The sequence below is a fragment of the Cyprinus carpio genome, chromosome B7, assembly GCF_018340385.1.
Source record: "Cyprinus carpio isolate SPL01 chromosome B7, ASM1834038v1, whole genome shotgun sequence".
Lineage (NCBI taxonomy): Eukaryota > Metazoa > Chordata > Actinopteri > Cypriniformes > Cyprinidae > Cyprinus > Cyprinus carpio.
The window spans coordinates 4,355,402-4,427,490 of NC_056603.1; the positions used below are offsets into that span (position 1 = coordinate 4,355,402).

Genomic DNA, 72,089 nt, shown 5'->3' on the forward strand with positions numbered 1-72,089 from the left:
AAATGAATCACTGCTATGCAGACTCTGGCTCCAAATGATGCAATTTTCACAAGATTACAGCAGCCATACTGAGATGTTTTGGCTTCAGTTTTCTATAGTAGAAGGAAGTGGAGACTTCGTCCATCTTTTTTTAGTCTATGATCTGAACACCTCTGATTGGCCATTGCATTCATATGCTCAATAAAATCGTGTGTGATTGGTTATAAACACTGTAAAAAAAAATGCTTAAACAAGAAATAAGATCCAGCAAAAGCTGATCTACATTTAATGCCATAATCAACACTTTTCTTTCATTGTCATGTTCAGTTATTTGTGACAGTCATAATAGATCAATAATAGTTATAATTATTAATTAATTATTAATATTATTGTAATAATAATAGATTGTAATAGTTCAACTGTCCCAGGGCATTTTTGTCCAGTTTGGTGTCATTTTTGGACTATTTAGGTCCATGCACACTGAGTCTGAAATTCTTGTTTGAGATTTTTGCATATTAAAAAATTAATACGACCTCGTTTTGTGTCAATCACGTTTATTCACTGCCTCTGAAACTTTCATGTGTCATAAAAAAAAAAATCGGATTAAATTTTCTGCATTTTTTGCATCTGTAGCATGCATTTTGAGAAGTGTATTGACAATGGAGAGCCACTGTACAAGCGATTAATTTCGTCTCACAGCACAAAGCACTGTATGACAAACAAAATGTGAAATCAACTGGATCACAAAAATTGGTGGTCTTTTTTTTAATATGTAGCACCATTATCACTAAGAAAGCATCAAAATAATATTTTTAATAAGAGAGAGGACAGTAAAATCATCGACACTGCTTGAAGACTCCATTTTGTATTGTTTTTGTGAATTTTTGTGTTTGTGGGGGTGGGGGGGGGGGGGGGGGGGGGGGTGGATGGTACTCTCTTTCTGGGATTGCAAACATATTGTCAGTGAATGCAAATTTTATCAGGGAAATTAACACAAAACCTTTCCCATCACCATGTTCTTTAGGGACTAACCTGAAGAAAAAATATCATTTGGCTAGAGATCATATACTGTAGATCTAATTGTTACAGAGCTTAATTTTAAACAAATACTAAATACAGGAATGTAAATTAACTTGTTACCCATGTTTAAATCAACTTTCTTATTATTCTATTATTTTCAGATCTAGAGAGTCACCTTCGTTGATTTCTTTTAGTAAGCAGTTGTCTTCATTTTCATTGATTCATCTTGTCTTCTCTACATTTGTTCATTGTGCATTAAGGAAGAGTTTTCCCAAACCAGCTTTAAGATAACTCAGAGCATCTTTATTCACTTCTTCAGTTTCAGCATTTCTCCTCATTTCCTCAAGCTCTCGGACCACAGCTTATTTTCCCAGCCTCCCTCACTCTGGGGATGAAGAAATCGAGATGCTGAAGAGTGAAGGCAGAGTCTGGTTTTAATGCGATCTGAGACAGATGCTTGATGTTATTGTAAGCATCAGACAGAAGAATGGACTTTTGGTCATCAAGCACCTGCAGGTCCATGTCAAGATGATCCATTATAACTGAAAACCTCTTGTACTGTTCTTGAGCTTTTTCATACTGCTTTTTTAAAATTGTCAAAATCAAGAATCATACTCATGTTTTTGGATGACATATTTCTTGTTTTCTTTGACGTGTTTGCTGTGGTGACACTTCCCTGTGCATACGGTGCAGAAGCCATCTTTCATGACTTCACATTTGCTGGGATTTGAAGTCCACCAGCAGTCAAACTCATGACAGTTTTCCTCACAGACAGTGCAAGTCGTCGCCTTCCTGTGCTTCCATGACTTGCTTTCAATGGGAACCTTAATTTTAACTGGCTTTTTGATTTTAATACTAAAGTTTTTATGCCCGTCAATATTTTCCCTGTTTACTCTCATTGCCTCTTGAATCTGACATTTTTCAGCTTTTTTCAGCTCTTTTTCTTGAACTCGCAACTGTAAGTTGCTGATGTATGCTTCAAATCGAAATGCGCTCGACCAGGACATCTGAAGTCAACTCTAAACTTCTGTCTGTTCTTTTCATCCAGAGACCGAAGGAAATGCTTCATGCCATCTATGCTGTCTTCCCAGGCGTCTCTTTGAGCCCGAATCTGACGTTCTTTAGTCTGACGGGCATCAGCCTGCCGATTGTTGAATAAGAAATAAACAGGTTGGCCTCTTTTGTCTCGTCTGCAGGGGATTTTAGCTTTATTAATGGCGCTGATGACATTTTTGGGTGCCATACCATCGGAGTGTGTGATTAAAAACACAATGTTGTCCACAATGTCTTTTCCAAACAAAGACAGAACTGAACTGATAATGTAATGCTGTCTGTCTGAGAGACGATTCTTAGACGCTTGAGTCACAAAACACACCGCGTCAACTTCGCAAATTCCATCATTGCTCTGAAACAGAGTGGCTAAATTCTCAGCAACTTCCAGATCTTTGTCCAGTCCTCTAGTGTCTCCGTAACCTGGAGTATCAATGATGGTAAGAGACATGGGACTCATTACAGGAAAGACCTCATACACTGTGATTTCAGAGGTTTGGGATTCTGATTGATCTCCTTCTTCTTCTTCTGTGATTTCATACCATTCTTCATCCTCAAACTTTACATTCAGTAAGTAGTTGACCATAGTGTTTATGAGAGTCGTCTTACCAGCGCCGGTCTCTCCCACCAGCAGAACAATTTTATTTGGTTTACTAGTGTCTTTTATCCCATAAGTCCATTTTCTGACTTTCTCATTTTCATCAAGCACTTTTCTCACTGTGTCTAGACGAAATCGTTTTGGAGGCCCTCGATCAGTTAGAGTTGATCTGCTTAGTGAAAGGCCTTGCTGTCTAAAATATGAAGGGAAATATTTGTCAGAATATTTGTGTTGCAAGAATCTACTACTTCTACTAAAGTCACTGAAGCCATCTAAATGCAGTTTACATTTAAAAAACTGTCTTATGGTCAGATGTTTTATATAATTTAAAGTCCAAAGTATACTTTGGTTGTGATGCAAACACTTGATACAGCACACATTAGCATATTTTTTTTATTAAACCACATAACTACTTTTTATGCTCAGCTCGCACATGCATCTTGATGGTTTTGTACGGTGGCCGAGAGCTCAACGCGCTGCAACTTAAGAAAACACATGCAAATTTAAAAAACACCAGCAAATGAAGAAAACATCTTCATCAGTTTGACAACACAAGTGTTGCAAATCCTCACAACACATGCAAATTAAGAAACGCGCTGCAAATCCTCACAACACATGCAAATTAAGAAACGCGCTGCAAATCCTCACAACACATGCAAATTAAGAAACGCGCTGCAAATCCTCACAACACATGCACATTAAGAAACACGCTGCAAATCCTCACAATACATGCAAATTAAGAAACCATTAATGAAGCACTGCAAAAAAAAATTCAATAACCTTGGAATTATATTTAGTTGAGGATATTAAAGTTAGCCATCTTATACAGTAACGTTTCACAGTTAATCGTGCAATTATTCAGCTTATTTAGGCTAATAATATCCAAAAGACAAAGAAATCATGCAATCAGGGTGTTTAAAAAAAAAACAAAAAAACTCACCTTTCAGTTCACCAACAGCTCCACTGACCAGTAGCCACTGCACAATAAGCAAATCCCAGCCGGGTCCAACACTTTTTTGGGTCCCCTTGAAACATTTCCATTGTGGTCAGTGCTATTTGCAGCGCGTTTCTTAATTTGCATGTGTTGTGAGGATTTGCAGTGCATTTCATAATGTGCATGTGTTGTGAGGATTTGCATCGCGTTTCTTAATGTGCATGTGTTGTGAGGATTTGCAGCGCGTTTCTTAATGTGCATGTGTTGTGAGGATTTGCAGCGCGTTTCTTGTTTTGCATGTGTTGTGAGGATTTGCAGCGCATTTCTTAATTTGCATGTGTTGTGAGGATTTGCAGCGCATTTCTTAATTTGCATGTGTTGTGAGGATTTGCAGCGCATTTCTTAATTTGCATGTGTTGTGAGGATTTGCAACACTTGTGTTGTCAAACTGATGAAGATGTTTTCTTCATTTGCTGGTGTTTTTTTTCAATTTGCATGTGTTTTCTTAAGTTGCAGCGTGTTGAGCTTTCTCGGCCACCGTAGTTTTGCCCTAATTAGCTATTCCACAAGCTGGCGTCACAAAACCAGGCAGTTAAAAACACAACAACATAAACAAAAAAGATGCAGCGCAGTTGAATGGAAAAATGGAAAAGAGCACAGCATCTGAAAACTTGAACTTTAAGCCAGTTTGGAACTTGAACACATCTTTCACGTGTGAGTCGTGGTGAGTCTAGAGTCTACCATTGTTTTGTTTTTTTGTTTTTTTTTTGTAAATTGAAATTTTTGTAAATTGAAATGAAGTGAATCTTCAAAATGCCCAGAGTTGACCTTAAGTATAGTAATTTACCTTCCTGTTAAAAAAAGCACATGAATTTCAAAACTCACCTGAAACTCATGGTGTTCGCTGGAATGAATGTGTCCACCTTACATCAGACCTTCAGCATCACTCTCTAGTCTGCCTACAACAAAACAATTTATTGATTTGTGTAAAACACTGATGTGTGTGTGTGTGTGTGTGTGTGTGTGTATCAGAAAATTGCACTTCAACATCTTTTCACTATCCTAGTGACAAGCTAAAGCTACACTTTTTTTTCTTAAAGTAAAGGAATGAAGGAACTCTACTTTGAGGAAGTAGGAGTTAGGCATAGTTAAAGTTAGATCTAGTGTTGCTTAAATAACTTTGTTACTCACAAAAAATGATATGTGGCATAGCGGTATAAATTATAGACCTTATTATTTTTATATTGTATTTTTATATTATTTTTAGATGTATCTTGTCCTTTGTAAAGTTCTGCAGACACAATAACGTCTTAGTTATGTGCATAACCCTCGTTTCCTGATGGAGAGAATGGAGACGTTATGTCGTGACAACATTATGGGGATTCACATACCTGAGCCACTCCCCGTGCATATGGGTATATAAATAGGTGACAGGTGCATCCACTCTTCAGGTTTTATGCTGAGGAGCCAAACTTGTCCTTGGCCGCCAGCGATGGTTCGAGGTTGTGGCAAGGGGACATAACATCAGGAAACAAGGGTTATGTACGTAACCAAGATGTTCCCTATCTGTCGGTCACTACGAATTATGTCTTGACGACATTATGGGGCCTTGGAAAGTGCCACAACCTGAACCCCCGTCTCAACCCTATGGCGTAGCAAATGTTGGCAAGCGACCACATTTCAGACAAATGCTACACAAAGTTGTAGCCTTCCCACCACCCCATCGCAAATTTGCTGATGTTGATACCCATGGGGACCACAAGAGAGTACTTCCCTGCTGGAGATAGCCAAGCCGCTGTTCCTTTCCCCACATAAATTTCTTAACAGAAGGGAAAGATTTGCTTCAAGATTTGCTTTTCGAAAGATTTGCTTCAAGTCTTTCCTATTTATTGTTTACAACTTAGGCAAAAACGATGGGGTAGTGAGCCTTCTGGAGAGGGGCGCTACGAAGGCCACACCCTACCCGTAGGGAGGTAACATTTGGAAATTCTCATATGGACTGACCCAGGCCTGGGACAGTTCTACATATGGAATGGGTATCAGGGGCAGGTCCTACCTGGGAGTAGGGATGGAAGCACTGCCAATTGAGAGAACACTCTGTCAAAGGGAAGACACAGGTTTACCAAGAGGGAAATGTCTGCCAGAGAGGCACCGTGTGCCAGCGCAGAGGAGGAGGCAACACTCCGTGTGGAGTGAGCCCTCATCCCCAGGTGGTACCGCACACCTTGGGATTGGTATGCCAGTCCACTATCCAGTGGGCCAACCTCTGCTTGGAGACAGCCTTCCCTTTCTGCTGACGTCCGTAGCAGACAAAGAGCTGCTCAGAGCTTCTAAAGCTCTGGGTGCGGTCCAAGTATATGCTCTGACGAGACACAGCAACACAAGGGCTGGATCTGCCTCTTAGAGAGCAGTGCTTGCAGGTTCACGATGCGATGGCAGCCACATACACTTTCAAGGTGGAGGGTGAGAGCCTACACTCCAACATTTCTCATGGTTCAAATCATACTTATATGACCACCATCAATTTGTAGCAGTGAATGAAGAGGTGTAACATCGAGGCTGAGGCGGCATTAGAATCCATCCGCAGAAGTTTATGAGGAGAAGATATCAATGACAGAATCGTTAAACCAGAGAGTCAGTACTGTGAAAGCAGTCCAATCTTTCAACATACACAAGGGGAATCCACAATGCAGAGATGAGTAGGCAGGCAAAAGGTCCAAACACAATCATCAGTCCAAATCAGGCTAACAGTCCAAATGGGCAATCCAATAAACGTAAAACAGGAAATCAGGCAGAATCATACACAGAACAGGCAGGCAGAATAACAATGGAAATGCTCGGTAAGGCAGGTAAACTGTCAATACTTCGCAATAAGCAAACACACAGACTCTTGTTAAATACTGTTCAAACAGGAAATGAATGTAGAAGCAGAGGGAGCGGTACACAGTCAGTACTCAGGCAAGGGCTCCCACTGCTGGTGAGGCGTTACAGAACCCCCTCCTCTAGGAGTGCCTACTGGCACTCGACGCGGACGTCCCCGTGGTCGTGGCGCTGGTCGATCGGGTCTGGCTCGATGAAAGTCCTCCATGAGAGAGGGATCCAGGATGTCACAGGCAGCTACCCACGATCTCTCCTCAGGTCTATAGCCCTCCCAGTCCACCATATATTGGAGCTGACCCCCTCTCCGTCTTGAGTCCAGTAAATCATTCACCTTGTAAGCTGGAGATCCATCAACATCCAGTGGCAGTGGTGGTTCTCAAGTCTTATTGTCGGGGTCAGCATCCGGGTGGACCGGTTTGAGTAGCAAAACATGAAAGGATGAAGAGATATGATAATTAGCAGGAATCTCTAATTGGTATGTGACTTCATTTATTCTTCTTAGAATCTTGAAAGGACCAACATACCTGGGGCTGAGCTTCCTGCTTGGTAGCTGCAATTTGTGGTCCCTCGTAGAGAGCCAGACCAGCTGTCCTGGTTGGTAGGGAGGATGTGGACGACGTCGCTTTTTGGCCTGGAGTTTCTGCCCTCTCACAGCTCGCTGAAGACGTATGTGTGCACTGTACCACACCCTCTCACTACGCCAGCTCCAATCATCCACAGCAGGGACCGATGAGGGTTTGCCAGACCATGGAAACAAAGGGGGTTGATACCCAAGGACGGACTGGAAGGGAGTCAGACCTGTGGATGTGTGAGTCAATGAATTTTGTGCGTATTTAGCCCATGGAAGGAATTCAGACCATCTGTGTTGTTCTCGGTTGCAGTATGAAAGAGATATCTGCCTAGCTCTTGGTTTAATTGTTCGACTTGTCCATTTGCCTTGGGGTGGTATCCTGATGTGAGGCTGACATTGATGTCAAGATGCTTGCAGAAAGCTTTCCAAACTTGGGATGTAAACTGGGTTCCTCTGTTGCTGACAATATCATCTGGTATTCCATAAATTCAAAAGACTTGATGAAACAGTGCTTGTGCAGTCTCAATGGCTGTGGAAAGTCCTTTTAAGGGGACCAAACAACAGGATTTTGAGAAACGGTCAATGATAACCAGAACAGCAGTGAAGCCGTTGGACAAAGGCAGTTCTGTGACAAAGTCAATAGAGAGATGGGACCAGGGACGTTGTGGGATGGGCAGTGGTTGGAGGAGCCCTGAAGGTAACTCCTTAGGGGTGTTAGATTGGGCACAGACTTGACAGGCTTTGACATAGGTCATGACATCCTTAAGCAATGAGGACCACAAGAATTAATTTTGCAGTAAGCAAAGTGTGCAGGGTATTCCTGGATGGCCAGAGCTAACAGAAGCGAGGACCCATTGCATTATTCTGTGTCGTAAATGTTTGTGGAAAATATTGTTTATCTGGTGGGCAATTGACAGGTGCTGGTTCTTGGAGTTTTTCCCTTTGTATTTCCTCCATTATGTCCTAGGTGATGGGGCGATGACAACAGACAAGGGGAGTATGCATTCTGGTGTGAGGTTTTCTATGGGAAGATCATACTGCCTGGAGAGAGCATCTGCCTTATTATTCTTACTGCCAGGGCGATATGTCACCGTAAACTCGAATCGGGTGAAGAAAAGGGACCAGCGAACTTGGCGTGGGTTTAGTTGTTTAGCACTTTTGATATATTCTAGATTTTTGTGGTCGGTGATTACCTGAAAAGGGTGGACTGCCCCCTCTAGCCAGTGTCTCCATTGCTCAATGGCTGCTTTCATGGACAAAAGTTCTTTATTCCCAACATCATTGTTTCTTTCAGCTGCAGTTAACTTTCTTGAGAAGAATGCACAGGGATACAGTTTACCAGGTTGGCCATGGCGTTGGGAGAGCACGGCCCCGATTCAGCAGTCTGAAGCATCCACCTCCACCACAAATGGAAGATTGGGGTCAGAATGTTAAGGGATGGGGGCTGTGGTAAACCTGACCTTCAGGGTATTGTATGCTTGGCTGGCCTCCTCGGTCCACTTCAGTTTCGAAGACTTTCCTTTCAAGAGAGATGTCGATCATAGAAGCGATCATACTGTAATTCCTGATAAAGCGTCTATAAAAATTTGCAAACCCCAGAAACCTTTGAAGCTCCTTTATGGTGGATGGTTGTGGCCATTCTGTGACTGCCTTGACCTTGAATTCATCCATTTTTACTCCTTGGTGATTGATATGGTAACCCAGGAATGAAGTCTGTCTGATATGAAACTCACATTTTTCTGCCTTGACGTACAGTTGGTTTGCTAGTAGTCGAGTGAGGACGGTCCTGACATGATTGATATGTTCATCTTCAGAATTTGAGTAAATCAAGATATTGTCAATGTAGGCTATTACGTACTGGTTCAGAAGGTCTTGGAAAATCTCTTTGCTGAAAGACTGGAAAACAGCTGGAGCATTGGCAAGCACATATGGCATAACCTGATATTCATAGTGCCCCGTAGTGGTGAGAAAGAGAGTTTTTCCATTCATCGCCCTTGTTGATTCTGATCAGGTTATATGCACTCCGAGATCGAGTTTGGTGTAAATAGTTGCCTCACAGAGTGGCTCTGGGGCTGAAGGAACCAGTGGGAGGGGGTATCTGAACTTCACAGTGACATTGTTAAGTCCTTGATAATCAATACAAGGCCTTAATCCTCCATTTTTCTATTCAACGAAGAAAAAACCTGCTGCAGCTGGAGACGTGGAGGTTCCAGATGAATCCTGATCTTAAAGCCTCTTCAGTATATTCTTCCATGGCTTGGGTTTCTTTTCTGGACAGATTGTAAATCCTACTCTTGGAGGCATTGCATTGGGGAGTAGATCAATGGTACAGTCCCCAAGAACGATGAGGGTGGTAATTGTGTGGCCTTGGTTTTACTAAAGACTTCTGCCAGATCGTCATTATGATGTTAACTGCCTTGTTAATTTCGGAGCTTTCTATGCTAGTAGTGTAACATGGCTGGGGAACTAGGGAAAAGCAATGACTCTCACAGAAAGTGGACCACTTAATCAACTCACCCTGATGCCAGGAAATGATGGGGTCATGAATGGATAGCCATGGGAATCCAAGGATCACTTCATGTTTGGGTGAGTCAATGAAATACAGTGAGATTAATACTTGGTGAAATAAACCAACTTGGATTGTTACTGGCTTGGTCTGATGACATATCCCCTTTCCAACTGAGGTTTCGTTGACAGCTTTGATCTTGATGGGCGGATTGCATGGTTGGGTAGGAATATTATATTTTTTGATGAGATCTTTGTGAATGAGGTTCAGTGCAGCTAGAGTTCTTACTAGAACCAGGAAGTATGACCATATTAGCCCGGTTCTGTAAACACTGCATTGGCTACTTATTAAACATTGTATAGTTTTTAAAATCTTGCTTATTACTTATAAAGCCCTGAATGGTTTAGCACCAATATTCAGATCTGTTAAAGGATTTTTAGACTGCATTAATTAGGTCAACCGGGAACCAGGAACACTTCCCATAACACCCAATATACTTGCTACATCGTTAGCAGAATGACATCTATGCTAATATTAGTCTGTTTCTCTCTTATTCTTCTGAGGTCACTGTAGCCACCAGATCCAGTCTGTATCCAGATCAGATGGTCACTGCAGTCACCCGGATCCAGTACGTATACAGACCAGATGGTGGATCAGCACCTAGAAAGGACCTCTACAGCCCTGAAAGACAGCAGAGACCAGGACAACTAGATGAGCCCCAGATACAGATCCCCTGTAAAGATCTTGTCTCAGATGACCCCCGGGACAAGACCACAGTTACCAGTTGAGTCCTCTGCACAATGTGACTTTGCGCAGCCTGGAACTAAACTGCTGGTTTTGTCTGGCCAGAGGAGAACTGGCCCCCTGCCTGAGCCTGGTTTCTCCCAGTTTTTTTTTTCTTCATTCTGTCACCAATGGAGTTTTGGTTCCTTGCCACTGTCACCTCTGGCTTTTATAGTTGGGGACACTTCATTTCCAGCAATATCATTGACTTGAAGGCAAATGATTGCAAATATACTATTTAAACTGAACTGAGCTGGATGATGGCATCACTGAATTAAATGATGAACTGCCTTTAACTGAAAAATTAGTGTTTACTATTGTCATTTTGCATTATTAACACATTACTTTCCTAATTAATGTTGTTCAGTTGCTTTGACACAATCTGTACTGGAAATAAAGCACTACTCTAATTGTGCATCTTCGGGGGTTTTCTCGGCGAGAAGAACACTAGTTTGCGAACAGACTCCATTTCAGAGCATAGGCTTGCCTGGTTGAGGGAGCTCTAGCCTCAGTGATCGTGTTAACCACCGCAGGTGACAGATCAGCTAAGTCTGCCACGTCCCATCCAGTAGCCACACGTGGAGGTTCCAAAGGTCTGGACGCGTGTGCCAAATGGTGTTGTGCCCCTAAAAGAGGAGGTCTTGTCTCAGGGGGATGCGCCTGGGAGGGGCTGTTGCACGGAGCATGAGTTCCGGAAACCAGGTCCTGGAGATCCAGAAAAGCACAGCTAGTAAGACCTGCTCCTCGTCCCCCCTGACCTTGCACAGTGTGTGTGCGAGAAGGCTCATTGGAGGAAACGCATACTTGTGAGAGCCCGAGGCCAGCTGTGTGCCAGTGCATCCGTGCAGAGGGGGGCCTCGGTCAGGGAGTAATACAGCTGGCAGTGGGAGGACTCACAGGAACCAAACAGGTCCACCTGGGCTTCCCCAAATCGACTCCAGATCAGCTGGTTTGTCTCGGGACGGAGTTGCCATTCTCCGTGGAACGTGAGCTGTTGTGAGAGTGCACTGCTGCACAATTGAGCTCCCCTGGAATGTGGATGGTGCGCAGTGACTTGAGCCACGTCTGACTCCAGAGGAGGAGATGGCGGGCGAGCTGTGACATGCAACGTGATCGTAAACCTCGTCGCATGTAACATGCGATGTACAAATCCTCCCTACCGATGTACAAAGCCGCCGCAGTGTTGTCCATGTGGACCAACACGTGCTTGTCTTGCAGCAGTGGCCAGAACTGCCACAGGGCCAGATGCACTGCCAACAGCTCTAGGCAATTGATGTGCCAAAGCAGTCGGGGCCCTGTCCAGAGCCTCGAAGCTGCCTGCCCATTACATGTAGTGCCCCAGCCCATACGAGAGGCATCCGTCGTGACAACGACATGCCGGGACACTTGTCCTAAGGGCACCCTGGCCCATAGAAAAGCAAGGTCCACAAAAAAAAAAAAAAAAAAAAAAAAAAAACAGAGAAGCAAGGTCTGACCAGGGGCTGAATAGGTGGAGACACGTCAGCGTGATGGTCACTTGATGTGTACCTCGGGACTCAGGAGTGTAGCCAGTGCTGAAGTGGTCTCATATGAAGCAATCCGAGTGGCACGATTGAAACTGTGGATTCCATATGCCCCAGGAGCCTCTGAAAGTGTTTCAGTGGTACAACCGTCCTGCCTCTGAAGGAACCCAGGCAGTCCAGCAATGACTGGGCATGGTAGTTGCTGAGTCGTACTGTCATACTCTCCGAGTCTAACTCCACACTGAGAAAAGAGATTCTCTGCACCGAGGAGAGCTTGCTCTTTTCCCACTTGACCCGAAAACCCCAACTGGCTAAGGTGCGAAAGCAGCAGGTCCCTGTGATCGCACAACTGTTCTTGAGTCCACTTCCTATAACGGGGCAAGGGCACCCTCCACAACCTTCGTAAAGACGTGGGGGACAGGGACAGGGGGGCCCTGTACTGCCATGCCTGACCCTCAAACGCAAACCGTAAAGACGGCCTATGTCCAGGGAGAATCGAGACATGAAAGTAAGAATCCTTCAGTTTGATGGCTGCAAACCAATCCTGGGGCTGAAATGTATCTGATGATGCGCTTCTGCATCAACATCTTGAATGGAAGCTTGTGAAGGGCCTGATTCAAAACTCGCAGATCCAGGATTGGCCGGAGGCCACCAACTTTCTTGGGTACGATGAAGTAAAGGCTGTAAAACCCCTGCTTCATCTCGGCTGGAGGGACCGGCATGACTGAATCCTTTATCAGGAGAATAGCAATCTCCTCGCATAAGACAGGTGCGTCTCAGACTGCCACCGAAGTCTCGAGAACGCAGCTGAACCTGGGAGGTCACCTGGCAAACTAAATCGCATAGCCGAGTCAGATTGTGCGAATGAGCCAATGGGATGGGTTGGGCATTGCAAACCACGCCCCCAAACTCCATACAAGTGGCACCAAAGGGACAATCGACACATCCACAGTGGTGCAGTGGAGGGGAATCAAGCTGGATATGCCCGAAGGCATCGTGTTCTGGTGAACAGAACTCCCCGAGTCCCCAGAGGGACTGGTCAGAGCTGCGTGGACAGGCAATGCGTCTCCTAACCGCAACTTCTTGGCCGCTGGCAAAGGGGGGCATTATGGGCGAGAGTGAGGAAGTGGCGTGTCACTCACTGTCAGCCCACGGGCCTTAAAACCTGAAGGAAAAGGAAATTTCTCTTTCTCTGAGAAAATGGGTACCGCTGGCCCATGAGCCAGTGGCAGAACAGAAACAAACAAAACTGAAGATTCTACACCCGGCCCTCCTCCACGGTTAAGGAGCGGCGCTGTCTTCTTAGAAAGAGCAGCTTCCCACATCTCCGGGTTGCCCATGTCAGGGCCGCTTCATCGACTTCTTCAATGATTTAGTGGCCGGCTGGCACACAGGGGGTGCCGCACTCCTGTGAGAGGCTTGACGCGTTGGCGCTGATGTTGTTTCAGCACGGGGCAGAGCGGCTCTGGAGGATGTAGGAGGGCACCCACGGCGACGAGCAGGCTGAGGCTTGACCCACCGTGGAGCGGTGGCTGGTGCCTCATGCCGGGGCAGGATGTGCTGGATGGCCTTGGTGCGCTTCTCTACTGCCGAGAACAAGAATAAAAGGTCCGTGGGGGCGTGCCCGACAGAGAAGCTCTTATGGTAACCCTTAGATCTCCCAGAGCGCCAGCCGGCAGTCCTCTGCTTGAGCCAGAGAGACCGGGACAGGTGGCGGCAGAGGGTGCCGCTCTTTTTACAAAAAAGAGGCGAGATCACAGTGAGGCCATGTTCATATGCTTGCAATGAATGCATGAGTCATCCACGAACGCAGCCTCAGCGTGTTGGATGCCCAGACACTGAAGACAACAATCGTGTCCGTCCTCAGAAGACAGGTAAGGACTGCAACCAAGAGGACACAGATGGTACGGCATCTTTAAAAAGACGCAAACCATCCATGTTTAGGAAATATGCTCTTTTAGATTGAAGTGCCCAGGGGAATCGCTGACAGCAGGGACACCGCTGTTCACACCGTACCGCCAACCAAGAACATCTATCCGTTGTCAGTAAAAGAACGGCTTTTTGGATAAACAATGGGAACCATGGTCTCCCAGGCCAATTTGGTGCCACTCGAAGCACCTTGTAGTGTCCTCTCCATATTGTGTGGAGATTTGGCAGAATTAGGGGAGTTGGAGAAAAGGCATAAAGTAGTAGATCTGGCCAAGTGTGTGCTAGTGCATCCTGAACTAATGGGCTGGACTTTTTTGTCCATGATAACCACAGAGGACAGTGTATTGACTCCTCTGAGGCAAAGAGATCCACATTTGCTCTGCCAAATCGATGCCAAATCATCTGAACTACATCCGGATTGAGTTTCCACTCTCCCGGTAAAGGTCTTTGATGGGACAAGAAATCTTCAACCACATTCGAAACTCCCGGTACATACATCGCTCTGATGCTTGCCAATCGAGGGAAAGCCCATATCAGAAGGTCCCATGTCAACTTCAGCAAGCGTCTGGACCTGGTGCTGCCCTGATGATTGATATGATATACCACTGAAGTATTTTCTGTCCTTATGAGAACATGATGATTCAGTAATGCCGGTCCAAAGTGGTCCAGAGCTAGCTGCACCACTTTCAAATCCAAAACATTTATGTTTCTCGATGTTTGATCAGAATTCCAGTTTCCCCTGATTGCTATGTGTTGCCACACTGCCCCCCACCCAGTCAGTGGGTGCACCAGGATGTTGTCCACTTTCTGAGGTGATGGTGAGGCTTTCATCAACTTTGAGTCCAGTACTATACCTATGAACTTCACCAACTAACATGGAACTAACTGGCTCTTGTTGAAGTTCACTTTGAGGCTCAGTTGTGTCACATGAGATATCAGAAGACTGGTCTGTTCTATTGCTTGCTCCCAAGATGGTGCACACAGGAGCCAATTGTCCAGATAGGGGAGCAACTGTACCACCTGAGCTTGAATTGGAGATAACGCTGGTGATATACACCTCGTGAACACTTGTGGGGACAGAGCCAGGCCAAATGGCTAAACACGGAACTGTTAGACCTGACCCTGAAATGCAAAGTGGAGACATTGTCTGTGTTGTGGTGTGATTAGCACGTGAAAGTAGGCATCCTTCAGATCTATCGTAGTGAACCATTGCTGTGGGTTGATTGCTTGAAAGACATCCAATGTGCATAGCATGTGAAATAGCAAAACCTTCAGGAACTGATTCAGTTATTGAAGGTTGATAATAGGTTGAACACCACTATCTTTTTTTGGAATTATATAGTAGATTGAATAAAATCCACTTAGCCGTGCTGACCATTCTACTGGCTCTATAGCTTCCTTTCCTAGGAGCTCTATTATTTGTTGTGCCAATATCATTGCATCGTTGGGGTCTCTGACAGTGGTCATCTTGACCCCATTGAAAGAAGGAGCCCACCGTCAGAATTGCAGCTTTTACCCATGAGATAACTTTGCTATGACCCATGGGTCTAGGGTGTTTTTTTTTTTCCAAAAATTGAGCTGCTGGTGTGAAAAACGTCGGACGGCTGGGTCGGATATTTCATGCCTGGTGCTCCCCCCCTAGACATCTGATTAAACTGTTGACCTGCAGCTGTATTTTATGCCTGGATGAGAAGTGCATCTGTGATTCTGCACTGAGGCAGTGGACAGCGAGCATTAGGTCTCAATGCTTCCTCAGGCAAAAGTATAAAATTGGCAATAAATGGATCCACTTCAGGCATCTGCCCCAGGCCATAAGATTCTGCCTCCTGCATTGCTGCCAAAGCCCTGCTTGCACTGGTATGATGAGTAAATGTCTTCTCAATGTAATCTTTGAAAGGAGGAATACTAAGAACAGAAGGTCTTGCTGCACCTCTGAAAAAAGCACTTGAAGGAGCTGCTACTGTCGGGGCAGTGTCCAGGTCTAAACGTGTCAGCGCCACCTGCAGTACTTGTCTAACAACATCCTGATCAATTTCTACTCCTTCCCCTGATCCATGTGCTGTAATGTGAGATTCATCTCGAGAGGTCTGAGAGTGGATTTCAGATAAAAAATCATCTTTCCCTTCACAGAACTGACTTTGAGATGCTGCCATAGACATAGCATCTTCCTCAAAAAAAGGGCAACTCCATACTAGAATTTTCCGTTTCCGGCGGTGGTGCTTCATGTAGTGATGTCTCACGTGGTTGCAGATTAATTAATAAAGACTTAATCTGGGCTAATTCTGATGTCAAGGCATCTACTCTTTTGACTAAGACATTCTCTTTACATATATTACTAGCAGAAGCACTCACTGTTTCTACCCTTTTACACTTTGACGACCCTTTACACTGCTTTAGTAGTGTTTCTGAAGTCAAGAGTCCCTCTACTACAGGTAGCCTGGAAGTCCTTTGATCCCACGACATGGTGCGATAAGTCATACAGGCATCCTGAATGAGGCCCTGCTTCAAATGTTCTATGCCCAAGCAAGATGGGCAGCAGTCATGTCTATCATAGTCTTGTTGAAGAGCCCTACACACAGTGCATGTCAGGCTAAGTCGTTCCATGCTGCCACAACAGTATTACTAATGCCCGAGCGAAAGCACTCTGGGTGCTACATATACTAATGAAACAATAGTGGTGTTTGTTTATTTATTTTTTTTAACAGGACCTAATGCTGATATTACCTGGTGTAATAGAAATATCAGATGTGATACAAAAACTATACAGAGCGAAAACACTCGTAATAGTATAACTCCACTAGACAGAGGTTATTGTCAGAGCAGCCCATCATATGGGGCACAACATCTTCATAAACACAATGCAATGAATGATGTCAGTGAATCACCCGGTCTGTAATAAAGATAATGTTCATTGTAAAAGAGCAAAAGCACTCACCAACCTGCTATATCAACATAGTTAATCCTAACTAGACTTTACACTGAGCAAAAAACACTCTCAATCATACGTCCACAAACTTACCTTCCGCGTCTGAATAAACAGACAAATATCGTACTTCCGATGATAAACTTGATCCGCCGCAACCCCTGGAGGACGCTTTTTGCGCAGCTCCAATAAAATATTTGTTACGAGGTTGTTAAAGACAGAATCGATGGTATTTGATTTAAAGTTTCTCCAGTTTTGCACGTATGCGATAAGATTATAGAGACAGTTTGCCGGATGTCACGGGATTAAATAGGGGAGATCTCCATGACATTCTGGGTCACGTGATGACTTTGTTGTTATTAGACTCGACCTGTGCATGAGCAAGAGAGATAATATTCATTGTGAAGCACTGCCTCTGGCGGTCAGTAAGAACGAAATAGAACAGCACTCTTCATCCACTCTAAAATCAATTCAAATTCCACCAACAAGTGTTTGTATTTATCTTCCATTACTGGGCACCTCTGATTTGCATGCTCTTTTTCTTGTAGTTCACAGAAAGCAGCTCACTCCTTATCAAAATTTAATGGTCATTTCATTTTACAGGCTGACTGACTATCAATTGCTTATCGTTGTTCTTTTTTTATTTTTAATTACTTGCAATTAATACAAGTATAAGAATAAAAAATATATGTGATTCCAGATAGATTGAATTGAATTGAATTGAAATTTATTTGACAAATTTATAAAACTGTACGAAATATAAGTATTCCATACACTTTAGAAAAACTGTCGAGGATAAAAACACAATAAAGCCCTTGGCTTATTTCCATTGCAGCCCTCAATGTTAACATAAAGGTTATGTATACGTGCAGAACAGACAAAGCAACAGTTTCTCCTAATCATATTATAAAATCAAATTAATATCAACATAGTAGAGATAATTCACCAATTAAACAAATACAAATCACAACTGACAATAAAAACACCACTGATTGACACAATTGACAATAAAATCGCCACAAAAACACACTAACTACCCTCACCAAACAGCCATCTTTTTACCAATCTTTTAAAACTCAAAAAATCTTTTACTCCCTTTACTGAAACTGGTAATTTATTCCATGCTATAGCACTAGTATATAAAAATGTATTTTTCCCCACCAAACTCTTAAATTTACGTGGACAAATATTAAAATCTCTACGCCTAGTTCCTCTTCAGGAACTCGAGCTGCGTCGAGCGCTTTGGGGAACGCGTCTAGCGTGAGCGACTCTGAATATCGTGTGAAATCAGTCCAATGGAAGAGCGTGACGTCACGGGCGGGGTGACGTAAGCGACCAGGAAGCTATATAAAAGCACATGCCGCGCAGCTGGCATCAGCTTCGCGTCTTCAGCAAGCGCTCTGTGTGTGCATGTCATTTTGTCTTGTGAGTCTTATTTACTGTTGTCTGTCCAGTAGAGCTCCAAGCAATGTCCAAGTGCAAGGCGAAATCCAAAACATTCTAAAGGCGAATCCGGATCGCGTTTCAGACTGTGTGTCCCTCCCTGGCCCGCGCTACATAACGAGCGGGGATACACACAGTCTGTGCGTGGTCTGCCTGGGTTCGAAGCACGCCGAGTCGGCTCTCGAGGGGGCCGACTGTCCGCATTGTGAGAGGATGTCGGTGCGGCTGCTTCGTTCCCGGAGGGCTCTCTTTGAGGAGGGAGCCTTCGCCAGCGTTCCCCGCGGTGCTGGCCCCGCTTCTGCCGAGGCAGAACGGCAGCTGCACTCGTGGGGTTCGCAAGTGGATCTGACAGAGGGAATGGAGACGGGCGAGTCCCTATCTCCTTCCACTTCTGCCAGATCCGGCGCCCAATCTCTTGAGTCGGAAGCACGCTCTGCGGTTCCTTCCACCCAGGGAGAGGGATCGACACTCCGCCTCTCTTCCTCCGAGGAGGTCGATGTGGAGTCTGTCGACAGGGATTCGCCACCCCATTCGCCTAGGTATGAGGAGCTCTTGGAGGTGTGGTGACTCGTGCGGTGGCCAAGTTTGAGTCTTGACGGGCCCGCCGAGAAAACAACCGAACCGCAGTAAAGCAAGCTCGACGAACGCTTTCTGCGGGCGAGTCAGCCACCTCCTTGCCGGGGACTTCCTTTTTTTTTCCCGATCTACATGAAGAGATCGCTAGATCGTGGAAGAGGCCATTCTCAGCCCGCCTGTATATCCCCTCTTCAGATTACTACGGCAATGTAGTGGGGATTACAGAGCGCGGCTACAGAGCGATGCCCCGGGTGGAACAGACGCTCGCGAGCTATCTGTCCCCCGGTACGGCATCGTCTCTGAAGGCCCCGGCATTGCCCTCCAAGCCGCTCAGAACAACATCGGCTTTGGTGGGCAAAGGGTATGCGGCAGCAGGTCAGGCTGGTGCCGTGTCTGCACACCATGGCGGTGTTACAGGCGTACCAGGCTGAACTGCTGAAGGAGCTTGATGAGGGAGAGGAGATCAAGTCCGATGACATCACTGAGCTCAGAAGGACCGCTGATCTCTCCCTCCGCGCCACCAAGGAGACCGCCCGAGCGATTGGGCGGTCCATGGCAGCTATGGTGGCTGCGGAGAGGCATTTGTGGCTGACCCTGTCTGAAATGAAAGAGCGGGACAGGGTCTGCCTTATGGACGCCCCGATCCAGCCTTCTGGCCTGTTTGGCGACGCAGTCAACACTGTCGTCGACAGGTTTCAGGAGGCTCGCAAACAGGCGGCGGCGTTCCATAAATTCCTCCCTCGTCGCTCCCCTCGGCTCCATCTGGGCGGGAGATGCCCCAGCCGCACCCTAGCTCCTCATACCAAGAGGCTCAAAAGCAGAGCGTCGTCTCTCGTGCTCCCCCGCAAAGGGAACGGGAGCCTCAGCGAGGCTCTCGGCCGAGGTCTTCGAGGCCCAAACAAGATCTGAGGGCAGTCATTGATGCTAAGAAGGCCTCGGCCAAGAAGCCCTGACGCCAGAGAGCCAGGGCGTCAGAGGGCAGCCTCTGCTGGGGTAGAGCGGTGCACACCGCATTAAACGGTGCCCGTCTCGCCTCAGCGCCCTCTGGGGGGCCGGTCTGCCAACCCTGCCAGTGTTCCAGGGCGCAGCGGTCCCCAGCGAGCTTCATTCTCAGTATCTTCCGCCCGTGCGCGTAGCGGGGCTGAGACGCTCGCCACCCCTGCGGGGGCCTCTTACACCAGAGGTCAGTCTCGAGAGACTGATTCCCTTAGTAGATTATTTGCCAGCGTGGAAACTACTGCCAAATGTATCTCAATGGGTCCTGCACACGGTAGAGAAAGGTTACCGTATTCAGTTCGGCTCTGCACCACCGATGTTCAACGGGGTTACTCCGACGATAGTCGGCCCCGAGCAGGGGTCTGGTTATGGAACAAGAAGTGAAAGCCCTATTAGAGAAGGAGGCCATCGAGGTGGTCCCTCCTCAAGACAGGGAATCCGGATTTTACAGCCGGTATTTTCATAGTTCCAAAGAAGGATGGGGGATTGCGTCCAAACATAGACCTGCGGGTCTTAAATCGATCAGTTATGAGACTGAAGTTCAAGATGCTCACGATCAAGCATGTTGTAGCGCAGATCAGGTCCGAGGACTGGTTTGTCACAATAGATCTCAAAGATGCATACTTCCACATATTCATCCTTCCACAACACAGGAAGTTTCTGAGGTTTGCTTTCGGGGGCGAAGCTTACCAATATCGAGTACTTCCCTTTGGCCTCGCACTCTCACCCCGCACGTTCACGAAATGTGTAGATGCGGCTCTGGTCCCCCTGCGCATGCAGGGCATCCGCATTCTCAACTACATCGACGATTGGTTGATTTTAGCTCAGTCAGAGCAGGCTGCGGCTCGGCATCGAGATGTCGTTCTCGCCCACATGGGGGAGCTGGGTTTGAGACTGAATGTCAAGAAGAGTGTACATTCTCCAGTTCAGAGAACCACCTATCTAGGCGTAGTATGGGATTCGACCACGATGCAGGCACGATTGTCCCCTGCTCGTATCGAGTCGATCCTCATCTCAGTCGAGAGAGTCAAAGAAGGCCAGTCACTCACTGTCAAACAATTTCAGAGATTGTTGGGTCTAATGGCAGCTGCGTCCAACGTGATACCTTTTGGCCTGCTGTACATGAGACCCCTACAGTGGTGGCTCAAGACCAAGGGATTTTCCCCGAGGGGCAATCCACTTCGAACTATCAAGGTCACGCGGCGCTGCCTCCGTGCCTTAGACATGTGGAAGAAACCTTGGTTCTTGAATCAGGGCCCAGTGCTGGGAGCTCCTGGTCGCCGTGCAACACTAGCGACGGATGCTTCCCTCACTGGTTGGGGTGCGGTCATGAGTGGCCCACCCTGCCCGCGGTCTGTGGAGCGGTCGCCATCTGACATGGCATATCAATTGTCTAGAAATGCTAGCAGTTTATCGTGCACTGAAGCACTTCCTCCCAGACCTAAGGGATCACCATGTGTTGGTGCGCACCGACAACACATCGGTGGTCTCTTACATCAACCACCAGGGAGGTCTGCGTTCGCGCCCCTTGTACAAGCTGGCGCACCAGATCCTTGTGTGGTCCCAGGGCAAACTCCTCTCACTCAGAGCAGTATATATTCCTGGGAAACTGAATGTGGGAGCAGACATACTGTCGAGGCAGGGGCCGAGGCCCGGGGAATGGAAGCTTCACCCCGAGGTGGTGGAGCAGATATGGAGAATTTTTGGCAGAGCTCAAGTAGACCTCTTTGCAACTCAGGAGACAGCACAATGTCCCCTTTGGTTCTCTCTAGTTCATCCAGCTCCCCTGGGACTGGACGCTATGGTACAGACCTGGCCGAGGCTTCGTCTGTACGCATTTCCCCTATTGCTCTGCTCCCGGGAGTTCTGGCGAGAGTACGCCGGGACGGGCTCCGTCTATTGTTAGTAGCCCCGTTCTGGCCGGGCCGAGTATGGTTCGCAGATCTGGTCTCGCTCCTCGACGGCTCTCCTTGGGAGATACCGATCAGGACAGACCTACTCTCACAGGCGCAGGGCACGATAATTCACCCTCGCCCGGAGCTGTGGAAGCTGTGGGTGTGGCCCCTGAGGGGGCGCAGTTGATAGCATCTGGTCTCTCAACCGAGGTTGTTGAGACCCTCCTCCAATCCAGAGCTCCCTCAACGAGGAAACTGTACGCCCTGAGGTGGAAACTCTTCACCTCATGGTGCAGAAACCGCCAGCTAGACCCAGTAAACTGCCCAGTCGGTACAGTTCTGGAGTTCCTACAGGCCAGGTTCTCTGCAGGGTTGACCCACTCCACGTTGAAGGTCTACGTGGCGGCCATTGCGGCCTACCCCGCCCTTCTCGCTGGTCAGTCTTTGGGAAGACACCCATTAGTTACACGTTTCCTCCGCGGTGCGCTGAGGCTGAGACCTCCAGTACGGTCCCGTATTCCCCCGTGGGACTTTGGTTGTGGTGCTAGAGGCCTTGTGCAGACCTCCATTTGAGCCTATTCAAGATATTTCAGACAGACATCTGACACTCAAAACCGCCTTTCTGTTGGCCATTACCTCTCTGAGGAGAGTAGGAGATTTGCAGGCCCTCTCAGTGGCCCCTACATATCTGGACTTTGCACCTGGCATGACCAAAGCGTTCATATACCCTCGAGCGGGATATGTTCCTAAGGTCCCCTCTGTCACACCACAACCTGTAGTGCTGCAGGCTTTCTGTCCTCCTCCCTTTCGGGAGCCTGACCAAGAGAAGCTAAACTGTATGTGTCCAGTTCGAGCACTGGACGCATACGTCCACAGAGCTGCCCTGTGGAGAAAAACAGACCAATTGCTTGTATGCTATGGTCCCCCCAAGAGGGGTTCTCCTGCTTCTAAGCAGTCTATTAGTCGTTGGATAGTCGAGGCTATCAACGCCACCTATGAGTCCTCTGGTCGTCCCCCGCTGTTGGGAGCCAAGGCTCACTCCACAACACGGGGTATGGCGGCCTCCAAGGCCTTTTTGGCAGGTGTATCCATGCTGGACATCTGCAACGCTGCGGGGTGGTCCACGCCCTCTACATTTGCAAAATTTTACGGCCTAGACATGCCGGTCACTCCAGGCGCATCCGTCCTCTCGTCCTAAGCTGTGCTCTTCGGATACACACTAGGCAGGGGTTTGGGAGTCTGGCAGCGTTGGTACTCGTTCCTCAAAGCGCTCGACGCAGCTCGAGTTCCTGAAGAGGAACGTCTCTAGTCTCTAGGTTACGTATGTAACCCTAGTTCCTCGAGGGAACGAGACGCTGCGTCTCGGAGCCATACCCCCCGGCACCCCTGCCGGCGCTTGCTGGTACTCGAAGCTGATGCCAGCTGCGCGGCATGTGCTTTTATAGCTTCCTGGTCGCTTACGTCACCCCGCCCGTGACGTCACGCTCTTCCATTGGACTGATTTCACACGATATTCAGAGTCGCTCACGCTAGACGCGTTCCCCAAAGCGCTCGACGCAGCGTCTCGTTCCCTCGAGGAACTAGGGTTACATACGTAACCTAGAGACGTTTTATAGGAATGCTGTTTACTCACCTTAAAAAAGTAGTTTTCTAAATAACTTGGAACCACATTATTGACAATTCTATATGTCATACCCATTTTTTAAAATAACACCTTTTTTTTCCACAGTCAATAAACCCAAATCCTTAAAACTCTCGCTATGCAAATGCGATCGAGAATGAAAAAAAAAAATTATACTTATTTAATTTGTTTTTAGTCTTTTGTTTTTTTTTGTTAATGTGTTTGGAAATACTACTTTTAAAATTGTAGGAAGTTATTTGTTTTGTTTATTTTGAGATTTAATTGTTAACCAAGAGGTTTTCGTTTACTGACCAGATAGAGAGAAACATGTCCAGCTAAACGGTATAATTCAGTGGTAACAAATGAATGTAAGATTGTTCTAGTTAAAGTCAAATTTTGTTTGTTCTAGTTAAAGTCGCCATTTATAAAGCAACCCAAACAGCTGTGCAATAATGAATGAAGTGAAAAATAAATCCCTCTAGCAATTTTATTTTATTTTTATTTTTTCAGGCTATTGAAACTTATTAAACTAAGTCAAATGGACAGAGTGTAAACTGAACTTTGATCTTATTCTACATAGACAAAATATATTACAATGTGTTTACTGGTACGTCTCAAGATGCTTTACAAACAAAATTCACAAGTGGAGATGGAGTGAATGTTTTTTTGTTTGAGTAGTCAACATTGGCAGCTAGCATTTTGTTAATTCATAAAACGTATCATAAATGATCATCGACTGGATTTTAAGTGTCCCAGTGCCACTTCAAAAAATCTATATAAATTGAAAGATTTTAAGTGTCATATATTGACCAGGGAATTAAAAAAGCATAAACATTCCTTTGGGAATAAATGGATTTGAATGATCAGCTGAACAAGGAAAATTATAATTTGTCAACAAATCAAGCCTATACAGCACAGCAGTACATAACAGGGAGGAGTGGCAAATGCTGCTGATATACTTAAACAATTATATTTATTAAGTGATGTTATCTATAAAGTATCTAAATAGAGAGGAGGGACAGTTCATGATCTAAAACACAAAATGTGTAAAGTGTGTTTTTATTTACTCTTGCTATATTAGGCAATCTGTTCATAATCATTGTTGTACTGACAACCAGAAAATTGATCATAAACAGAAAAGCTCATATTTGTAAATCAAAAGCAGTCTCATCAAATTCAATCTACCAAATTACTTCAACGCCACACATGTTAAGGGTAAAAACAGAGATTATTCCACTGCCCATAAAATAGGACTAAGAGCAAACTTTCTCTCTTACCTCCTCAGGGAAAATGCTCCTGGAAAAGTGAATAACCCAGAAAATGTGAGATATTTTCAGTCACAGAACCAACAATGACTACCTTGATTTTTTAAAAATCTACACACATTTTTTTAAATCTTCAGAAATATATTATTTAAATAATGGTATTAGAATATGCTCAATGAGCATGCAATCATATTCTTCCTTAGTGCTTTCACCCAAGTTAAGGAAACGTTTTAATATTTGACGAAAACAACCTTTGCACTCATCAGTATGATTTGCATGGATTTTGAGAATTATCTTGCAGATAAGATTACACAGAAATCATGAGTATACATTTTTTTTTTTTTTTCTGATTCTGACTTCAACTTATATTCACTCAACTAAAGTAATTTCAGTGCTGTGCAAGTTTTATTTTTTATTTTTGGCAAAATAATTGAATTGCATATTTAGATATACTGTCTTATGTTGTCAGTCATTACTTGAACATGGAGGTATACTCAAATAATTTTCCAAGCCCAGTATAAACACAGCTGCATCATGAATTAATGAATATTATTGTTACTTAATATGTTTTGATCAAACTTCTCCTTATGTTAATTAGTGCTACAGCTCCTTCTGTCCTATTACTCTTAAAATCGTAACAGGACAGATAGGCTAGATGTTAAAACTCATTCACCCATATAATCATAAAGAGAATCATAAAAATAAAAAAAAAATGCAAAGGATCATAGGTTCATTTTGAAAGATATTATACTGCTTTAGAACAGCTTTGAATGCTTTCACTTTTACACATGGGTCCAAAGTTAAACCTCAACAACAGCTAAATGTAAGCAAAGGGAAGTTATAAGAAACTATAAAACAATACATATTTACACTGAACTGTAAGAATGATTCAGACTCTCACTGATGGAAGTGACAAGAGTAAAACAGATCAAATCAAACCATCTACTAAAGAAAACAGAAACGTCCTCCATGTGCAATATATAGAAACAAAATCATGGGAATGCAATTTGTGAAAATATAAATGGATGTTCACCTGCCATTGACCAGTGTTAGATCACTGTTCACCTGATACAAAGTCATCTTAAAGAGTGAGATACTACTTAATTGTTGCAAATTAGTAAATAAGTTAGTTCCTTTTCTCTATGGAATGGTGTAATTCTCTACTTTAGACCTAAGAGGCTCATGCTGTGTATTACTAGTAGTAGTAGTATGTCTTGTTTTGTCAAAATCATTACTTGAACAGCTTGTTCTTTTTCTGTAGGTGACAAATACTTTTTCTAAGCACAATATAAATGCAGCTGCATCATGGATGAGTGAATTTATTTTTACTTTGAGGGAGTCAGGCAAGATGGCGCCAGTGTATGTGGCGTGCTGTCTTACGCTCTGCAATTTTTTATTTGTTTTATTCGTGATTATGTCTCTTTGTGTGATAAACTCCTCTGCCCTGTTAACATATGACCGGCAAATGCTTTTTGATATTAAATCATCAGTGGAGGGAGCACGCTTTTGCATGCAGAAAGGATTCTGCACCAATTACCTTCCACCTGGATGCTCGCTCTCGTTTCACCTTTGCCGACCGCTGTGCGCTTCTATCGCCAATGACGCAGGAGACACAAAGTGGCTTTGTGGTAAAGCTTAACTCCTCCATGGTGAACTACTCTCATTTTACTAAGCAATTATTCAAGTGGGAAGAGAAATGGTCTTACATTAGGCGGCCTTTTGAATTGTCTCATCAGTGGATTTTACCGGCAAGTCCATGCTATCGACTCCCCCCCCCCCGGCTTTGTAAACAGACGGTGAATCTGCAGAATCTCAGACAAGCCCGCAGAGAACTTAATTTACAGGAGGTATCTGCTGAATTAACTCTGGCGGTGTCAGGATTATGGACCTGTCTGTGTACGTTTTGCCCCTGTGACCCAATTTCTGTTTCCCGTGGTTTGTTGATTTATTCCAGGTGTCTAGTTTCTTCCCCATGTGTTCCATGTCCCACGTTAATTATTGATTCCCCGCACCTGTCAGTTCCCTCATTATCCTGCCTTTATTACCCATGTCCTTTCAGTTCAGTTTTGTCGGGCCTACCAGTTCCATACATGTGTCTTCTTCCTGTTTTCCATGTTGGATTTACTCCTGTGTTGGATTAATAAAGACTTTTCTGATTATCCTCAGCTCCGTGTTCCTTCCGGCACAGTAGTGTGACAGAAGACCCGACCGATAAACAGTTTAAATTGTGTGCCTACCTTTGTTTGTTTTCCGGTTTTCCTCAGTCTTTTTCTTTCTGTTGTGTTGCCCTCATGGATCCCCTCCTTCCCCCCGAATTCCTCCTCCTCCTGCTGGAGCAGGAAGGACGATCTCTCGAGAACAATACCAGACAGTTCCTGTTATTGACTCAACTCACCAGCTACCCGGATGACATGCTCTGCGATTCCTATGACGCGAGCCTGAACGCTGAGTGCAGAGCGTTGTCATCTGGAGATGGTCCTCGAGAGGATTTCGCCACCTTTGTGGAGTGGACTCTGGTGAGAAATGGGTCACTCCTTACCATCTGCCCCATGGAGGATCTCGCCAGGACCACTCTGGACCCAGAACCCAGCCCACCATCTCCCCGATGTGCGGAGCGCATGCCCTAACCCACCGATGATGGAGAGCCAGAACCCAACCTGTCAGAACAGGTGCGAGAACCGGCTACAGTGCCCACTGCAAGGGAGCAAGCCGTGGACGGTGTGAGCGCAGAGAGGAACTCTACCCCCTGCACCGTGGCTGAGTGAACAAAATATGGAACACCAAAACGGCCAAAATGTGGAGAAGTATCTTATTGATTGGGAATCGGAACTGGAGGTTGAACTGCCCCCTCTCATCTCTCTGTCCTTGCCGCTGGTCCCGTCCAGCCCTCCTTTGTCCTTGGTTTCCTCATCCAGTCCTGAGGGGGCTTCCGATCCTCCAGTGCCCGTTCCTAGAATGTGTCCTCCAGTACGCGTTCCTAGAATGTAACCTCCAGTGCCCGTTCCTAGAATGTGTCCTCCAGTGCCCGTTCCTAGAATGTGTCCTCCAGTGCCCGATCCTAGAATGTGTCCTCCAGTGCCAGCTCCTCCAAAATGTCATCTGGTAGCCTCTCTGATCACCCTCAGACCATCATCTATGTGGTGCAAGCCCCGCGGGACTGCCATCCTACAGCGTCACCGAGGTCGGAGTCTCCATCACTTCTGCCTCCAAGGCCACCCGTTGGTCGGCCCCCTGGAGTCGTCGGCTCCACCTTGGGCTGCTGTTATGGCTGTGGCCTGGGTCCTGCTGGACTCCTCCTGCTCCAAGCTCCTCCTGTCTCCTCCTTGGCTCCTCCCTCCATGGTCTCTGTCTGCCAGCCCCCTCACGGAGGTCTGTCCTCCACCGGAACCTCCTCCCAAGCTCCCACCTATGCCTCCTCCTGTTGTTTCCTATGGTGCGAGTACGCACCTCCCGGGGGGGCGAAATGTCAGTATTATGGACCTGTCTGTGTACGTTTTGCCCCTGTGACCCAGATTTTGTCTCCTGTGGTTTGTTAATTTATTCCAGGTGTGTCTAGTTTCTTCCCCATGTGGTCCAAGTCCTGGGTTAATTATTGATTCCCCGCAACTTTCAGTTCCCTCATTATGATGTGACTTACAGTCAAGTATGGTGACCCATACTCAGAATTCGTGCTGTGCATGTAACCCATCCAAAGTGCGCACACACAGCAGTGGACACACACACCCGGAGCAGTGGGCAGCCATTTATGCTGCGGCACCTGGGGAGCAGTTGGTGGTATTGCCGGCCCTAGACTTGAACCCACAAACTTAGGGTTAGGAGTCAAACTCTCTAACCATTAGGCCACGACTTCCCTACAACTTTATCCTGCCTCTATTACACTTTTGAGACCCCTGCATAGGACATTGGGTTGTTTTAACCCAAGTTTGGGTTGAAAATTGGTCTTGATCATAACCCAGCGGCGCTGGGTTAAGAACGCGAATGTGAAGGAGAGCACGCACATCACATTAAAATCATACGTCTCCAGTGCGAGAAGCCGCCATTTTCTCAGCATGAAAGAAGCGAGAAGTGAGTGAAAGACATTATGGTAAGTAAAGATTCAAAATGTAAAATTATCGTTTATTGTTTACCCGGTTTTATGAAAGGCGGAAACAAAAGAGCTTAACGTTATATAGAAAAACACGCGGACATGGTTTTCGCCTCAGAAACGGAGGTCTTAATGGCCTCCTTTAAAGTTACTGAACGGAAGATGTACTTTTAATATAACGTCCGTGAGTTTCTTATGTCATATTTACATAATATTTTACAATATCTGCACTTTTTGAGGTGTTAATAGATGGTTATGGTTACAGTTATGGTTACACTCATGTTAATTTGTTATCTTTTCTTTTGCGGTTAAACTGAATGTACGATAGTTTCCTAAAGGAAACCGCCTTATGTAATAAAGACTAGCATGATTATTTTGAAGGATCCACCCACCAGCCCAAAAAGTGGAATCCAGCGGCCTGGTCAAAGGTTTAATGCGTATTCGGTCTTTTATTTGCGCTTCTGAATTTATCAGGATTTAGTTTGAATTTCAGTCTAGCTCCATGTTTAATCTGACTCCAATTACACGTGATCACTAAATTTAGGCAATATTTCTATCAAAAGCTGATCACAGATATCCATTGTTTATTAATTTAGATATTTGAGTATTCTGAAAATCCCATACTTTCAATTATTCGTTCACTGCAGACCCGGTATCGCTTTAGAAGTAACATTTCGGCCGACTGAATGCTCTTCCCGGACACAAACTCGTCAGTCTGATCTTAAACATTGGATGCAGGGAAAATATCTACCTTTAAGTCGGTCGCGCCCTGCTTACTCGTACAAAAAGCATAGTTTTTATATATTTACGAAAACTGCAACTTATTTAAGACAGTGATAGTCAGAAATCGAACTGGACTCAATTGATGTGCCCCATGCTCCATCTATTAAACCTTTCGTATGAACAATCGTGAACACAGATTTGAGGTAATACCTTCGCTTTAATCTACTAGTAATAATGAATTAAGAATAATGCAGAATAAATCAAATATAACAATTTATTTTCAGTCAGGTAAAATTGTATCATGCCAATTACATAATAAAAATAATTAGAAGCCAATTTAGAAAGGACAGTGTAATTGTAAATCACATTGTAGTTGTTTTGCAACTTTGCTCCTGCACAAAGACACTGTAGCCATATTGGGAACGGCCAAGTGATCCATGCAGGAGGCACACAAATTTAACATAGTCACACATGTGACAGTTATCCTAATTTAAGACACATGGTCTAAAATGCATAGCAAAGCATTCAGGTGTTTTAGAGAATAAACTTAACTAGCCAATGTGTACCTGTAGTAGCACAAACAACTATACAGTGTGCTCTGTAGGCACAATGTGTTTTAACACAATTACATAATAGTATACCTGACTTCAGGAAGATACATAGTATGGAGCATATGAAATACACTCCACACTACGGGCTTTCTGGCAACAGAATCGCTCAGTAGTGTTTTGTCACTTCCCTTAAATACTCAGACCAGATAACAAAGAAATCTTCAAATCAGTTGTAAAAACATAAAAGACCTTTTGGTTTTTTAGGTTCCCGTGATCACATAAGGGTCACACCTGGCTGGAGATAAACATTCTCAAAGACCCCTAAAGGGGGACACACCCCCTTCTCAGCAGAACACAATTCTACAAAAGTTTTCAATCTCTCTTATAATACAAGTGACTACTGTGAAATTGAGACCATTTTACCATTCGCACAAAGACCTTTAAAATGATACCAAACATGAAAAGTTTACAATCATGAATCCTGAAGATATAGTAAATGTTTTATGTGAGCGTAACAACTTTTGTTGCCTGGACCATGTGCCCTGGGGGGAAGGATGGGTGAAGGTACCAAAGAGCAAATGGTCTATCTTCCAGATCTTCCTATCTGTTTGTTTGGCTCCATGAGGAGATCAAAGCTCATTGTTTTGGTGCATCTGCATTTGCATTGTGAGAGTTTCTGAAATTCTGGCTTCACAAAGAATTCATTTCATAAGGAAATAATTTCACTCCTTACAGGCTGTTGACATGGTAATTGTTAAAAAGTACGTTTTACATGTAATATTTCAGTCTTGTTGAGCTTGTGTCTTCATTGTCCCCGTGCCGGTAGTTAAAGACACACAGCCTGCTTGTGTGAGGAGGAGGAGGAGGTGTTCTCCACTTCTTCAGAAGATAGGGAAAGACGGTTTAAGGCGAGTAAACTTCAGAATTCTATCAAGTTATCTTTTTTTTTTTTACTAAGACTAAAATAATGTTTGCTTTTGTAGATGTTGAAATCCAGAGACAATATAACTTAATTCTTTTGAGACTGATGTGAGTTCTTTTTTAGAAAATTGTTTCTTTTGTGTCCTGCCTGTTTACTTCACATTTTAATGCAACAACAGTGTGATTATATGTTCATATTTTATTGAAACCATTGATGTTCCTTTTTTCTTTGCAGAACTCAAACTAACTTTGGAGTTAAGGACACAGAAGCCTGCTTGTGTGAGGAGGAGGCGGTTTTCTCAGCTTCTTCAAAAGAGAGGGAAAGATAGTTTAAGGCAAGTCAACTTCATAATGTCATGTTATCTGTTGTTGTTGTGTTTTTTTTTTTTTTTTTTTTTTTTTTTACTAAGAGTAAAATAATGTTTGTTTTTTGGTTTTGTAGATGCTGAAAGCCAGAGACATAGGAGAGCATCATTCTTTTGAGATGTATGTAAGTTATTTTTAGCAAAATAAATATTTCTGTTGTCTCCTGCCTGTTTACTTCACATTACTTCACACAACAGTGTAATTGCGTGCTCATTTCATTAAAACCATAGATGTCTGTGTTTTTCATTGCAGAACTCAAACCAACATTGGAGTTGTCTGATTTGGAGAGTCATCATTCTTGGTCTTCCCTCTTAAAGGAATAGTTCACACAAAATCATTTACTTGCCCTAATGTCATTCTAAACCTATAAGACTTTTGTCTGTCTTTACAACACAAATTAATATATTTTTAATTTTCTCATAATTTTTTTGTCAATCCATTTATAGTCTAGATAATCAGTATTTTCAAGCCTCATAAATACAGAGTTATTGTAAAAGTAATCCATTCTGATATTTATATATGAAAAAAATCTTAAATTATATGATAGCAAACACGTATGTTCAAAATAAAATATTGGTCTCCCACACTTACAATGGAGGACAAAAATTCAGAGAATATTAAATATATTTATTTGTGTTCCAAAAATTAGCAGAGTTTGTATGGGTCTGGAACAACAAGAGGGAGAGTAAATTATGACCATTTTTATTTTTTTGGTGAACTAACCCTTTGAAGAGCAGCCCTCCACGTATATGAACATTTGTGAGGTATGTGAATGTCATGTCTGTTTGAATGTTTCAGTAAAGTAGCTTTCTGAAAGCAATATATTTATTCAAACAATATTACATGCCCTCACACTAGTGCTGCTATTATAACATTCTAGAGCGCTGTGGTAGACAGAGACATTAAACAACCGGACAAAGTGTTGAAACTTTAAAACAGATTATTTACCTATCCTTACTGATGTAAATACACCTCTATCTGAAAATGCATAGTTTAAGTAAATGTTTTCTTTTTTCAAATGTGTTTCTCTTTTTATGCCACTAATGCAGACCAGGCACTGACTGGGATGAATGCTGGTCAAAGAAGAGAATGTCCTTTCCTCTAAACTGATGCTGCAGTGGTTTTAAAGGAGGACGCTGCCCTGGATGATGGAAAAGATGTCACATGTGCTGATGGGGCTTCTCCATGACTACATCAATTATGCTAAAGAGATCATGAAAGTTGACAGTGATGCATGATCTGTATTCATGGACTGTGAAACAAACTGTAAGTGTACACTCTAAAAAACGCTGGGTTGTTTTTTCAACCCAAATGCTGGGTTGAGACCGCTAGGTAGGACATTGGGGTGTTTTAACCCAAGTTTGGGTTGAAAATTGGTCTTGATCATAACCCAGCGGCGCTGGGTTGTGAACTCGGACGTGAAGGAGAGCATGCACGTCACGATAACGTCACGTCTCCAGTGCGAGAAGCCGCCATTTTCTCAGCGTGAAAGAAGCGAGAAGCGAGTGAAAGACATTATGGTAAGTAAAGATTCAAAATGTAAAATTATCGTTTATTGTTTACCCGGTTTTATGAAAGTCGGAAACAAAAGAGCTTAACGTTATATAGAAACATACGTGGACGCGGTTTTCGCCTCAGAAACGGAGGTCTTAACGGCCTCCTTTAACGTTATTGAACGGAAGAGGTACTTTAAATATAACGTCCGTGAGTGTCTTATGTCATATTTACATAATATTTTACAATATCTGCACTTTTTGAGGTGTTAATAGATGGTTATGGTTACGGTTACACTCATGTTAATTTATCTTATTTTTCGCGGTTAAGTTGTTTGTACGTTAGTTTCCTAAAGGAAACCGCGTTATGTAATAAAGACCAGCATGATTATTTTGAGGCCTGTTGAAGTGGTAATTGTTAAAAGTATGTTTTACATGTAATATTTCAGACTTGTTGAGCTTGTGTCTTCATTGTCCCCGCACCGAGAGTTAAAGACACAGAAGTCTGCTCTTGTGTGGAGTCACGGACTGTGAGGAGGAGGCGCTGTTCTCAGCTTCTTCTGAGGAGCGGAGAGATGGGTTTAAGGCGAGTAAACTTCAGAATTATATCAAGTTATCTTTTTTTTTTTACTAAGACTAAAATAATGCTTGTTTTTGTAGATGTTGAAATCCAGAGACATAGGAGAGCATCATTCTTTTGAGATTTATGTAAGTTATTTTTAGCAAAATTAATGTTTCTGTTGTCTCCTGCCTGTTTACTTCACATTTTGATGCAACAGCAGTATGATTACATGCTAATATTTTATTGAAACCATTGATGTCCCTTTTTTCTTTGCAGAACTCAAACTAACTTTGGAGTTAAGGACACAGAAGTCTGCTTGTGTGAGGAGGAGGCGGTTTTCCCAGCTTCTTCAGTAGAGAGGGAAAGATAGTTTAAGGCAAGTGAACTTCATAATTTCATGTTATCAGTTGTTTTTATTTATTTATCAAGAGTAAAAGAATGTTTGTTTTTTTGTTTTTGTAGATGTTGAAAGCCAGAGACATAGGAGAGCATCATTCTTTTGAGATTTATGTAAGTTATTTTTAGCAAAATAAATGTTTCTGTTGTCTCCTGCCTGTTTACTTCACATTACTTCACACAACAGTGTAATTGCTGCTGATTTCATTAAAACCATCGATGTCTGTGTTTTTCATTGCAGAACTCAAACCAACATTGGAGTTGTCTGATTCGGAGAGTCATCATTCTTGGTCTTCCCTCTTAAAGGAATAGTTCACACAAAAAATCATTTACTTGCCCTAATGTCATTCTAAACCTATAAGACTTTTTTTCTGTCTTTACAACACAAATTAATATATTTTTAATTTTCTCATAATTTTTAGTTAATCCATTGAGAGTCTAGATAATCAGTATTTTCAAGCCTCATAAATACAGAGTTATTGTAAAAGTAATCCATTGTGATATTTATATATGAATAAATCTTAAATTATATGATAGCGAACATGTATGTTCAAAATAAAATATTGGTCTCCCAGACTTACAATGGAGGACAAAAATTAAGAGAATATTAAATATATTTATTTGTGATCCAAAAATTAGCAGAGTTTGTATGGGTCTGGAACAACAAGAGGGAGAGTAAATTATGACCATTTTCATTTTTTGGTGGACTAACCCTTTGAAGAGCAGCCCTCCACGTATATGAACATTTGTGAGGTATGTGAATGTCATGTCTATTTGAATGTTTCAGTAAAGTAGCTTTCTGAAAGCAATATATTTATTCAAACAATATTACATGCCCTCACACTAGTGCTGCCATTATAGCATTCTAGAGACTATTTACCTGTCCTTACGGATGTGAATACACCTCTATCTGAAAATGGATAGTTTAATTAAATGGTTTCTTTTTTCAAATGTTTTTCTTTTTAGGCCACTGATGAAGAGCAGGCGGTGACTGGGATGAATGCTGGTCAAAGAAGAGAATGTCCTTTCCCTAAACTGATGCAACAGTGGTTTTAAAGGAGGACGCTGCCCTGGATGATGTACTGTAGATGTCACATGTGCTGATGGGGCTTCTTCATGACTACATCAGTTATGCTAAAGTGATCATGAAAGTTGACAGTGATGCATGATCTGTATTCATGGACTATGAAACAAACTGTAAGTGTATAATTTGTAAAAACAAAATGTTAAATGCTTGTTCTGTGTTTAGTAAAAGTTTACACTGTCATTCATACACATGCTCACATTCTTTCTCACACACGTCTGTTAAATGTTATAATATCAGTGTTAATGTTGTGGTTTATTTGTGTACTGTCATGCTAGAATAGTTGGTAAAGAACTTAACTAATTGTACATTTATTGTATAATAGTGTGTTCGTATATTTTTATACAGTATATAAAATTTAACAGTCCAATTTGATCTTAAAAGTTATATTCAACAAATGTTCAATGCTTTATGAACTCTGTAGCTGTTAATGCCATACTTTTCTGCATTTCTTCTTACATGCACGTTACTTTTTGACTTTTCTCTTGTTTTTAATAAATATTTACCTTTTGATAGTTATTATTTGTGTGTAAAAGTGATTTTTAAAATGAACAAAATTTGTAGGTTTAATGCCTAGCTCAATTTGGGTTCATTTTAGTCTAGCAATGCAGTGTTTTCCACAGCCTTACACTCAATTAGTGGCGGCGCTCCGCAAGTTCATTTTCTGCCAGCAGGAGGCGCTTTAAGAGCGGGAGAGGTACAGGATTCTCCGGTAACGGCTGCAAAGCGGCGCTGAGCTCACAAATCAAGCATTACGTGCAAAATCGAACTTTTTATAAATACAGTCGGTTTCCTTCTGAAATACAGTGATAAAACACCCGCTCTGGTTTTTAAAACCCTGCAAAGTAGTAATTTTAAACCATAAAAAAAAGCAACCCAGCGTTGGGTTCGTCCCTTTTTGACCCAGCGCTGGGTTGCCAAAATAACCCAAATTGGGTTGTTTTCAACCCAGCAGTTTTTAAAAGTGTACCCATGTCCTTTCAGTTCAGTTTTGTCGGGTCTACCAGTTCCATACGTGTACGTTCATCCTGTTTTCCACGTTGGATTTACCTCTGTGTTGGATTAATAAAGACTTTTCCAATTATCCTCGGCTCCGTGTTCCTTCTGGCACAGTAGTGACTATTTTAAATATATATATTTATTTATTTATTTATATTTTTTTTACTGAACGTCATCTAGACTTTTCGTTTTTGACTGATCCCTGATGATTTAAGCCCATTCAAGTAATAAGTACCTCCGAATGTTTTTTTTTTGTTTTTTGTTATTCTCCATGCACTACAAGCCACGGTGGAGGCCTGGCATCTATTTTTAAGAACAATTTCTCTTGTTATCCATTATCTGTTGTATAACTGTAAAATTTTATTGAAGTATGATACATTGCTGTTAGTGGGTGATTTTAACATGCATGTGTGCTGTCCTACAAATCCATTGGTAGGAGATTTTTTTAATGTACTTGCATCCTTTTAATCTTATACAGCATCTGCATAAACCAACTCATGTTCATGGTCATATTTTAGATTTGGTTTTGTATTTTGGTCTATCTATTAATGTTGAAACATCAGATCAAGTTTTTTTCTGACCACAAATCATTTATTTTTAAGGTATTGATATCACATAAAATCAGGGGCGGAGCCAGAGGGGTGGCCCACGCCACCCCTGAGATTCGATTGGCCACCCCAGGTGCCACCCCAAAATCCTACTCTACGATTGGCCATTAACTTGGTCAAAGGCGGAACCTTTGTTGACGCACTTTGCTGCCTTTAAATCAGCGCGGGAGCTTGGACAGTCAGACACCAGAACTCAGAAATGTAAGTAGCAAGTGTTTGATATAATAGTCGGGGAGCCAAAGTCTCAAAAGCTCAATAAAATGGGTTGAACCTGACATGGTCTGCCATACTTTTTATTTGTGTTTTTTCTGTTAACTTTGACCCTAAGAACCAATAATTGGAGGGTCTGCTCTGCCGGAAATATCGCGAAAAAAAATTGTGGCCATTTTAGTGTATGCACCCTTTATTTTTTATCAGAAAAATGTGAAAAATGATTTTTTTCCTCAAATCCTCAGTGGGTTTGGTAGGCTGTCAATAAATGTATTCCAGATACACAGAACACATGTCCTGACAACATACACTGAAAAAATAACTCTTAAAACACATTTCTACATGATTTTGCATCAATTTCATGAAAAAAAATTAGGCGTTTTCTCACTTTTTTCCAATATTTTCATCTTCATTGGCAATCAACTATTCCCCCAAGTTATGACATCAGTCAATATGTCATTCTTTTCACCAAACAGTATACTCATTCCACAGAAAAAATCATAAAAATCCAACCAAAATCAATGGATCTGTGATGATATCACTAAAAGTTGATCAGCAGGCTCAGAACCTCAATAGAATTGAATGCTACTCTAAAAATTCCGAAAGACATGCTGGATATTTAACATCATGGCACACTTACGCACACACACATGATCTTAGTAATTTGAATGAGTTTGTTTGGAACAACCAACCAACGGTAACCAACGGTTACCAACTTACTTCGAAGCTGCTCATTGTCTGCGGTAAGTGACAGTGACTTTAGTGAATACCGGTAGGTCTGCCCCAGTGTTTTGGGAAAAGAATGGTAATATGGATAATTGTAATGATAATTAACTGAAAGGACCACGCCAGTTTTCAAACAAGTATATTTCTGATGATTTCCTCATCCCAAATGTATCCCTGTAGCAGCAGCATTCATTCTCTACTAGTTTACTTAGCTAGCTTTAGCAGTTTTAGCTAATTTCTGTGGTTCCTTTAAACGGCCATAACTCCTCACAGGAATGGGGTAGAGACTTACTTTTTTTTTTAAAAAAAATGCTCAGAACAGTGTTAATTTCGTTGACACTATAATTTGTCATTATTTTCTTCAACAACATTTTTTTTGTCGTTGACATTGACGAAAGTGTCAAATTTTCCTCATAGTTGTCGTCATTTAAAGCTGGTTTTTATTTAGTTATCGTCTGGTTTTCGTCTGTGAAAATTTTTGATGTCACTGCAGTTAAATCTGTGTCTGTACTGCATGTTCAGGTAACACTTTATAATAACGTTCTGTTATAAGTCATTTATAAATTATTAGTTAATGATGAGCTAATCATTTACAAAACATGACTATACATTCATAAATGATTAATAAGTAATAAGTTAACATTTTAGTAATGTTTTATTAATTTAGTTATAAGTCACTTATAAGTTATTGGTTAATGATGAACAAATCATTTTACAAAACATGACTATGTGTTCATAAATGATTAATGAGTGGTATGCTAACAATTTACAAATGTGTTGTAAGTTTATCTTAAAAAAAGTTCAAATCATTAAATAAATCAAACGGCTCATTAGTAGATGGTTTATAAGTTATTAGTTGATACATTATTTATCACTTATAAATCATTGAAGTATTTATGTCAAAATTGTTTTGTGTAATTATCTCAATAAACAATTGTTAATCATGAACAAATGATGAATAAACCATTAGTAAATGATCAGTATATGATTTATTGGCAAATTTGTTAGCTGGTCCGTGTTCAAAAGTACAAACATGCAGGTATGTTAAAGCACTATTTTTAAGAGGAGTAATTCATTTGTTTTGAAGTTGATAAACATTTATAAATGCCTTAGTCAGATGATTCCAGTGGCTTGTGTTAAATCCCTTCACTCATCGGCACAGACTTGTGTTCTGTGTGGAGTGTGTGGATCTAGTGATGAAGTGTACCCCTTCCACTGAAGCTCACATCAGGTGCACAGACTCCATGTGTGTCAGAGAAGACAGCTGTCTATACCCTCACCAGTCAGTACTTAGTACACACTACAAAGTGTTCAACACCTGTTATAGATGATGTATAAACGCATGAATAAATAATTTACAAAGCTTTCTGCATCCCCTAATCTAAAGTGTACACTATTCATCATTTGTAAATGTGTTACACTTCATTCGTAGATCTTTTTTAACTGTTACAAATGATCTGTATGTGTACACAAGTCATTTATAACCCTTTCTGCATCCCCTAATCTAAAGTGTAAACCATTCATCACTTGTAAATGGTTTACATATCGCTTGCAGATCTTCCTGTTACATGATCCATCTCATTCCATCACTTTACCCAAGCTTGAACTTAATTTTTTTTTAAATAAATAAATGAACACTCTGTCACCATTTAATCAGCACTTAATTGTTTATTTTTTATTTTGTTTCCCTTGGGACAGCTGCTCACCATAACATGAAACCGCACCATAAACGTAGTCCATTATTTTGTGCATTTTATTCCAAGTCTTCAGAAGTCGTACGATACCACCGTGTGAGAAAAAGATTTGTTTTCCATAATATAATCATTATACATTAATAACAGTACATAGCTGCCGTCTCATCCGTTAAAACTTTCAAAATTGGCGCTTTTACACAACGACACTGGTTTGCGGCATTGACGTCAAACCTCGCTCCTTATTGGCTGTCACTTGTGATTTGCGACCACCATATATTGTTTGCGACATGCCAAATTGTGTTGAGTGAGATGCGGCGCGACACTTTGAAATCTGGAAATGCAGATCAGGAGAATGTTTGTAGCGATTAAACACTTTAATTTCATTCTGTAACTCATACAAAATTGTTTTGCTCTCAGATCACTGGTAATGTAACACACGCGTCGTTTTATCTGTTCTTTATACTGCTTTTTGTAATGTTTTACATAAATTTATTGTGACTAACGTACATTTATCTGCCTGTTACACTTTGTATATTGTCAAAATGGTTATGTTTAAGATTATAGGGTGGAGTAGGGAGCTTATACAATAGTATATTAACTAAGATAATAGTCACTGTCAATATATCTATATTGCTTTTTTATTTTTGTGAAGTGGCTAAAACGTCGTGTATAAGGGATGTGTTAGGGGCTCAAATATATCTATATAATAGTCAAATATATTTGCATAAAAAATATTTATAATTTAAATATCATATAAGGGATTTGTATAGATTTGTATATCCTGTAACTAAAAGACATACCACAACCTTTGCATATGGCAAATACATGGTAAATTTACAAACTGCAGTTTGTACATAATTTATAAAGATCTGCAAATGATATGTAACACATTTACAAGTGATGGACAGTTTACACTTTAGATTAGGGGATGCAGAAAGTGTTATAAATGACTTGTATACATATACAAATAATTTGTAACAGGTAAGAAAGGTCTACAAATGATATGTAACATATTTACAAGTGATGAATAGTTTACACTTTAGATAAGAAAGGTCTACAAATGATATGTAACACATTTAGAAGTGATGAATAGTTTACACTTTAGATTAGGGGATGCAGAAAGTGTTATAAATGACTTGTGTACATATACAAATAATGTGTAACAGGTAAGAAAGATCTACAAATGATATGTAACACATTTACAAGTGATGAATAGTTTACACTTTAGAATAGGGGATGCAGAAAGGGTTGTAAATGATTTATTCATGCGTTTACACATCATCTATAACAGGTGTTGAACACTTTGTAGTGAGTACTAAGTACTGACTGGTGAGGGTATAGACAGCTGTCTTCTCTGAAACACATGGAGTCTATAACCATTGTGCACGTGATGTGAGCTTCAGTGGAAGGTAAAACCAGTTCACATCACTAGATCCCACACAGAACATAAGTCTGCATTGATGAGTGAAAGGACTTAAACGCATTGCAATCCCCTGACTTTAAGTCATTTTAAAATGTTTATTCATTTGACAACTAATAATTTATTATTCTTAAAAAAAATTAGCTTTAGCATAATTGCATTTTCGTGGGTTTTAACCAACCAACTTACAACCTTAACGATGCATCAAAATATTATATACTTATCGTTTACTAATGTTTTGATCATCATTTGTTTCATGATTAACAATTGTTTATTGAGATAATGGTACATTGACATTTCAGTGATTAATAATATATTAACTAGTAACTTCATAACCATTTACTAAGGATCTGTTTGATCCTTTTATAATACGCTATTTTTTTTAAAGATAACTTATGACAGATTTGTAAATTGTTGCGGGCTTATAACTTAATAATCATTTATAAACGGATAGTCATGTTTTTGTAAATTATTAGTTTATCATTATCTAATCACTTGTAAATAATTTATAACTGAATCTACAAAAACATTCAAAAAAGTAACAATTTATTGAACATTTATGATACGTATAGTAATTTTTTGTGAACGATTAGTTAATCATTATCTTATTACTCGTAAATTACTTATAACTGAATCTACAAAACATTAATAAATAATTTACATATCACTTATTAATCATTTATGAACACATAGTCATGTTTCATAAATGATTAGTTCATTATTTACTAATCACTTGTAAATGACTTGTAACGGCATTTACAAAACATATATAAAATATTAGCATGTCACTTGCTAATCATCTATATATGTTTTGTAAATGATTAGTTCATCATTAACTAACCACTTATTAATGACTTACAACTGAACATTATTATAAAGTGATACCCATGTTCAAATTACAATTTAACCAAACCCATTCGATTTTACATTTAGTCGACTAAAATCTTATTGTATTTCATCGACTAAAACTAGACTAAAACTAAAACAATTCAGGTGACTAAAATATGACTAAAACTAAATCAAAATTTGCTGTCAAAATGAACACTGGCTCAGAATCTTATGCTTTACGAGAGGTATGTGTCCTATATGTCCATTTTGCTTCGACCGGAAGTTGAGAAATTGCAAAAATTTCAACTGGACTTGCTAGGTAAAGAAATAGATATGAGAATAAATGCTGCTTTAGGGATACGTTTGGAGTGAGGAATCATTAGAAATACACTTATAGCAAAGCTGGTGTGGTCCTTAAAGTGTTTTTCATGTCAGACAGAAAGTAGGCCATTAAGGATAACTAAAGGCTGCACTAAACATTGTTAATACTGAACAATACAAATGTTCTGTAAGATGTAAACCACACTATATATTATGCATAGTTTTTTTGTATATAGTACTGTACAGTATATAGAGTGAGTGATTTGTCAAAAGCTAGTTAACTTGTAGTGTCAAACATCTAGATTTCTTTCACCTGAATGCACAATATTTCCCATTTGCAGATTTGGTTCTGATCTTATTGGGTTTGCTGTGGAGGAAAAGTTAGCGAGAAGAGAAGGCAGCAGAGGATTGGAAAGGACAGTAAAGAGGAGTGGAGTGGAGAGGAGAGTGGAGGATTGAACAGAAGAGAAGATAGGAATGAGGAGAAAAGAGTGAAGAGGACAGGGGTGGACTGAACAAGAGGGAAGAATAGTGGAGGAAAAAAGAGGAGTGAATTGACCAGGAAAGAAGAGTGGAGTGGAGAGGTATGGAGAGGAGTTGATTGAATCGGAGAGAAGAAGAGGGAAGAGGAGAATAGTGGAGAGGAGTAGAAGAGGAGAAGAGTGGAGAGGATAGGAGAGGAGAGAAGAGTGGAGAGAGGCGGAGTGGATTGGAGAGGAGAATAGAGAGTGAAGAGTACAGGAGTGGATTGAACAAGAGAGAAGAGTGGAGAGGAGTGGATTAAATAGGAGAGAATAGGAGTGGAGATGGGAGAAGAGTGAAAAGGAGAGGATTAAACAAGAGAAGAGAAGCGTGGAGGAGAAAGGAGAGGAGGAGAGGGGAGAGGAGTGATGAGGAGATAACAGGAGAGGAGTGATGTGAATTGGAGAAGAATAAAGGATGGAGCCTGAGTTCTCAACCAAGCAGCTGGAGAGAAAGATGCCCAGTACCAACTATACTGCTTGCATAATATGTCAGAAAACAGACAGTGACGCTGGTCCTCTTCAGAAACTTACAAATCACGCCTACCCTTACCTCCTATATGCTGTAACCAACAGAAAGGATGATGTCTCATACAGACTTGACAATCAGCTGAAAGCTCAATGTGACTTTCTGGGGAGGAATCCTTTGTGGCACACACAATGTCGTGCGAAGTACACAAATTGTAAAACTGTTGACCAGAAGAGGAAAAAAGTTGAAAAGCCAGAAGGCACTTCATTTGAAGCAGAACTTAATCCTGAGCCAGACAACAGCAGGCCTAATAAAAAAACACGGATGTCAATGCCACAGCCCATCAAACACAAGGAAAAGTGCTTCATTTGTGGAAGAACACGCACGACCAGGGGGAATAGATCCCTCATTTTGAAGAGATACTACACAAGATTCGTGGTCCTGATGGAAACAGGTGTACTGATATGATTGCTGAGGACTTCCGATACCACAAGGAATGCATGACCAACTACCTGACAAAGCATCTTTGTTCACAGGAAAAGACTACTACTGCCACCACTCCATATAAGCTAACCAACGATACATGGCTTATTGTTTTTTAGCATGTGAGTTTACAGCACTACTACTTGTGCTAGCACGCAAAGATATCTATTTACCTATCACATCTGCCTTGATATCTAATCGCACACACAGCCCAGTATTACGTCTGTTGAATCACGTCATGTAGGCTAATTTATCTACTGTAAGTTACATGCCTATTCTGCCTACTCAGTCGACATTTGCTAGGTCATTAACTGTTAACTGTAGGCTACTTTTGTAAAAAGCATTTAAAGATTTATCATTAGCAGATTAGCAGACGCAATTTTGTGCAAAAAAACGTAGCCTACATTATATTTTAACCAAATTAAACACGCCATAGCTCGCCCCTACCTTCAGTAAGTTAGGATTAGGCTATATTCCCAGATAAATTCCACGCAGGGTTTGTTAGGCTTTAGATCATTTATTTTAACAAATGACATGGAAAACATAATTCATTTCATCCACATATCCTTATGCACAATGCAAAACAACAATTTAGCTTAAACCGTGAGAATCAAGCAAACCTCACGGCCGTCAGGGCCTTAAAGTGACAGGCACTGAATTCGACTTGCACATCACCAATAAAAATGTTTAGGCATCTAAGTGAAATCATGTGAAATCATTCTAAATGCTATTTCAGATTCAGACAAGGGTGCTGGAGACACTTCAGATCCTTATAAGGGTATGACATCTCAGCTATATCTGATTGAATTGCACTTGTTTTAGTTAATACAACAAAAAGTAATGACATGAAAGAGTAGTCTATATCGTTTAAACTTTATAAATAGTAATAGTTTAGCTCACAGGTCAGATGTGGCCTTTGATTAAGCTTTAATTTTGTGTAATTAATTGTAAATATTACGTTCTTTGTTGTGCATTGTGTCATTTCATGTTTGTTTCATTTCAATTTCTAATAATAATGTAAGTAATAATTACTAATAATGTAAATGGGAAAAAAAGTATTTAATTGGTGTTTATGTAGCCTAGGGGTTGGTTGGACTGTTCTGAAGGAAATCTGACTTCATTGCAGTATGAAAAGGAACCAGAATATCCAACAGTTCTTCGTTAGCAAGAAAAGCAAACCTGATGAAGACAGTGAACTGATCAGAGCAGCTGATGTTAGTAGTACCAGCAGTGGTTCAGATAATGTTAGCGAGTCAGATCAGGATGATGACAGGCAGGGTGAAGCGACTGAGCTAGCAGCTTCACCTGATGACCTGGGTATGTAAAATCTAGAATTAAATTTTATGGTATGATTTAATAGGCTATGTATTTGGAAAAAAAAATATTAACAGCATTTTTATTTAGCCTACACAAAATAAAAATGTTTAGGCATCTAAGTGAAATCATGTGAAATCATTCTAAATGCTATTTCAGATTCAGACAAGGGTGCTGGAGACACTTCAGATCCTTATAAGGGTATGACATCTCAGCTATATCTGATTGAATTGCACTTGTTTTAGTTAATACAACAAAATGTATTTTACATTTAAATTTAGGTCCATCATCATCATCTTGTCTCACTGGTTGTCCACGTGCAGCTACAAACCCAACCCCTGGACCTCATGGTGTGTACTGTATGTTTTATCCTGGTTAAAATATATATAGAAAACACATGTTTGTATGATTTGCTGAATTACTTTTGTTCTTTCCAGACATCTCCCAATCAAGGGCAGCAGATCCAACTCAACCTGTGCTGAGGATGTTTCCCAAGACCACACAAGGTCAGAAAAGAAGGGCATTCAACCCGCAGTGGTACAGCAAGTATTCTTGGTTAGAGTACTCTGTTAGCAAAGATTCAGCTTACTGTTATGCATGTAGACATTTCTCACTCCCTTCAGCGTCAGAATCAGTATTTACGTCCCAGGCAGGTTTTTCACATTGGAAGAAAGCGCTGTATAAAGATGGAGGCCTTACACTGCATGACCGGTCTGACAGTCACGTTAATGCAATGTTTGCTTGGCGAGAAAATAAGAATCGTATGCTGTCTGATTCTGGGTTAATGGATTTAATTGATCAAGAGTACAAAAGAAAAGTTGAGGAGAACAGGAGATACATAAAAACAATTGCAGAGGTTCTGTTGTTAACAGCAACTCAGAAGCAGGCTCAGAGGGGCCACCGGGAGTCAGAGGACTCTGACAATAGGGGGAATTTCATAGAAACTCTAACTGTGATTGCTAATCATGATGCCCTTATAAGTGAGAAAATGAGGGAAAAGGGGAATGCAAAGTACACATCTGGAGCCATACAGAATGAAATTCTGGAGTGTCTTGCAAACATGGTGAGGGATGACATTGTAAAGGAGGTGAAGGAGAGTGAGGTTTTCTCAGTAATTGCAAATGAAAGCAAAGACCTCCAGAAAAAGGAGCAGCTGTCGTTGGTAGTGAGGTATTACTACAGTGGGGCTATACATGAAAGTTTCCTTGACTTTCAGCATGCTCAGGATTTGGATGCTAAGGGACTTAGTGATAAAATCATACAATGCCTTGAAAAATATGGGCTCAATTACAAAGAGAACCTGATTGGGCAAGGCTATGATGGAGCAGCTGTGATGAGTGGGAAACACTCGGGTGTGGCAGCCAGAATTCAGGCAGAGGCTAAACAGGCATTTTATGTCCACTGTAATGCCCACTGCCTGAATCTAGTCTTAGTGGACACAGTGAAGTCAGTGGCAGAGGTAGATTGTTTCTTCACCCTCCTCCAAATACTCTATGTGTATATGACCGGGTCCTATGTACATCAAAAATAGATGGAGGTTCAAAAAGATATGTATGGTGGCCAATGCAGAGAGTTGCAAAAACTGAGTGATACACGATGGGCGTGTAGAGCGGTGGCTTGCAGGAACTTATTGGATAGATTGCCAGCCGTCCTGCATGTTCTTGAGCAGATCAGTTCAGAGGACAATGGGGACAGATCTGTTGATGCTCGAGGTTTATTAGCACAGATTGACCTTACATTCATAGCCTTATTGACAACTTTCCAAAAACTCCTTGGAACCACAAAGCGACTCTCTGACCTGCTACAGGCCCCCTCACTTGACTTAGCCATAGCAGTTGATTTGATTGAATCACTTCATGCTACATTTCAGGAGTACAGGAACGAGACATTTGCACATGATTTGTGGCAAGAAATATCTGATACAGCCAAGCTGTGTAATGTAGCAGTTGAAAATGTCACAAAAAAGAGAGAACAGAGAGTGAGCTCAAAACTGGGTGGGTCTCATATAACTTGTACTATAGGCCTACGCAGGGGTGATGAGGACAAAAACTCATTCAGGCAAAGGTTACTGTACCCAATCCTAGATTGCATCATGAGTGAGATGGACAGAAGGTTTTCAAAGTCAAACTGTGTACTCATGAATGGGATACAGGCACTGAACCCTCAAAGCTGTACATTCCTAGACAAGGGTCAAGTCTTACAATTAGGTGATTTGTATGGCAGTGATCAAGAACACTTGACCCATGAGCTGCATCAGGCCAGAAGGGTTGTAAAGAGAAAGATGGACAGTGGGGCAGTACAATTGGGAAGTGTTATAGACTTCACTGTATTTTTGGAACCCTATAAAGAGGTGTTCCCTGACCTCTTTAGGCTTTGCAAGGTTGCCACAGCTATCCCAGTGAGTACTGCAGGCTGTGAACGGAGCTTCTCAGCCCTGAAGCTAATAAAGACACACTTGCGGACCACCATGGTTGATGGTAGGCTTAGCCACTTAGGTGTGTTAAGTATTGAATCCAGGAGAGCAAAAGCTTTAAATATGGATGACTTTATCAAAGTTTTCGCCAGCTCACACAAAAATCGGCGCATTCAGTTGTTTTAACACCAATATATAGATGGGCAAACAAATAGTAATTCATTGTTCCATGAATAAATAGTATTTAGCTGAGAACTTGGATTTTGGATGTTAACAGCTATAGAAATAGATGGCCAAAGATATTATGTTTGAGTTGTTATTGTGAAAAACAAAAAAGTCTTGAAGGTGTATTTTTATGTTTGAGATGTTTGTTTATTTATATTTGATTTTATTCAAATAAAAAGAAATTTGATGTAAGAGTACGGCCTTTGTCCTTCAATTTATGAGTATGGTGTTCAATGCATGATTTTATGATGCCACCCTTGAATTAATCAGTGCTCCACTAAGGCCACCCCTGTTAAAAAAGTCTAGAATCGCCACTGGATGTTTCGGTGAATGCTGGTCGTGCCATTATCTTCATAAATATTAATGGTGCTTACCTTTGTTTAACTTACAACATAAAATGTGTAAAGCAAGTACAAAGGCTTTGTATAGTTGAATGTATGGTTGTGATGAATATATCTGTTTGACCCAACAGGTCGCTATGATCTCTCCCTTCCTTTGGTAACCTGTAAGTCTTGCCTAAAATCGTGGACACCTGAGGTCAAAGACCTTATATTAAATGGGTACTGGCCTGGAACCATTGAGTTTCAAACAGTTTACACTGTCGACCTGTTCAGTACCTTTGAAGACTTTAAAGTCACGGCACCTGGCCTATCCAGACAGGCCTTTGTGAGAATGCTGCAAAGCCGCTCAATGCGTTCTGGCAGAGTAAGTCAGATTTAAACAAAATGTAATAATGTAGAGGATAAATGGGTGAGGGGGGGTTATAGCCATTGACATAAAGGTTTGTTTTATAAATAAGAAAGTTGTGGCTAGATGTACAAGGAAAGGAAATGTTGTGGAATCATGATTTGGAGAAGTCAGTTTGTACTGTACAGGTCCTTCTCAAAAAATTAGCATATTGTGAAAAAGTTCATTATTTTCCATAATGTAATGATAAAAATTAAACTTTCATATATTTTAGATTCATTGCACACCAACTGAAATATTTCAGGTCTTTTATTGTTTTAATACTGAGATTTTGGCATACAGCTCATGAAAACCCAAAATTCCTATCTCAAAAAATTAGCATATCATGAAAAGGTTCTCTAAACGAGCTATTAACCTAATCATCTGAATCAAACTAATTAACTCTAAACATCTGCAAAAGATTCCTAAGGCTTTTAAAAACTCCAGCCTGGTTCATTACTCAAAAACCGCAATCATGGGTAAGACTGGACCCGACCTGACTGCTGTCCAGAAGGCCATCATTGACACCCTCAAGCGAGAGGGTAAGACACAGAAAGAAATTTCTGAACGAATAGGCTGTTCCTAGAGTGCTGTATCAAGGCACCTCAGTGGGAAGTCTGTGGGAAGGAAAAAGTGTGGCAAAAAACGCTGCACAACGAGAAGAGGTGACCGGACCCTGAGGAAGATTGTGGAGAAGGACCGATTCCAGACCTTGGGGGACCTGCGGAAGCAGTGGACTGAGTCTGGAGTAGAAACATCCAGAGCCACCGTGCACAGGCGCGTGCTTTTGAACCAGAAACAGCGGCAGAAGCGCCTGACCTGGGCTACAGAGAAGCAGCACTGGACTGTTGCTCAGTGTCCCAAAGTACTTTTTCCGGATGAAAGCAAATTTTGCATGTCATTCGGAAATCAAGGTGCCAGAGTCTGGAGGAAGACTGGGGAGAAGGAAATGCCAAAAATGCCTGAAGTCCAGTGTCAAGTACCCACAGTAAGTGATGGTCTGGGGTGCCATGTCAGCTGCTGGTGTTGGTCCACTGTGTTTTATCAAGGGCAGGGTCAATGCAGCTAGCTATCAGGAGATTTTGGAGCACTTCATGCTTCCATCTGCGGAAAAGCTTTATGGAGATGAAGATTTAGTGTTTTTCAGCACGACCTGGCACCTGCTCACAGTGCCAAAACCACTGGTAAATGGTTTACTGGTATTACTGTGCTCAATTGGCCTGCCAACTCTCCTGACCTGAACCCCATAGAGAATCTGTGGGATATTGTGAAAAGTTGAGAGACGCAAGACCCAACACTCTGGATGAGCTTAAGGCCGCTATCGAAGCATCCTGGGCCTCCATAACACCTCAGCAGTGCCACAGGCTGATTGCCTCCATGCCACGCCGCATTGAAGCAGTCATTTCTGCAAAGGATTTCCCGACCAAGTATTGAGTGCATAACTGAACATAATTATTTGAAGGTTGACTTTTTTTGTATTAAAAAACACTTTTCTTTTATTGGTCGGATGAAATATGCTAATTTTTTGAGATAGGAATTTTGGGTTTTCATGAGCTGTATGCCAAAATCATCAGTATTAAAACAATAAAAGACCTGAAATATTTCAGTTGGTGTGCAATGAATCTAAAATATATGAAAGTTTAATTTTTATCCTTACATTATGGAAAATAATGAACTTTTTCACAATATGCTAATTTTTTGAGAAGGACCTGTATAGTACAATGCAAAAATGTATCTGTTACTTCTTAAGCAACTCTCACCATAACTAGTCTATTTTATGTTTACTAGGTTGGTACAATATCAGTGGACTGTTTTCAGCGCAGTTTTCTGGAATGGACATACTGTAGACATGAGATGGAAACACTCCTTGGAGATTACCATTTCTCCAGTCCAGCTTGCAATCAGGATATGGTGTCTATGGTCCTTGATGGGAACAGGAAAATGTACAGGTTTAATCGCAACGGGTAAGTTAACAAAGTAATTTATCTTTTAAAAGACAAAACCTAAACCTGTCAGAGTCCATTCAGTGTTTTTTGTATTTTTGTAGGATAAATGAAATCCATATTTTGACGGAACCTTCTTTGCCAAAAATGAAGAGGTTGCAGAGTTTTTGCAAACTATTAGAGACAAAATCAAAACTGTAAGTTATGGAAAAATATAATCAATTAATGCTTCAGTCATAAGAGACAATTTTGTCATGTACAACTTACAGGTCCTCTATGATGATCTATGATGATGATTTAACAACAATAATAATTGTTTGTGAAAATATTCTCTTAGTCACCAGGCCGACCCATTTGTGGAAACTCACACTTTAAAGCTGGTAGTGAGTCTAACAAGAAGTCTTAATCCAAACTTGATGAAGAGGGTGTGATGATTTCAGTCTGTAGACACTGCATTATTTTGAATGGTAGGTTCGGCACTCTGATGAACCCAAGCTAACCAAGACTTTCTTGTCTTTGATTATACTAGAATTCTGAACTAACTCTTTTGTAACAGGACTACAGATGTACCGTGGAGAAGTGTTTGCATACCCTCTTTATCTTCAAAAAGAGCTTGGCAAGACGCAAAAGATTGAGTTTGTCTGCACTGATGTAATGTGCAAATATTACCCATACTTAAAAAGATGTGTGTGAGGCCTTTCCTGATCTAGAGTATCTTTTGCAAATGCGACCATTCTTATCAGTTATGCATGCAAAAGGTCATTCAACCAAATGTGAGGTAATTGTATTGATTATATATTTATTTTTAATTCTAAATACATAATGATTATTATATGAGTAATTTTGATACAATGCTGCAATGATTATGCATAACAGGTGGAGTGGGGTGGCCGCAACCAAGAGGGAGCTGGTGAGTTTTAACTTCAGAGCAGTGGTCTCAAACCTGTTCCATTGAGGGCCTAGTGTATGCAGGTTTTCTCTTTTACCTTGTACCAGACTGAGTAGGTCACTAATTGGTTAGGATCTTAATTGGTCACTAATTGAAGGGAAAGACCAAAAACAAGCATACACTAGGCCCTCTGTGGAACCGGTTTGAGACCCCTGCTTTAGAGTGTCTACTGATAAACCTGTCATTTGGATTATTCTCATAGACAGGTTAAATGTCCATATCGTAATTTAAATTACACTTTTAAAGGAAATCGCTAACATTTACAATGGTATATAATGTTTTTGGGCCCCTCTTAGTACTGTTGTTGTGTCATTATCACTTCACGCTTGTATGTTAAATGTTGCATTGTTTCTGCTGGACTTTGGAGTTCCTGGCAAAGTCAGAGAAGCTATAGTCAGGCTCGAACTGCTGACTATCATGACATCATTTGTTCTGCCTGGCAGCAACTTTGACCACTATGCCACTCGTACCCCGATGGATCTGTTCCTTAACATTTTTTATATTTCCTACTAATGCAGGTTTGACTGTTGGGGAGGAAGTGGAAGCAGTCAATTCATTTATGTCTCGTGCTGCATTGACAACAAAATATATGACCAAATCTGGTGAGTCGTTGGATTTAATTAAAGTCATTGTTAAATATGTGCAATATTTAAAATGGACATGTTCATTTTTTTTTTCTCAGCACGCACAGATATGATCACTATCCATGTTCGTGGATGGAACCTAAGGAAAAAGTTAAATCTTCACAATTATCTTGCTCAAAGATATGTTAAGGTACATTTGGTATTATGTTTTTGTTTATTAATTCTAATTTAGATTAACCTTTGCATTCAGTGTTGGGTAAAGTTCTTGAAAAGTTCATTTTAGTTCATTTTCTGAGTTCACAAGTTTTGGGAAGTCCCTAATTTAGACAAAATAATCGGGTAAATGGAGTTCATATCTTAACAGTGTCCTATAAAACAAATACAAAGAGTAAAGAAAATATCAATCATGGTCACCGGTAAGATATGAACTCCATATACCTGATAATTTTGTCTTAAAGGTCACATATTGTCAAAATCGGCATTTTCTGGCTTTTATTATCATAATGGAGGTCTAGGTGCTATGTATTTACCTTCTAAGTGTCTACACTGACGATTGTCAGACAAACGCACACTGCCTATATTTAGAACAGATTTAGAAGCTGTGCCTGAAAACGAGCCGTTTTGAATTCCTGCATTTTGAGATGTCACAAATGCCTAGGCTCCTCCTTCAGTCACTGCACACACACTACAGCTTGTTCCCTGTGGCTGCCTGCTTGTGCGTCTTTCAAATCGGCAAATCAGAAGAAAGGCTCGTGAACATTAATTAGACAGACCAAAATCGACCTGTTTTTAGCAGAGCTACTGAGAAAAGAGCTTGCAAAACGCTATTTACTTGGTGTTTGATACTTATAACTGCAAATATAACTTCATAAGTACATAAAAACATAAAAAAAATATTAAAAAAAGGTTACAATATGAGACCTTTTATTAGGGACTTCCCAAAACTTGTGAACTCAGAAAATGAACTAAAATAAACTTTTCAAGCACTTGACCCAACACTGTTTGCATTATAAGTATAACTTCATGTATGTTACAGACATTACAGAGAACAGCTGAGGTGGCAGGGGAGATTGAGATGACCAAATCCCACCTGAACAAAACAAGTGAAGATCTTCAGCAGTGGGTCACAGATGTTCAGTTGTGGGCAGCATCAAGTAAGTTTGTTACTAAATCTAAAGAAATCATGTCACGTGTGCAAGGGTGTAGGAATGAGTTTGATATTGAGGGGGACTCATTTTATTCAACAATCGTTGTTTTTATTGGGTGGGACCACATTAACTGCCACTAGGGATCATGTCCCCCCTTCCCCACCCGCTCCTACGCCCTTCCATTTGTGAAATTTGAATGTTATAACTTTTTGAATATTATGTTTGTACGCTTATCGTTTTGTTTGCAAACAGCTCCGAGTACCATCAGTTCACATGATCCACAGGGGCTGCAGCGTCTAATGGAAGGCTTAGTCCTTAAAATCCACCAAAAGAAAATGGAGTTGTACAGAGAGACAGGTTTGTGATTGAGGTTTTTTTTTTATTCATTTTGTAGGATCCTACACATTCTTGTGAAAGTAATCTATAAATCTGAATGGAAATGTCATAATGTGTGTACTTTATTAAAATTATATTTTTCTGAAATCTGTGTTCATGTGTTACCTCCTTGTAGACAGCAATAAAGACAGGCGACGCAAGCGATCTGCCATTGCTAAAGAGAAGAGCAAACTAGAAGAGGCCATAACATCATACAATGCTCTGGTCTCAAATGCAGAGGCTGTGGATCCAGCAGACACCCTTTTAGCACAAGACTTTTCAATATGGCCTTGGGAAACAGGTAGAGATTGGAACAGGAAATATTATTGTCAACGCAGTATTTAAGTTGTCTTTGTCTTCACTTACCACAATAGTGCACAATTAGATTCCATGTAGTTTAGTTTTATGTTACATTTATTTATAAAGAGAGAATCAGACTGAGTCCTTGGTCTCTTTTACAACTGAGCCTTGTGGACAGAATATGTAAAATATAATTACAAGAAACATTATTAAGAATAACAATTACAGCACATTCAACAGAAAATGGTTAAAGTGTAACTCTCGCCAAAATTTTACCTATGGTGTTTTTTTTTTTATGTATTCGAGTCAACCTTTTCATTAATAGCATAATTTGGATGTAAAAGCCACGTTTAAGATTTATTGTAGTCTCATTGTTCGGTCAAATAGCCGTTTGAATTGAAGTGATCGTCATTGCTATGATGGCATAAAAATCGCTATTCCTAAAACCCTAAAAAGGCTCCACATAACATGAAACTTTTTTCAAAGTATCACCAGGGGCTCTAGACATGAACTCGAACATTGAGAACATTGTTTGTGTTCAAAAAGTTTACAAAAATGCAAGGTTTTGTAAAAATTATTTTTGCAGTTTGTGATTCCGGTGTCTGCCATTTTGCCAGTCAAAAAGTATCGATCTCTGATTGCAAAGTAACAGGGGGGAGGAGAGTAAACATGAAAAAGCTCCTAAAGCTTAGTTCCGATATAAATGCATGGGTAATTTGTTGTTTTGTCGTTAGTGAAAAACAACATTGACCTTGTAGTTTGTTGTTTTGTGTTTATTCATTTGCATTCGGAGATCGACACTTTTGGACTGTCAACATAGAGGCGGCTGGAAAGAAAAACAGCTACGTTGAGTTGTTAAAAACATTTCTTTTTAGTAAACTCCGTGAACACAAATAATGTTCTCAATGCTTGCGTTCATGTGTAGAGCCCCTGGTGATACTTGTTCGCAATGCTTGCGTTCATGTGTAGAGTGTTTTGTGATTATTAGATTTTGATGCCATCATAGCAATGCCCCTATCACTTCAATTCAAACGGCCATTTGACCGAACGTTGGGTCTCATTCATGAAACATTCGTAAATATACGAGTAAATATGTGAGTGATTTGCGCGTAAAGAGACATTACCGAAAATTCTTCTCCTGATTCACAAATACTTCGTAAACGTTAGATGTGATAGTGAAATGTGTGTGTGGGTTAATGAATTCCAATCAGTCGTAAATAGGACGCACGTGCACCCTCATTCTCTCAATTACCATAAATCCCGCCCATTAAAACCGACTGACAACTATATATGGGCATCAAATTATGACACGAAACGAAGGATTTCAACATGTCTTCTCAAAAGCGAATGAAGAAGAGAAATTTCTCAGATGCAGAAATGTTTTATTATCAGAAGTTCATTCAAAACGCCACATTTTATTTTCAAGCGTACGTGGTAGGCCTATCAGGTCCTAAAAAAAGGATTTTTTTTTTTTAGGTAATAATGCTTTTACCTAAATGTTTTAGGTAAAAATGCTTGGCAGAATATTACAGATGCAGTTAATGGAGTTTCATCTGTTAATCGAACAGTCCCAGAACAGAAGTGAAAAGAAAATGGTTCGACATGAAGCTTGACTGCAACACTTGTGACTTGCGGACTTGTAAAAAAAATAAAAAATAAAATAAATAAATAAAAATAAATAAACAGCTTGGATATATATATATATATATATATATATATATATATATATATATATATATATATACATACACACACACACACATACATACACACACACACATATATAAAAAAAGACTTGCGGACTTGTGTTCCGTTTGCAGATGCTATTACTGGCTCTCGTAATAAAAGTAAAAAGAAAAAACGTATGTAATTACTATATATAATATTTTTTCAAAATGCTGTGTACATATTTACCCGATTAAGGTGAATTTAAAATGCAGCTTATTAATGAGCAAAACGTTTCGGATGTAAACGCACTATTTATGCGTGGCTGGGAGCAGGTGTAGATTTCTTTCGTACCAACTAACATTTGGAAAATACGAACATTTTAATGAATCCGAAAATTTATGCCAGAACCTCTTTACACACGATTTACACAAATTCGTTCTGCTCGTGTTTCATGAATGAGACCCAATGAGACTACAATAAATCTTAAACATGGCTTTTACAATCTAATTATGCTATTAATGAAACGGTTGACTCGAATACATTTAAAAAAAAAAAATTATAGGTTAAATTTTGGCGAGAGTTTTTATGCTCTAATGTGGCATGGATTTAAAATGCCCTAAAGGAACCAAAGCATCAATCTTGAGTTCTCTCTGTAAATCATTCCTAGTGTGAGGGGCATGGTAGACAATAGTTTTTCTTAAATAACTCGTTTTATTTGCTTTTTTTTTTATTATTGAGAATATAGTGATCATAGTTTTTTTAAATTCAAAAGTGCTGACAAAGTTTGTAACAGAACTAGTTCAACACAACCACAAACAATTACATAGCAACCTAAAGATAATTAAACAACTTCACAAAATAACTTCAAATGCTTTTTAGAGTGATACATCACTTTTGTGACATAAGCATTTAAAATGCTAAATGGCTTGGGACAAAATACTTGTAGTGCATCTGTTTACCACTATTACCGTATTTTACGGACTATTAGTCAGTTTTTTTACTCGTCTGGCTGGTCTATTCTATATTGGCACTCGGGAAAACACTCATTTTAACTACTTTGTAAATATCCAATGAACATATTTAAACATCTAAGTTGTAAGTAGACAAGCATAAAATTATAACCATGCCTTTGGTGACCAGTAAAAGGTGTTTATTTAAAGGGCCTTGAAATATATAAGTGCGACTTATACTCCGGTGCGACTTATAGTCCGGAAAATACGGTATGTAGTTTTATATCACATTGCAAGGCCTTTTACTGTCGGTCAATCTTTTTTGTCTTTTTTGGCTATTACCAGTATTTATCTTTACAGAATCCACTGTGCCCTTGAGACAAAAGAAGATTGTGTTTGACAAGATAATGCTGTTGTCTCGTTTAAAAGAAGAAAAGACTATTCTCATTAAAGAGATGAAACAACACTGGCAGTTCCTGGCTGGTGTCTCCAAGACATTAGGTGATGATATAAAGTTGGTCAGAGGTGACTTGAAAGAAGGGAGTAAGTATTCATTACTGTCTCTGAGATACTGTATAATTTGACAGGTTTCTGGAGTAAACACTAACAGGTCTTTCTTTTTCATGCCATTTGGTCTAAAAAAAAATACATGTATATACATGCAATATATGCATATAATTACTTAAGTAGGATATATGTAGCCATATTCAATGAATGAGCTAATGACTGTTATTAATGCTGATACATTAACCTAGCAAAGATCATCAGGACAGAAATATGGACATTGTATGTGTCTGTAAAAAGCTGCAGTAGGATACATTTGCCCCTAACCAATCTTAAAACGTTTTAAGTCTGTCCTACTAACATGTCTGTGGAGGCATACGAGGGACTGTGCTGCATTATGTTGGCAAGATTGAGTGACCTACAACATCAAATGAGTGAGGTGAAGTCAAAATATAGGTGGGTGCTCATGTTCGGTCCCTGTCTTGTACTGTACACTTTGTAAAATAGCTTAATCTTCTTTGTAGACATACTTTTGGTATTGCATTGTGTTGAAAGTTACAAAGTAAAATATTTAGTTACTAAAATGGATGGTGTCATTTTATGAGCTCAACAGGACTGAGAAAGTGAGGATGCAAGATATTTATCATTTCAATTAACCTGTGTTCACTTTATCACAGGCAGATTGTGGTGGATCCAAGTGTTCTCTCAATTGATGAGGAAGATGGAGAAGCAGTTTGTGAGGAATTTCCTTACCTCCATGATGACACTGATTCATCCGATGAAGACTGAGTGAGGATAAATAATGTACTAGATCACTAACCCATAAAACTCTGCAACTTTCTCCTAATGCTCAGGTACTTTCCTACTAGCTCCTGGCTGACAAAAGTTGTGATTAACAATACTCAGCAGTCAGTACTTTTTTTATTTCCTAAGGAGTCTATTAGAGCTTCTGCCTGTTCATTGTATATGCCATTTGCACTACATTTGACTTGGACAATTACGCCCAGTGTTAATTTACTACTTAGGTAGTTGCCTTGTCACTTTATTCACCCACTTCTTCTACCTCCGGTTTGATTGTGCTGCAATAATTGTACATATACCTTCACCTTTACTGTGTTGCCCTCTCATCCTGTATCTTATTATATCTTTTTTTTTTTTTTTTTATATCTCCGTGCTATTTGTGTTTAATGTGTTTTTTTGTGTTTTTTTGTGTGTATTTTTTTTGTTATTGTGCATTTTTTTTTTTATTTTGGAGGTGTCGATTTCTTTTGTTGATGTTGCTCTCTAAAAGCTCACCTGGTTAAATAAAAAGAAGTAGGGGTGTAACGGTTTGAGATGTTCACAGTATGATAACCATTAGAAAAAGATCACGGTATTACGGTCTCACAGTATTAGTAAAAATATAATTGGTTGCAAACTTTGGCATAAGATAGTGAAGCACACTCCCGCTGGGCTCTGGAGTAGTGAAAACGTCTCAGGGCAGTTTCACACCTAAAAGTCCGGACTAACATTTGTGTTTTAGTACATTTTATACATTTGACATTATGCATACTTTTTTTTTTTTGGTTTCACAGTAATTTTTGCTAGCACACTAGTCCTTGCATTTTCCAGCAGGACAATGACAAACCACAGTCTGCTTGGATTAAAAAAACTCACCAGAGGACATGTATAATAGAATGGCAAAAGTGTTCTTGCTAAACTTAACCAACTGGCATCTTTACTTCCCAAAAGCTTATTAAATGTTATTAAAAGAAAAGGTGATGTTACATAAAAACAGTGGTTAAACAGTCGCAAATATTTTTGACTGTGTTGCAGTCATCAGATTTAAAATTAGTGTATATTTTCTAAAATAAATGAAAATACTCAAAGACATGTAATTTGTTAATAATGTGTTTTCAGTATAGTACAGAGTGAACTGAATTTTCAAAGGATTTTTTTTTTTTTTTTTTTTTTTGCATTTTCAATACTGTCAAGCTTTTTCAGAATCAGGTTGTACTTTTTATAGTGCAATCCTTGGTTATGTTTTTCTTTCTCGTTGATACAAATCTTTGTAGTAGAATAAATAAAACAAAAGTAGCAGAATACATCTATATAATGCTAAAGAAATAATGAATATGTACAAAATTACTGTGGTAAGAATGCACTGAATTCAAAATTGTATACACAGTGCTATTGGATTTTATGGCTTTTATACACAAATGGCACTGTACAGATTTAGCAGCACTGAAATAGTTTATAGCAGCTGTGAAAATTACATTGAATATGCAGTGGATAGGAAATAGGATAGTGAATAAGACAAGATAAAAACAGTTGCTGAATTTTCTCATATGATTTCTTACTCTCTTTTGAAACAGTGGGACCAAATGGAAGAACAGTTGGGAACCTTTGTCCTGCCTTTGAGATGTTGGAGTTAGCACCAGAGAAGCAGGGTTATTACAGAGAAGCAGGGTCATACAGTGTAGTACAGTCAGTTGAGTTATCTTATGGGCTGTGGGTTTCTTAGCCTACTGGTGTGTTCGTTGATACTCAGGTACTATTTTAAAGAATAGGTTATTTGTTTTTGGATGTTCTATTTTTTAAATGTATATTTATTTTGCTTAAGGAACCCATTTTAAATAAAGTGCATGTTTGTATCACCCTGTCTAAGGTAAAACTATAGCTAGAACCAACTGTAATCAATTTGCCATTGTAATTTTAATCAGTGTAAATAAAAAAGAATATCATTAATTTGTTCATTTTCCATTTTTTAATGAGCGTAATATGGTTCATTATACTGGACATTTACTCTGTATAGCCATTAATAAATATATATCTTTGTGCATAAGTGTTGAGGTCATAATATAAGTATCAAAAGAACAAAGGCCTGTATACTGTATTATGCTCTATTGGACAATGTTTTGACTTAAGTCAAATCTAAATGTCTAACAAAAGGTCAGATTTGGAAGCATTATTATGTGTACTTTTTAATTTATTTTTAGAATCAAATCACCTGGGTTTTTTTTTTCATATGTAATTGGTCAATACACATTACATAATGTTTCTCTATATTTTTTAAATTGCAGTCTAGATTTTGAGTAATATAATACAGTTTTTAAATGGGTTTACTTTAGTCATGTATTTATTTCGGACAATCTGTATCTGCACAACATTCTAGTAGTGACAAAAAGTGCGCAGTGGTTGCAGACACAGCACGGGGCGCTGTTTGTCGGAGGGCCTGTCTGGACTATTGTAATCAACAAACGAAAAGAAGAGTAAGTGCGCACACACTTAATAACTCATTGACACACACGTTAGTTGGATCCAATGACAGTAAAGGTTGGATCAGGGATGCATGTGTGCTCCGCAAATTCACGTCCTAAAATACTGTATATTAGCTGATCAAAAAAATGTATGAAAAAATGACATAAATTGTATCATTGAAAATATACAGGTTTGACTGTAGTCATGTCGTCCCATGATGAATAATAGGGCCTAATCATATTTTTAGGCTTAACCAATACATGATATATTTGGATTTGCAATTATATACTAAAGTGCAGAACGTAATCACAACGGTTGCATATAGGTCGCATGAATAGATCTAAAAGAATAGCTATGTCAAAATCTCACATCTAACATGAAAAATGAAACATATTCTTTTATTATCACTTTAAAAACAGGGATAATTAACAGTTTTTCTCCCATATTGTCTAATATAGTTTTGGGTTTACATCCAAGCTGTTGAATGAAAAATGCAAGTAGTAAGCCTAAAATTCAATGCTATTTGTTACAGTACGTCAAGGGGAAACTGCACGTGTTTCCACAAACTACATCACTACGCGTTGCCATGACATCAATTCTTGTCGGAGTTTTGAAAAATATTATAGAGAGAGAGATGAGAGAGAGAGACTGACTGACTGATGGTATCAGAGTAACAAGAGGGCCCGTGGGGCTTTTAAAAGTGCCTTTGTGTGTGTCTGTGGTGCTTTCTTTGAAGACTGCCAAATTGAGGGACCTAAAGAAGAAAAGAGGAAAAAAAAAAAAGAAAACAGAATGTGGAACATTTCACAGCCAGTATTTCTCTTAATTCGCTGTGTTGCCAGAAATGGGCGTAGATTTTGAATGTGAAAACTAAGTTGTAATATTATTAATTATCAATCTTATAACAAAATTTGACAAACAGTTAATAGATGCATAGTATAGGGAATTATATATATAGATATATCTATATGAATATATTATATATCTATATATATTATATATATATATATATATATATATAATCAATACATATATATAGTACCATTATACATATCTACATAATATATATAACATATAGATATATATATATATCTAATATATACAGATATATATTATATACCATATACATATATATATATATATATATATATATATATATATATATTATATATATATATACTATATAGTATCATATATATATATAGCATAACTATACCTATACATCGATATATATACAATATACATAGACTAATATACATATACATACATATATATATATATATATTATATATATTATAGATATATATGAGATATATCTAATTATGTATATGTATATGTATGTATCTGTATATATGTTATATATATATATGTATAGTATATATAGATGTATATATATATATATATGTATATTAATATATATGTATAGATATATCTATATATATATTATATATTATATGTAATATATGTATATATGTATAATATATATATATGGATAATATGTGAATAAATTTGTATATATATGTTATATATGCTATATATATGTATATATGATGTATATATGGTATATATGTATATATATATGTATATATTAGTGGATAATATATATATATCTATAGTATCATATATATTATCGTTGTAGTATAAGTATATATAATATATATAATATATTATATATATTATAGATTATATAATACTCGATATATATATATATAGTCTTATGATATCATAAATTCCCCATTTTATTCTTGTTTAATGATAAAACAAAATCAACAAAGCCACAGCAGAACTTAAAATAAAAATAAAATCAATAAATATATTTATAACATTTATAATGGATAATAGTTGTGAGCTAATGTAACGTTAGCCTAATAGGCTACTTAAACTTGAATTCAATAACGTAAGCTGCACATTTGGTGCAGACGAAAGCTATATATTTTTATAATTTTTCTATCATTTATCGTCATACCGAAATGGCCACCTTACCTAAAAAAAAAAAAAAAAAAAAAAAAAAAAATCAAAAAAAGTGTTCTAAACACAAACTTATTGTCCTGACTCAACAGTTTTTAATCGAAAACCTCCGATACGTTATCCAGCTTCTAAAAGGAGTGTCCCTACATATGACAAGAAAAACGCTAAAACTGCTTCCTTGCAAGGTCTTAGAGCGTTGTTAAAACTCTACCTTTTAATGTCGTTTTTGCCTGCAAGTTGAGGGTTGCTTTTGGTCAAACTCACCTCTAAATGCCGTTTTACCTGCAGTTGAGTGTTGTTAAATTCACCGCTGGGGTGTTAAACTCACCGCTGAAAGCGCCTAAACCTTTGCGGGGACTTTGATATCAGATTGCGAGGGGTTTAAACATCAAAAAACCAATTGAAGGGCCAGATAAAAATTATCTGGGTGCCGCCCTTTGACTCCCCTGGCATAGATAATATTTTGTAGCCCGATGAGAAAAAAAGGGAGTAAAATAATTAAAACAAAATGAACAGCATTAGCTGCTACGTGTGAAAAGAAACCTGCTTTGGATGTATTATGTTCAGGGACAAACGTAATAGCACTGCAATAAATTGGCTATATTAGGTTAAGGACCAACGTAATAGCACATGCTTATATTAGGTTAAGGACCAACGAATAGCAACTGCTTATATGTTGGCATGTAACGTAAATCGCGATTTGCAAAATAGTTTCCTCAGAACGTATTTCATGTGATACAGGGTTGGCAGGCTCAGGAAGCATCAAAGCCTCGGCTGGTCGACCCTAGAGTTTCCCTCTGAGCCCCTGAGCCAGAGATAAGACAGACTTCATAACAACAGCAAATCATGAGTCTTGGATAGAGGATAGAGCATGGTGAAAGTACTAAAAATATGCTGGTTTATGAAAACTCAAAGACTTAAGAGCATGAACTGGAGAAGGGGGCAAATGGTTTGATCTATGATGCACTGAGATTCATTTTCTGATTATGGATTATGATAAGAGATGAAATTCTCATTGATGAGGGAGAAATTAAAGCTAAAGCCCTCATTTTTCAATTCAAATTTTCTTTAGTTTAGCAATTTCTAGGTGATTAGTCTATATACAGTATATTCCGATATTGTGAATTCATTTGCGCTGAGAAGTTACTCTCAAAATCATTGAACAGACATAACAAAAAGATTTATAAGGGAAAAAAAAAAAAGTTTTATTCAACTATGTGTATATGCATATAATTTAGTTAATTAATTAATTAATTCATTCATTATTGAATATGTCTATTCAATGCACATAACTTTTCCAGAATCTGAATGCAGAGGTATTCATCAGTCTGCTGGGAGATAAAGTGGTGGTGATCATGAATGAGAATAAAATATTTCACTAATTAATTCATTGTTGTCCATACAACCAGTCACTACAGCATCATTTCTTAAATTAGATTCTTATTGTGTGGGTACTGGTTTGTTACTTTTTTTTTTCTCTCTCTTTATGCGGAGAACGAGTCAGTAGTCAGAAGTCTGGTATTGTAAGACTGTTTTGAACTGATACCACCCTTGGCGTTTAGGTCGAGGCTTTTAACTGATTCTATGATCTCCTGCTGTTTAATGTCCTCAATTGCCCTGTTTCCTTTCTTCATCTGCAGAAAAAAAGAAAAAAAAAAATTCGGAGGATGGAGGCTTCTTAATTGATACATTGCTCATCTAACCCTTGTAAAAAGAATATAAAAATAAACAAAGACAAAAAGAAGAAAAATATTGAGACACACCCAATTACCCATCTGCCTAACAGAGCCTATCCACACCACATTACATAAAAGCTCAGAATGTCAGAATGTGCTGCTTTGTGCCAATGGCTAAAGAGAAGCACTGCTGATCTGACTACCATGTCATGCACAGGAATAGCCAGAGGTTTGAGACTATATTATGATTTATGTAATGCCACGTCAGCCTTACTCAAGAGAAGTGCTGAGTTTTTGTAGCAGTGCAATAGAAGAAATGTTTTGGGTTCATCAAAGAACGATACAGAGAGTAGTTCTTAAAAAGAACCTTTTTTTTTTTTTTTGTGTGAATGACATTTTAACTAATCTAAAGAAAGTTTTGTGTAATGGAAATGTTCCTTGGACCAACTTTAAGACACTTAAATTTGAAATGTCTCTTCGCATCCCTTTTGCGATTTCTTGGCTTAAACCCATTCTGCCTACTGTGCAACTCACATTTCTGGTTGCGGAAAAGATTGAAGGCCAAAAATAACTTGAGGACATCTTCTTGCAGCGGCTGGCACATTTTAACAGCCTCAGCAAAAGGAATGCATGTGATTCTGTTTCCTCATGATTGCTAGTCCACTCAACAACCATATAAAACTGTAAATACCTCTGTCACTAATCAAATAATGAGCTCATAAGCAACCCTGTCACTGGATATTACAAATGCTAAAGAGTGGAGAAACAGCGAAGAAGCATTACTACAGCTGCCCGATATCCCTTCTCAAAAATCATCCATACACTTCTATCCATTCCACTTCTCAAGCTCTTCAGGCCATAGATATGGGTGTTTTATAATGGCTTTAGTAGTGGAATGATTTGCAGATGAATGCAGTGCAGTCTGAAAAACTGGAGATACTCTAAAGGTCAGCAGGATTGTGAGAGAATGGCGAGCAGCGTCTCTCTGAGAGTGCATATCATGCAGCTGTTCCTTTGGGTAGAGCTTGCCTTTCAAGCTGATTTAGGAATGGTTTCCCCGGAGTAAATCTTACCCTTCCATGGTGAGAGGAGAACAAGTACAAACAGATTTTGGATCAACGTGCATAGGGAAACTTCAACCGATTCCTTTCATGTGCAGTCAGAGCACCAACCTGATTTTGTATGACTGAAAATAAACAGCCATCACAAAGGGACGACAGCTGGGATCAAGAACACTAAAGTCTATACAAGCTACTGATTATGCAGCTTTTTGTCTGCTTGCATATATGCATGCATTAAAAAAAAAAAAAAAAAAAAAAATTTAAAAAGGAGGGCGCACATGCTGATTTTATAAAAAAAAAAAAAAAAAAAAAAAGTGGCTGACAGTTCGTTTTGCAATGCTGTGCAAGTCATCATGTAAAAACGGAGCTAGAGCTGTAGGAATGTACACATTAAAATGCAGACATTTGTGGCCCACAAACTCATCCCCACGTGCAGAAAAATTTGTTAAGATCATTTCCTCTGGGAATTCTCACACTGTTAAAACAGAAAACCCATTGGTGTTCATTAAGCCTGACAGAGAATAGCTCTGCTTAACACTCCCCGCTGGATTACTAAATTGCAAGGGTAACACTGGAATAAGGAAGAATTGGGTGGCTCAAGTTGAATTTAGAACTCGTTTAGGGGACTTCTTTTTTTATTTTTTATTTTTAATTCATAATTGTTTCTGCACCATTTGCTAAGGATCAGTCTCAGTGAGCCCTGTGTTTGAACAAGGCATAATAAGCACTTCTTGGTTCGGTGTGCGGTCCATTTACAACATGTTTTAGCATTGACACTAAGGTACTGTATAATGGTATTATCCAGCATAGGGGATCTGAATTCACAATGTTAAGTAGATCGTACAAAATGCAGTAAAAATAAAAATATTGTGAATATTATTACAAATTAAAATAACTGTTTTCTATTTTAATATATTTTATAATGTAATTTATTCCTGTGATGCAAATCAGAATTTTCAGCAGCCATAACTCCAGTCTTCATGTTTGACATGATCCTTCAGAGATAATTCTTATATTATGATTTTTTGTTGTTGAAGAATCTTTTATTATTATCAGTATTGAAAACAGCTGGGCTGCTTCATGTTTTTGTTACCATGATACACATTCAGAATTCAAATGTCACATGATCCCTCAGGGAAAAAAAAAAAAAAAAAAAAAAAACAAAAAAAAAAAAAAAAAAAAAAAAAAAAAAAAAAATCAGCAACGGAATATTAAAGTGATCAAAAGTAAAACAGTAAAGTAAAAGACAAAATTGTCAAAAGTAAAGACAAAATATTATTAAATACTACAAAATATTTATATTTCAAATAAATAATCAATTGTATATTAATCAAGGAATCCTAAAGAAAAAAAGGATCATGATTTCCACAATACATTGATATTGTATAAAGTCAGGGTGACGCCTGATATTATAATAATAATAATAATAATAATAATAATAATAATAATAATAATAATAATAATAATAATAATAATAATAATAATAATAATAAATGAACGAATGAATGAACAGTGGAGATCCAAATTAGAAAACAATCTATAAATACTTGATTTTTTTCTGAAATTGTTAATCTTCAGCGCTCAAAATTTGAAGAAATTAGCTGTGGGTATTGCACTGTTATACTACAATGTTTTACAAAATAACTAAGGCATTTCAACATATACCTTTATTTTGTGGAAAACACAGTGAACAAAATTATAGAACACTAACCACTGTAGCACAGAACAAGATTACAACTAAAATTTGGGAGGGTTACAAACTGTTAAAAAAAAAATAATAATAATAATAATAATTTTTACATACCTTACTGAACATTTCGCCACAGTTTCAAAGAGAAATTTCCACTAAAACACTAAAACTAAAACACGGGTTCAATACGTGAACCCTGGCACATTTTTATTACGTTGATATAGGTACGTATTGCTGTGCTTTTATTACGTTGATTCAGGTACGCATTGCGATGGTTCAGAATTCAAATATTCAGGGACTGTTGCTAAAAGTTAATGCTATATCGTGTTGGAAATATGCCCTACACCAAACCAAACCCAAAATCTTCCCGATAGTGTTAACAAATGCAAAACGTATTATATATAAAAACACATTTGTTGATGCAAACAGGTAGAAACAATTAGTAGGAATTGTAGAGCCCTGAATAACATCAGCACATCTGTGGCTGCAGGATATCACTAATTTCTCACACTGGAAGAAGAGGTGGACCAAGATCACACCAGAAACACTCTCTTCCATAGTTCGGTACTGGTAGTGGGTTTCTTAGCCATAACTTTGTTGCCAAGGATTTTCCAGAGATTTTAAGTTGAGTTTAGATCACTGGGCCAGCCATTTCATTATTTCAATGTTCTTGGCTTCAGGGAACTGCTTTACCTGTTTGTAGTGTGATGGGGACATTGTCTTGAATGAAATTGCAGGTTGATTGGGAGATGCTTGCAGGAAAGGCACCACATGTTGCTGAAGGAGGTTCTGATTTGCATGCACCTGCCATGTAGCTGTAAATGATGCCCAACTCCTGCTGTAGAAAACATCCCCCAAACCATGACAAATCCTCCTCCACCTTTCACTGATTTCTTTATTCACTCAGGGTTGACTTTCCCCAGTTTAACGGAGGACATGTTTCCCATCTGATGACCAGAGTACAATTTCAGTCCGACTTCTCTTAAACGGAGGGACAGATCATGAAACTGGCAAGCAATTCCAGCTGCAGTGTTGAAACCGATTCCCCATTGAGAGTCTCATTATCCGTCTTCTGGTGCATTGTCTTTTGTGGACAACCAGCCTTTCTGGGGAACTTGAATGAATTAGTGTCATTGTAAAGCTGCAATATTTGATAAATCACAGATTTGGAATAACCAGCTTCTCTTTCAATGGCTGAAAGTGGTATCCCTTTGGCCTTCATCTGGACTGCCTCCTGTTGCAGGGTTTCATTTACCTTAGAGTGGCCCGGCCTCTTGCAATCTCATTGAAAATTAGGTGAATGCTGGCAGTAAAATGGGCGTTAAAGGAAATTAGCAGCAGGAGCCAGATTAACACCAATAACTTGTAGGTATCTGTAAGTGTTCTCTAATTTTACAAATATCTCATTTAGGTTTGTTATACTGTGTTTCAGATTACAATTAGTTTATGAAATATGCTTAAAAACTGGCCTTCTAGTCCTGTTAGGAAAAAATCAAATAGAACAAACCAAGTAACCTTAAAATTGTAGGTTGTTCTCTAATTTTGATCTCCACTGTAAATAAATACATGTAATTATATATTTGACAAACTGAATTGTTTAATTAGATTCTTAAATTTAGGACTCTTCCTAGGATAATTAGGATATTTTACACACTGTTTATAATAATAATAATAATAGTAATGATATTATTAATGATAGTCAATAATGGTATTTGATTAATGAATAAGTGGAGTTGGTTGAAATTGTAATGAGTAGGTGAGGGTTAAATAGTGATAGTAATTTGTTATTTTAGGTGGGCAATTTTAATATGCAAAAATCAATTGGTAATGTTGATATTTTGAATAGAATAACGAGACATACATATTCAGTAGAGTCTGCTCTGGTTTATATGCGATCACAGGGCTTTGATAAAAAATATCCATCAGGGTAGTCCAAAATCATGTAAATTTGGAGAAATTACATTTTTAGACGTCCTCATTTGAATATGGAGAACTGCACTTGTTGGCTACCGTTCCCAGTGGGAAACTGCACGTACTGTAATACAAGTGAAAAGTGCTGAGCAATTATGCTGCACTATAGTGTCCCAATAACTAATTTCCTTCACTGTCTGCCTTGTTAGCAGCCTGTGCTATCCCAGCAATCTGGCATAATTCTTCATACTCAGTCAAAAAAGGCACAGACAGTACTTACACAAAGAAACCACCAGGGATGTGCATGGTCATGAAACTTATTACATCTCAAAGCATGAATATCCCTGTCAGTCGTTCATCGTCCGAGCCAAAGGATGTAGTGTGAGTTGCTGTACCAGGGACATTTCCACTCTTGGGAGACCGAGAAAATTTCATTCACATTCTCAGATTGACTCTTGATGCATCACCATGGGAAAAGCTTGCATACCAGAATGCCAAATTTCATCAGCACCTTGCAAAGCCAAGGACTTGTCACTATGGCATAACAAAATTGATCAGGGGATTGAAAATTGACATGGTGCTTCATGAATGTAATACACGTTTCTAAACGTTTTTTTACAAATACACTTTTTCTGCCATGGACATGGCTGTAAACAGTTCGCAAACATTACAATCCTTTTATAACTACACTGAGAAATTTCATAAATCAATGTTCCATTCACAGCTGAACTGAACTAAAGTGAATTAATCATTCAGTAAAGTGATCTGAAACTGTGTAAATGATGAACATTTTGTGATGCTCTAGAGCAAAATATATTTTATTTGTAAAATCATGCTTTTTTTCCCCTCTTTTTACTGAAGTTTAAGAGAAAAATGGCCAGTCATTTCAGAAAAAAAAAAAAAAAAAAAAAAAAAAAAATTCTACATACATAAGTCCAAATTAAATTATATAATAATTTATATTCAGCCACAAAACACACACACACGCATATATCCCCAATTACTATATATTACTGCTCAGCAATTTTGTTGTCACTGTTTTGTTTCCCAGTACAAACATCCAAACATAACTGAAAACATAATTACATTAATTTAGAAGCAAAAACTACTTAAACTAAATGAAATCTTCTTGAATTAAAGGAATCCCCTTTAAAATAAGTTTATTTTTCTTACCCCATGGTATGTATGTATACACCCTTGTTTTAAAAGATATTTTCTTTAAGAAAATAAAAATTAATCTTAAGTGAACTTGCTTCTTTTGATAATTGTACTGGAAAACGTCTCTAGGTTGCGTATGTAATCATGGTTCCCTGAGGGGAGCATGAAGCTGCATCAGAAACATTAACACCTCTGCGTCACCATGTCCTGCAGCATGTATGAAATCAGTCCAATGGAATGGTGAAACCGTCATTGCACAGGGTTTAGCCTCGGGACCCATGGTTGCATACGTAGCCTAGAGATTTTCCCTTTTAGGGAAACTGTGTGTCGCATCAGAAATGCTTTGGGAACAGCAATAACCCACTCTGCCATGCCCTGACAATGCCTGTCTAGTGTGAAATCGTGGTGAGCACAGCTATGACAGAAGCACCTGAGAGTCTGGAGTGGTACCCAATCTAAATTGTAAAATCTAACAAATGTGATCGGAAAGGGCCAGCCCACCGCATCACAAATATCTTGCAGGGAATCCCTGAGAAAAGGCTTTAGAAGTTGCCATACTTCTTCTGGCCTCAAAGCACCACAAAGAAAACATGTTACCACCCCTGGGGTTTATCCCAATGACTGACCATCCAAAGGGGCATGCAAAGTAGCTATGGCTGCCACATACAACCTTAATGAGGAGGGGGTCAACCCTGCAGAGAACTGTCCCTCCAGGAACTCTAGAACTGAACCAACTAGGTAGGTAACTGGGACCAGCGTGGATGATTTCTGCACCATGAAGTTATAGCCCTTTTGGGGGTAGGGGTACGTGTTTGTTTTGGTGATTTCAAATGTCAACATTAGCTATCACTTACCCCACTTTAATTTGGTGTCCTGAATCAGATGACCAGCTGGGAGCGACTAATTTACCAACTCTAGTAAGCGACCAGCCTCCTGGGGGGCACTGGGGAGATATGGGTATTGTATAATGAGGTGTGAACCAATTAAGAGAACAAGTCTCTCAGCAATCAGCTCAGGTTCCTGAAGAGGATGACCAGCAGGGACAAACCAAATGCTGCTTGATAACCTCCTCAGAGGAGTTGAGAGCCTACCAGTGCCACCATGTTTTGGGGCGGGCGGACACTGAGAACTTAAAGAAAAACTGGAAACTTCGCTGTGCCCAAAAAGCACCAAAGGTGGTGGGGTTAACACAGACTGGCACCTCCTGAGGGCAGCAACTGAGGAGAGACGGGCACTATATAAATGAGGTGTAATCACCACTCTACCCCAGAGACCCGACCTGCCCTCAGAAGTCTGACGGACACTGGAATCTGGACTTCTTGTTTGCCCCAATATGAAGAGCTGGCCCACGGTTGGCCAGGACCCTGAGACCTGGGGTCCGCCTACCAGTGTAGGCTTTATCCACCAAAGCCGATGGGTGGGTAATGTTGAGACCCTTCATGGACGATGATGTATTTGGGTACCTAGGCATCGCCCCATAGCCCTGCTTATTCAGCCCCCCAAGTGTTATAATTATTTAGCAACATAAGGGCTAAAGCACTGTAGGGTATCAGGCAATTTAAGATTCAAATCAAAAAACATGGTTAAAACACAAGAAGCTTAATTTCAACAGAAAAGCCCAAGAAAGCAGGATGTTCGTAAATCACATTCTAGCACTACAGCCAGTCCTTAAGTGTGCCATAACCAAACTAGCACTTTTGGGCAGCTCACAGCATTTAAAACGAAAAGAACAATTTAGTGAGTAATCCCAACTCAGGAGGAGCGGCAATCGTTAATTTTGGGGCAAATAATAAGCCAAGATGATGGTCAAAGAAGATGACCCATCACATGTAAATCCATGATAGTAATAGATGTCACAAAGTTCTTTCGATTTTGACTTCAACCCCACCCAGGACAAGAACCAGACTGAGATTCCTTACGGAGAACTTTGAACTTCTCTGGTCTTCACAGAACATGTCCTTATGTTTTACAGAATGGCACAGGGAAACTGTCCTTTTGTACAGATGGTAGATGCACCAAAATAAACTCAAGACTAATAAACAAATTTCAGTCCATGCTTAACTCCATATCATGTATTGTAACCCACACGTTTGACTATCATGTTCTAATCACTTATTGTTGTATGTCCTTTTAATAACTATTGAATAGCTTAAGGGCTCATATTCTAGTGTGTGCTTTGAATCTTCTTGCTTGAAACGTTTTTCCAATCAATTCTTTTGGCAGAGTGTAACTTGGAATACATTTGACAGAGCGGGACATATTCGGACCATGTAACCTCGGGAAAACCCCCTTTTTGCAAATGAGTACTTGATCAACACTCACCGGGAACCCTTAAACGGCACAGTACCTCCAGATCTAGCTGAACTGGTGAATTTAATTATAAATTTTAACCTCATTGAAAAAACTCAATGCGAGGGGTTAAGCGATTGACTGGTTGTTCAGGTCTATGCAAATTGCCACATTAGTGCTTGTTTAAACTTGGGATTTCACTGTAGAAACTTTTCACCTTCATCTTAAACTTATTTTCCTCACATTACATTCTTCCTGCAACTTGTGTGAATGCGTGTGTTTTATGTGTTAAATTAGTTTATATTGTCTTGGATTTATCCAAGTCTTATTTATTCCTCACATTCATTCTTCCTGCAACTTGTGTGAATGCGTGTGTTTATGTGTTAAATTAGTTTATATTGTCTTGGATTTATCCAAGTCTTATTTATTCCTCAAATTCATTCTTCCTGCAACTTGTGTGAATGCGTGTGTTTATGTGTTAAATTAGTTTATATTGTCTTGGATTATCCAAGTCTCTTATTTATTCCTCACATTCATTCTTCCTGCAACTTGTTGTGACATGCGTTTGTGTTTATGTGTTAAATTAGTTTATCATTGTCTTGGTATTTATCCAAGTCTTATTTATTCCTCAAATTCATTCTTCCTGCAAACTTGTGTGAATGCGTCCGTGTGTTTATGTGTTAAATTAGTTTATATTGTCTTGGATTTATCCAAGTCTTATTCATATTGAAAAGAGAAGCATCTTGTGATTTGGGCTTACAAGTTAATGTCTTAAACTGCCAATCGTGTTACTGTGCTAATAATTAGTGTTTTCACTATATTTTGTGTTTTAATATCCACTGCAGAGTTGATGTTATATGGCTCGTTCAATGAATCGCTGGCCGACTCAGTGATCAGCAGTAAAACAGTGATTCTGTCCAAATTCCCTTTGAAATCTTAAAATGATTCCCTTTGAGCTAAACTGACCTGTTTCCCTTACAGAATCGGACTGAAAATGGTTTAACCCATGGTCATTCAACACCTTGGGTTGTTGTTCAGGGGAAACCAGTAGGTCCCAACGTGGAGGT

General features: G+C 39.7%; 2 protein-coding genes, 2 long non-coding RNA genes and 1 pseudogene across 7 annotated transcripts; 4 read left to right on the forward strand and 1 right to left on the reverse strand.

The window, feature by feature from the left end:
• Positions 1-953: 953 nt before the first annotated feature.
• Positions 954-24,664, reverse strand: LOC109058490 (annotated as a pseudogene).
• An 11,687-nt stretch (positions 24,665-36,351) lies between these two features.
• On the forward strand, positions 36,352-45,775 carry LOC109076307 (zinc finger MYM-type protein 1-like). The gene is made up of 4 exons (XM_042726714.1): positions 36,352-36,459; positions 43,667-43,708; positions 44,526-44,594; positions 44,682-45,775. The coding sequence occupies exon 4, from the start codon at positions 44,729-44,731 to the stop codon at positions 45,773-45,775; it is 1,047 nt and encodes a 348-aa protein (XP_042582648.1). The 5' UTR covers positions 36,352-36,459; positions 43,667-43,708; positions 44,526-44,594; positions 44,682-44,728.
• A 1,423-nt stretch (positions 45,776-47,198) lies between these two features.
• On the forward strand, positions 47,199-49,500 carry LOC122137913. The gene is made up of 3 exons (XR_006155130.1): positions 47,199-47,248; positions 47,355-47,587; positions 49,397-49,500. It is a non-coding gene; the product is annotated as an uncharacterized LOC122137913 (long non-coding RNA).
• Positions 49,501-49,663: 163 nt separating this feature from the next.
• Positions 49,664-50,144, forward strand: LOC122137911. Its single transcript, XR_006155126.1, has 3 exons — positions 49,664-49,748; positions 49,889-50,018; positions 50,108-50,144. It is a non-coding gene; the product is annotated as an uncharacterized LOC122137911 (long non-coding RNA).
• A 106-nt stretch (positions 50,145-50,250) lies between these two features.
• Positions 50,251-58,509, forward strand: LOC109085272. Of its 4 annotated transcripts, none has more exons than XR_006155123.1 (11): positions 50,251-50,329; positions 50,428-50,461; positions 51,019-51,102; positions 51,183-51,274; positions 52,121-52,238; positions 52,485-52,589; positions 52,744-52,908; positions 55,886-56,068; positions 56,377-56,485; positions 56,707-56,883; positions 58,384-58,509. XR_006155123.1 is itself a non-coding variant. In XM_019099894.2 (11 exons), the coding sequence occupies exons 1-10, from the start codon at positions 50,276-50,278 to the stop codon at positions 56,816-56,818; spliced, it is 1,056 nt and encodes a 351-aa protein (XP_018955439.2). In that variant the 5' UTR covers positions 50,251-50,275; the 3' UTR covers positions 58,384-58,487. The 4 variants fall into 4 exon arrangements, 2 of the variants coding, with proteins under 2 accessions (XP_018955439.2, XP_018955440.2); XM_019099894.2 differs by having other exon boundaries at positions 56,707-56,818; positions 58,384-58,487; XM_019099895.2 differs by having other exon boundaries at positions 56,707-56,833; positions 58,384-58,477.
• The last annotated feature ends 13,580 nt before the right edge of the window (positions 58,510-72,089 follow it).

Excerpts from the sequence above, each read along its gene's own strand:
- LOC109076307 (XM_042726714.1), top strand. The coding sequence starts at position 44,729 with ATGTTTCCCAAGACCACACAAGGTCAGAAAAGAAGGGCATTCAACCCG.
- LOC109085272 (XM_019099894.2), top strand. The coding sequence starts at position 50,276 with ATGCGACCATTCTTATCAGTTATGCATGCAAAAGGTCATTCAACCAAA. Across the intron at positions 51,275-52,120 it reads TTGCTCAAAGATATGTTAAG|ACATTACAGAGAACAGCTGA; the intron begins GTACATTTGGTA and ends TGTATGTTACAG. Across the intron at positions 56,069-56,376 it reads AGGTGACTTGAAAGAAGGGA|TCTGTCCTACTAACATGTCT; the intron begins GTAAGTATTCAT and ends AAACGTTTTAAG.